This window comes from Diadema antillarum, unplaced genomic scaffold (assembly GCF_040938485.1).
Source record: "Diadema antillarum isolate AM-2024a unplaced genomic scaffold, OU_Dant_1.0 seq00000561_RagTag, whole genome shotgun sequence".
NCBI lineage: Eukaryota > Metazoa > Echinodermata > Echinoidea > Diadematoida > Diadematidae > Diadema > Diadema antillarum.
Window position 1 is genome coordinate 305,047 of NW_027271500.1, and position 72,089 is coordinate 377,135.

General features: G+C 37.8%; 3 protein-coding genes across 3 annotated transcripts; 1 reads left to right on the forward strand and 2 right to left on the reverse strand.

Annotated features, from left to right (window-relative positions):
- Window positions 1-4,206: 4,206 nt before the first annotated feature.
- Window positions 4,207-26,017, reverse strand: LOC139734968 (uncharacterized). The gene is made up of 11 exons (XM_071645744.1): window positions 25,895-26,017; window positions 24,759-24,831; window positions 23,055-23,199; window positions 21,985-22,166; window positions 15,535-15,634; window positions 8,889-8,996; window positions 7,871-7,977; window positions 7,175-7,392; window positions 5,780-5,856; window positions 4,977-5,139; window positions 4,207-4,326 (listed from the first exon to the last, which is right to left on the reverse strand). The coding sequence occupies exons 1-11, from the start codon at window positions 25,932-25,934 to the stop codon at window positions 4,292-4,294; spliced, it is 1,248 nt and encodes a 415-aa protein (XP_071501845.1). The 5' UTR covers window positions 25,935-26,017; the 3' UTR covers window positions 4,207-4,291.
- A 2,989-nt stretch (window positions 26,018-29,006) lies between these two features.
- Window positions 29,007-41,252, forward strand: LOC139735002 (pleckstrin homology domain-containing family B member 1-like). The gene is made up of 7 exons (XM_071645777.1): window positions 29,007-29,060; window positions 31,547-31,641; window positions 32,889-33,022; window positions 35,356-35,511; window positions 38,211-38,526; window positions 40,252-40,309; window positions 40,820-41,252. The coding sequence occupies exons 2-6, from the start codon at window positions 31,578-31,580 to the stop codon at window positions 40,278-40,280; spliced, it is 699 nt and encodes a 232-aa protein (XP_071501878.1). The 5' UTR covers window positions 29,007-29,060; window positions 31,547-31,577; the 3' UTR covers window positions 40,281-40,309; window positions 40,820-41,252.
- A 6,272-nt stretch (window positions 41,253-47,524) lies between these two features.
- LOC139734982 (protein CWC15 homolog) lies at window positions 47,525-52,240 on the reverse strand. Its single transcript, XM_071645759.1, has 6 exons — window positions 52,110-52,240; window positions 51,495-51,607; window positions 50,705-50,808; window positions 50,074-50,166; window positions 48,569-48,672; window positions 47,525-47,651 (listed from the first exon to the last, which is right to left on the reverse strand). Exons 1-6 carry the CDS (start codon window positions 52,238-52,240, stop codon window positions 47,525-47,527), a joined length of 672 nt encoding a protein of 223 aa, XP_071501860.1.
- Between the last annotated feature and the right edge of the window lie 19,849 nt (window positions 52,241-72,089).

Genomic DNA, 72,089 nt, shown 5'->3' on the forward strand with positions numbered 1-72,089 from the left:
AAGAATGTATGACAAAAGTTATGTACTGACATATCTATGGTGATACTAATACCATATCATTTAGAACAAGATAAGAAAAGAACTTCTTCAAATTTGCATGTACAAATGGCAGGATGACGAACTGCTGTGCGACGTATAAGATTCTGGGTGACCTTACTAACATATATTGGAGAATCATTCAAATCATATGGTACCTTTTCATTCAATATCATTTTCACTGCATCAACCACATACAACATGTACAGTATGCAGAAATGTGCCACCGTAGGACAAAATTTTTGATACACATATCTACCTTTAGGCATCACACTCGTAGTGTGTCTTTGAAGGCATCATCATAACCTGGTGCAAACATATATCATTTTTCATTTTCGTCCACTCAAACACACAACAAACTTTGCAAGACCATTTCATACTAAACTCCACCATGGCACCTTTGCCCAATCCACAAATATATTATCTACCAAATTTTTACACAGATGAAAAAAAAAAGAAGATGAACAACTACAAAAAATACATACACATATGGAAAGATTGTACACTGTGGATATGCTAAATGTACATATTTGAAAGTTTAAAGGCAAAGTCCACATTTGGAAGGCAGGGTATTCAAAGTTGGAATCAGAAAGATTATAGGGTAATGAACACATAGAGCTAGACAAAAGTCATCAAATTACTTACTCAAGATGTAAATGTGAATACTTGCTTTTGTGAGAATGAAAATATAACCATACCTTGTCATGACAGATTGATATACAAAATGTAACAAAGGTCTCATACACCTGGTATTGATTGTCTACATATATAATGCATTATGCAAGTCACCTACACAACAGTGCACTAATGCTTCAGTGATGTTTTAACACTGCTGAGTACATATTCTCTCAGTCCAAACATCTCTCCTTGGCGAACATCTACTAGCCTCTCACCAATAGCCCCACACATTCATTTCTATGTCGGTTATTTCCCAAAGTGACTCCATCACTGCATCTCTACGATGCAGTGTCACACTTTGTGACATAATCAGCCATGGTAAAATTAACACTAACCCTAAATCTTTCAGATTATCGCTGATAACCTATTCTATGCCTTTGACTCTCGAGTACTGACCTAATTTGTGATCGCTGTGAATACAAGACATTTGTAATAAATCATTTAATGAATAGTGAATACACATAGTTTGGATATGTCATTTTTGTACAGGAATACACACTGAATATCACCATATTTTTACATTTTCATTCTAGAATACAACATGCATGGTCAGATTTCTGATGGCAAACCTGCTAACTTGAGGCAGCTATTTTGCTATCTCAGATTTTCAGGCACATATTTCTAATGTTGCTGTCAAATCTAGGCAAAAAGGAGCAAGAGAGGAAAAATAACAAGAAAAAAGAGGCACATCAATCACATACACATATCATCTGTGTGCAATCAATAACAACAACCTCTAAAAAGAGTCAATTCCTGTGATAATCCACTGTAGGAACTAACACTAAAATGGCACAATCATTAATAGCCCTTAAATCGTCTTGTTCTGCCTAGTTTTTTCTCTTTCATACTAAGTTCTACACTTTCCCTGCTCCATTTCAGATCGACAATATTAATTCTTCTCTTCTCTCTGTCCTAATCTGAATTTCCACTTCCACTCCTGCTCACTTTCAGAATACAAAACTATTATACACAAAATCTGTGTCCATCCAAATTTTCGCACTTGCATAGGCCAAACAGCAATGTCATTCAAACAAGTATCACTGTATTCCAAAACTACAATATCACCATAAATGTGACATACGGAGAAATGAAAACGAGACAAAATCTTCGAAGAGCAAATCAAGGCTTACATATCTTCACTTAAAAGGAACTAGCAAGGTATGAACTAGGTTCAACTTTTACACATGTTACACCCTTTTGCTTCTCAAAGCAACAGACCTACACATATCAACACACTTGCATCAGGTGCATGGGGGCACACGAGCGGACGGGAATAGGAGTGGACCCAGTGGTACAGAGAAAGTGGATTGTATTCCATTTTTTTTTTTTTACTAAAGCAGCAGTGAATATGAGCCGGCACAGGAATATTGCTCTGGCATTTGAATCAACATTGGAAGATGCTGGATCGAAGGCTTCTGAAAGATTAGTCCACATCAAGGCGCAGGAGTCTGGAGTGTACTTTTTGATATCAAGAAAGTTGCAAGGCTGAAGGTCCAATATACAGTTGGAGTATAAGATGAAAAGCTTGAGAGACTAATAATGCAAGCTGCTGGTACACACCCTACACCAGCTCCATAAATGTCTCACACACATAACAATTCAGAGAAAACACTACAGCTTAAAACACTGCTGGTTACTCTCTTGCATGAAACTTTTCTAGCTATTGTTGTCCTTTCAGGAAACATTCCATCTTTCCACCTTGAAATTCTATTCATAAGAGACACTTGAATTCAATCCACTGAAAGTTAGCATACCCACCTGCTAATGCACTATTGGTTCGTTCTGATTCATACAATTCATTTGCATACATTATCTTCAAGTCAACTGTGAAATAATCTACTGTAAAACACAATATTTTCGCGGCATGAAATTTTTGCGAGTTGCCCCTAACATTCAATGCATTACATTGTACACAGGAACTTTCACGTGCATTTTAATTTCGCGAATCTTGGCTCTCGCGAAATTCATGAAATTAAATGATCGCAAACATTCCTCATTTTACAAATTAATCACTTTGTAACTGAATATATCTCTTGAGTCTCTATATCTACCATAACTGCAATGTAGGATCAGGTAAAATTGGGCAAAGGTGTGGTTTTATACTCCAACACACAGCAACTAACGAAGAGCCTTTAATTGAGAGACAAAGGTATGTAACTCTCAAACCAGATCGGACCACACATCCCTACTGTACAAGGTAATACGAGGTAAATACCACCATTCGTCTTCATGCCTATCTCTGCACCATGCACCATACACCATCTCTATCCATGATGGATACTAGCCCATTAAAAGCATTCCTATTATTATCAACATTATAATTCAGACCGAAACTGAATATTTCAGGAAATCGTGAGCATTGATCTCAAGAAGGTTGCACTTTGGGTTAAACATGAATTTGGGCTAGATATACATACACAGAACCTTGCTGACTCTCTTATCAGTTACAAGAGGGAAGTAAGGAATAGTCTGTAGATGCATAAAAGGTCTCCTACATTTCAGGGTGCTTTCTTTTTTTAACTCGTGCCATGGGTGCAAATTCGAATTGGTGCAAATTTTGAATGTTTAAAGTAAACCATAGAAAAAATTATTATAATAAGGATAGTAATGCAATGGGTATTCACATTTCTCACTCAGCGTGTGAAGTTTCATTTGTGCTGCATAAAAGCAGAATTTTATGAAGCATTCTACATATTTTCTTTTTGAGAGCCAATCTAAGGGGTCTTTATCAGGCCGGCATGATGAGCTGCAACACAAATCAGCCCCAATATTTGTCAGACATACACTCAAATTAAGCAGAAAGTGCTTCCCCTTTTTTTCTGTTCACTTATTCAAATTAGCTCAAGTCACAATGTAACAGAATGACAGGCAAAGAAGAAACTTTTGTATTATAAAACAGATAACACACACACCAAACGCGACTCGTCTTGAATAGACGGGTGCTACTGCTGCACGGTACTTCATACCTAGAGTGACCTTTGGTCCCACTGTACTGACCCCATAGCTGGCCAGGGAAACTCACAAAAATTGCACAAAGTACGGTCTGAGGGGCAAAACTTTCAACACGGCACACTACCCTAGATTTTTTTTTACTGCTTAGTGCTTTGTTCCACTTGTCAAGACAAATCATGTTCTCAGAGGCATAAAACTGTTTGTATCATGCTAATACAGATAGTTTTGATAGTTTGATGGTAAGAACTGGTGGAAAGGACAGCAGTCTGTAATATTTCTGTTCAACATCTCATTTTGTTTCTTTATCAACATCATACACATGCGAAGAAACAAAAATTAACAATCCAACTTGTTTTAAGCAGCATGTACATAGCTGGTTTACAAACAGAATGATTTGAGACACCTATAACAACTTTGGCTTTTTATACTTACTGTGCAAACATGTACCTGGAAGTTTGTGGGTTGATTTAGATTTGTTTACTTTTTAACGGTCATCTTATTTTCTAAGAAGTATTCCATGCAGAGGACAAGCAAGGATGTGTACTGTTTGAAGTCACATGGTGTACGTAGGACTGTCAAATCATCGGAACGGAACTTGGCACGCATCGAAGAGCTGGATCGACTCTCACCGCCAAATTCTGCAAGTGTTGTCTTTGCTTCCTGCATATGACAAGCCAAAAGTGTGCAAAACTGAGTATACAAATCTTCTATCATATGAAGAACCATAAACACATACCTATTATTTACTGTATGTGCCTAGTCGTGCATATATAATCTAATGTATGGCGCAGACAAGGCATAACAAATTATCAGTGATCATCAATTAATTGTCAAAATTAGATCTCATCTTTAAATGACAAATAAGAAAATTCATACAAATATGTACGATTCAATGAGGCAAATCGCATCTTTGCAGTGTGGGTGAGGCAGATGTCCTAGGCTATATGCATAAATCTTCTAGAAATCGTTATCTCACAAAACAATATGAGCGCAACTATAAAAACTATTGTCAGTGTGCCATATTATCAGAATGGAGACACAAAACAAAAATTATTTTGTCTCACTGATGCAAACGAGGTATATTTTTCAAATAGTTTGTGAATTTTTTTAATCTTGGGAAATGTTTATCAAATTATTTCCTTTATCCACTTTTTGTAATGTGATATAAAATGTTGAATTATGGAGACAATAAATATCCTGTTGGAGTATAAAATAAGAAGAAAATGACTAATTTGCTTTCTTCTTGTTAATTTGACAAGACCATACACAATTGGTTTATAAGCACATATATTGCTTAACATGGTACGCACCTGTGATGACTGTATCGCCCTCATAGTTGAAGGCGCAGCTGAAAATCTCGTCGGTGTGTCCCTCCAGAGTCTGTAGGCAGTTGCCGGACTGCGGGTCCCAGACCCGGGCAGTCTTGTCCGCACTGGCGGTCAAGAGTTTGGTGCCTTGCGGATTAAAGGCAATCTGTGGTGGACAGGGAAATGAAAAAAACTATTAAGGTAAAGGCAAAGAACACCTTGACCATCACATCATGAGGCTCAATTGAAATGGAAATATATTTCTCTACTTCTCAATTTCTATCCCCTTTTTTCATAATAATACAGTATACGTAACTGCTTGTGAGTAATCTCTAGTGCAATATTCCGTCCTACAAACTTTGAATCCTGCTTTTCAGTAAATCTCCTGCTATGTCATTAATTGCAATATGTGCATATCAAGTTATTTCAATCATATCTGAACACCTCAAGTTAAAACATTCCATTTGATTCATTTGTGCTTGAATGAAGAAAATGCAATTTTAATTGAAAAAGCGATTTTAATCTGAAGGACATAATTATCATTTTTTTTCTCTCTTTATTTTTTTCAAATCTCTTTCTTGTTTATTTTTTTCTGACATGAATGAAAGTAAATATAAGACAAGCAAGTTAGCAAGTGCAGAATTTTAGGAGGCTGGTTAGTTCTTCAGGTATTCATATGTCAGCAGAATGAGCAACATATTTTTACCATCATCAAGACAGCTTTCACTCTCAGCCATATTTATAGCTTTAAAGTGTCTCACTTCTCCTTACACAAGTAAGAATTCTCTGCAAAGTGTCTCCATTACCTTGGATATTTCTCCCCCGTGGCCTTCTAATTTGCATACACACTGGTGGTTGACGGCATTGTAGACCCTGGCCGTACCTGTAACAGAGGTAACAGTAAAAGCCAGTGGCAAAACAAATTATGGAAATCTTCTTCATATGGTGACGACACGACATTTGCTCCTGAGACAATTGCTCCAGACTTATTTTCTTGAAGGGCTTAGGGTTAGGGTTGTAATAGGGTTTTAGATTTAGTTTGGATGTGAGGACTAGGATTAGGGTCAGGGTTATGTTTGTGGGCAGAATTATATGTTTAGCTTAATGTGCAGATAATTTCATGGGAGCAATTGTCGCTGAAGCAAATGACAAGGAACCCTTCTTCATATGGTACAATGTGCCTGGTTAATACCATTTGCTGACTATTTTGCTGGAGCAAAGCACGGCAGGTCCGCATCATTTGCCTGTTTCCTGGTGTGGGTATGCAGGTTGACCACTTCATCTGGAGTCATGACTTTCTGTCACAAACAGGACCTCCATTTTATGTCCTATCTGACAGAAAGAGTGCTTTTGCCTCTTACTAGAGTGGATGGCATGAGTGCACTCAACAATGCTCAGCTAAACTCAGTGGGAATGGAACCTGAGCCATTTAGCAAGCATTGGTTGCCTCAGCAAAGCGTTCTCACCACAAGGCAAAATGTGATGTACTATTGCAAGGTTATTTGCTAAAGTAGCTAAAAGAAAATTATTGCACCAGCCTATGTGTTTCATTGAATACGCCTTGACATTGCACATGAAAATTAAGCTGACAAAATTATGCAGTTTCAATAACCTTCTAAATGCCCTATATGGATAATAATCTAGTTTGTTAATCTTCTATCCATTGTTAGTCATGCAATACACTAATTTTTTACATATTTGCATTGTCTTGATTTGACTATTTTCATAATCCGCAAGTGCATAGTGACTTGGACTTTTGTTATAAATGGTTAACTGGTGCTCATAGGCAAAATTCCTTTTTTGCATTTTTCAGATATTTTTATTTGAATATTTCCGATTCCTCTCCATATTTTTTCATGTATTTTTTAATGTATTTTTTCTTGATATAAAGAAAATCCAATGTTTTATTTCATTTTATCCAACAAAAGATGTTTACGAAAATGCTTAATCAAAAACTAATCCTGAAATTGGCAGCACATTTCAGAGGATTACAGTTGCTGTCTCTCTCTCAAATTGGCAATTTTTGCAAAATACTCTCTGATTTTGCACTGGTTCAATGACTTCAATTGGATCTTATACTCTTTCTCCGCTTCAAGATATGCAGTGGAATTCAGAGCTGCTAAAGGAATGATAAAGAGGACAATTTCTGCCAGAAAATGACCCAAGGACTCAATGGGTTTGAGCAGAACTATTGGACTTACTGTCAGCAGACGCCGAGGCAATGTACTGTCCAGTGAAGTCAAAGACCACGTCCAGAATCTCGTCGTCGTGCCCGCGAAGGTTCCCGACGCACTTTCCCGTGGCAGCATCCCAGATCTTGCACGTCTTGTCCATGGACCCCGTGACGATCAGCGAGCAGTCGTAGTTGAACTGGGCCGAGCTGATCTCGCCCCGATGTCCAATGAGAGTGTGGATTCGTCTGGGGGAGGGGGAAAGAGGGAGAATGCGACAAGCACCAAATAAGCAGTAAATCAGAGAAGTTCATGCAATGAAAGTGTATCACAGTTGTGAACGACTTTCACAAGGTATCAAATTTCATGGCAGTTGCTTTAACTTTGACATTGTATTTGCTTACAAACACATAATTGAAATTTCCCCATTTTTTATTCTTAATCTCACCACCTTTGAACAACACATTCATATGGTTAGTTCAGGTACCTGTAATCACATTACCATTGCTCTGCATATACAAGTTTTAAATTCACAATTGTGGTAACCTGATCACATAAGTTTGCTGATGTCTACAAGACCAAATGTCAACAGCATTCTTTGTTGTTAGTTTTGTTTTGCTTTTTTTTTGTTTTAAGGGATGGGAAGAAGAAAGGAAGTTGGGTTTCCTCATTGTTTGAAAAAGGAATAGACTGTTTTTGATGGGGAGAGGGGCAATGCAGTCTTACCTGCCAGAATTGACATCCCAAACAGAGACGGTGTGGTCAAAGGAGCCAGTGATGACCTTGTCTCCGGTGGTGTTGAATGACAGCGAAATGATTTCTGCTGAATGCCCCTGCATTTGGCAAAAGGAAGAAACATTTTTATCACTGGTTAGTACAGTAGTCAGTCATATGCCCCTGATATTAGCATGGGTATTAAATGCATGATTTACCATTTGCAGATGAAACAAAAACCCAGCAGTAGTGCTTAAGAACAATTCTAAAATGTGAGTTAGGGATAGAAACAACCACTGTAAAAATTTGAATCCATATAATCGATGTTAAGTATTGTTAAATACACAAAATGTGAACAATAGTTATAGTAAGAATACTCCAGACTACCGTCTACAGTTATGGTTTATAGAGAAAAATTCTGATATCTCCTTATATTTTAGGCTTTATTGTGAAAATTTTATATGGTAGGATGTTTTGTGATACGACAAACCTACACATATGCATCAAATGTGATATCTTGAACAATTTTGAAATCACTGTTGAAATCACTGCTCCCAAAGGTAAACTGGACCTTTAAGGGAAATCTTTCATAGCCAAGAGGATTTCACTAAACGTTTGGTTTCATCCTTGCACTATGTCATAGGTTCCTGCAATAAGCATATTGGAAAAGGGTACATGAAAGATGCTACCACAGTCATATAAACCTATCACTTTAAATTAGGAAAACTAAAAATTAAAGACCTCAATAATGGATTCTTGCACAAATGGTGTAATATTTTAAATATGTACAAAGGACATTTCCTCAATAACTTTATATAATTTGATCTGGTAATTCAACTCTTTAGAATTCTTCCATTAGAAGATATATCAAACTCTGACATCGAAACACAAATGCACACAACAGTGACTTCACAATGCCACTCTGTTGACATTGACATGGAGCAAGTTCCTATGGGGGGGGGGGGGGGCATTTTTTGGAAGCACACCCTCTACGAAAGCAATCCCTTCCTAGCATCCGCCATCCACTCACCGAGAGAGTACACAGCTCTGCCCCAGTTTTGATGTCCCATAGCTTGGCTGTGGTGTCCATGCTTCCAGTTGCGATCACGGTACTCTGGGGGTTAAATGCTAGACACACCTGTGATTGGGATCAGAAAGAGAGAAGATGGATTATGCAATCATTTAACCCAATATCACTCACATGCATTCATCTGCTCAATCTAACATGTAAAGACCCAGTAGCATAGGGGCCTGACTTTAGTATATTTGGACAATCCCAGTAATGAATACAGCTTTATACGCAACAAACATGCAGCAGAAGAATCTCGACAGGAGTTGAACATTACCAGTGAGCGTATGATTCAGTGCATACATATTCACTGACAGGCAATTCTAGTTTAGCAGGTACCCCAATGGACCGCAAATCATTATCAATTCAATTGGGACAATGTTGTCTCCCCATGCTGTGGGGTCTTTACACCTAGAACTAAACCTATAACTTACTTACTCAACCCTGTTTTCTTCTTCAACGTCTTTTTTTTTTTAATTCTCAACCCATGAAAGATCCCACCAGTATAACCCAATACTGCCAGTACCCATTAATGCATCACAGTCATAGCCCAAGCCCATATGATAATTCATTCAAAACCTTGATTATATAGTTATTTTCACTCTACATTTATTCAAGCGACTTGATAGAAACTTCTGCCTTCAAAACATGTTTGTGCTCTCCTTGCATCAAACACACATTTCTCCAGCTGTAACTGGCTTTGGACAAGCTTGATATTCTTTCAATTGTTACATGTATATATTTAGTCCCTCCATGATGCAGATGACATCACAAATAAACATATGTGTACTTTCTAAATGATACTTTCATTTATAATGACAACTAATCCAGACTATATGTCAGGGTAATATCAATTTACACACCTTATTCCAAAGATGCACTTAAACCTCACTGCTGGGCAAGGTAAAATGAAAGTGCACTATTCTGTATATTGCCCAGTATACATTGCATTGTCTCACAGTAGTATTGACCCAGATATCATATTGCTATATGTGGAGAGTGGCCATTGGTTTTTCCTATCCACTGAAGCCCAAGTAAACCTTGATGAAACAGGTGACAAGATTTTCAGGTTGCTCTAATCCTTGGCATCATTTTACATCAGTTCACAGTTCTAAGACTGTGTAGAATACGTAGTCTGCACTAATCACATTGAAAATGATAATTAAATCAAATTCTGAAAGCTTGCATACTTCACTTAATTTTTTTTTTTTTGGGGGGGGGGGGGAGAAGGGAAATTTGTCTTCATACAATGACTAAACTCACAGTGTCATTAATACTGACAATGATTGGTAATAATTAAATTTCATCAAACAACTACTAAAAATAGCTTTAAAAAACCCAAAACAACAACAAAATAAAAAACACCACACACAGACACAGAACAAAATGCCTGTCACTATCATGAACACTTTCTTATCAATTATTGTTATCCTTTTCATCAACGATATCATCAATACCAGTCTAGATATAGACGATGATAACAACCACTGTAAACAACACCTCACTTTCAATGACATAAAACATCACAACAATGTAGAGAAGTTAAAGAGATACATCACTTTCCCTCCTTTCAACACACCAGCAGAACTGACCACTGGTCACTCAAATAGAAGAGCAATGTCCATTAGTAAACATCTATCAACACAGATTCATCAAAGCTTGCCAAACCAAGTGCATCCTCTTGAATTATAGATTCAGCTTTGCTGACCGCACAATTTTGATGGTTTTTTTTTTTTCATACAGGTCAGAAGTGACACAATACTTGTGATATGATGACAGTCAAAGAGGTAGACATATTGAGGAAGAAGAGGGAAAAAAAAACACCACTTAAATCAATTAGAGAGGAAATTTTTCAGGCCGGTGTGCTGCATTTTTCCTCTGTCCATTTCTCCCGCGGCATGCATAATTCTGCCGCTTGGAGCCAGCCGGAGCCGGCCGATTTTCACCGGTGAATTGGCCAAAACTGACCTCGGCGTTGGATGAGTGGACCGTAAACTGACCCTTTAAAGGGCAGACTGACCCAAGCTGCATGGAGCACTGACCTTAGAGTGGTCGGAATTGACCTAGTGACCCACAATGGCTGTCTCATTAGCACCCACGATTGTTTCCTCTTTCTCGCTCTCTCTCTTTCTCTCTTATTTTTGTTTTCCCCCTCTAAGCTTATCCATTTATGTGTGCAAAAGAAAAACACCTATTTAACGTAATGGAGCTGGCCAGAGTATATGAGGCAGGAGCACTAAAAGATGCTTAGATTGGAACGATTCACTTGCACTGTGGGGAATGCGGATTGGCTTCTTTAACTCATTACTCTTCAACAATAGCTGGATTGGAATACAGAGTTAATTTCTATACTAGCATCATGCTGGCAGCAACTAACACACTCATCTGAAATACTTTTGGCATTTGGGAGCAGCTAATACTTTCCCATTACAATACCTGCTCATATGACACAAACGAAAAGGAAATGTAACATTGTATTTACCTCTTCACAACAAATAAGAAATCTTGCAATATTTTTACCTATTGGCAACACATCTGATAGATGAAAAGGGCATTTAGATATCAATTAAAGAGATATCACCGCATGACAGCTGTTTTGGTTGTTTGATATTTTCATTCATTTATCTAAGTATTCTTAAAGTAAACCAATAACCTATTTCAATCATTAATTTACTTACATATCCCTTTACATATTCCTCATCCATTATCTATTTATCTATTCATTCATCTAATTCCTTGTTCATTTGTCATTTATTCATTCAATCATTCTACAATACACTTTTGCATTTGTGAAATATTTGGTTGTTTAGAGCCACAATGTAGTCCAGGTAAATGAAACAGTACAGTTGGCTGTACAGAGTAAAGTGCCTCCAAATTTGTATGGACTCAAGAAATTCAAGACTATTAACAAAATGTTCCAACAGACAATGCTGCTGACATAGATTGTGGCAATATGGGACTATTAAAAACATTCTAAAGTACAAAACTAATTTTGGGTAAAAAAAAAACATATTCATCTAGATGTTTATATTAATTTTGGGTTAAAAAAATCATATTCATCTAGATGTAAATCATTGCAAAGTCATCTTTGCTATGGTAGCAAAATGAGTGTGAAGCTTTGCTAATAAACATTCCTGTCAACTTTCTACTAAGACTATAACTTGATTTACTTAGCTTGCCAGAGTCACATTTAGATATTTTGATATTCTTTGGTAATTAGCACCCTCTGCCTGAAACACTGTAATCATACAGTTACAATCAAATTTGTGTTGATATAAACATAAATACTATAAATTCAAATGTAGCAAAAGTGGTGCAGAAATACTGATATCTGCAAGGCATACATTGTGGCTAGGTAAACTGAAGAGTGGTTTTCCAACGTTTGAAAGTTCACTGAAGAACATTCCTAATCACTCACTACTAGTATTGATCCACATTCCAGTTAATCAGCCTTAAAAACAAAAGACCTTCATAGTCTACTCATGAACTGTGACTTGTAAGAGCTGTACTCCACTTTTCCTTATGACGAGTAACATCACTTCACACAAACTCACACACACAGACACACACATATTCACAAGATGCGGGAAAAAAACACAGACATACATCCATATTATATGTCTGTCTCACATCATTTACAAAATCAGTATCAACTCCTATAATCTTTCCTTCTCACTACGAGTATTTCTTTCTGACTGAATTCAGTTGGCCCAAATTGATAATATATGTACATGTACATGTCCAAAAGATAAAGTAATTGAATAACCAGTTCTTTGTCTCACACTGAAGTTTACATCAGTTGCTGCAAGTAGGTTTACAGTCAGTAATATTATTTTATGTGAGTCCTCCATTCGTCTCTAGACTGACTCATTTTAAAGTCCAGTGTATGTAGATGTCACTGTACAATCACAAGAGCCTTTGTTGCACATGTTACAAAGTGACCACAGATTGCAAAATGTAGATAGGCTCACATTTATGCAGTTGCATTATCAATGCAACAAAAGTTCTTCAACATTTTGATTTCATGAAAGAAATGACAAAAGGACAACAACCTGAAATAGAAGAGATACACCAAACTGTGCTCTATCCTGAAATCAACATGTTTGTTGTTTTCTGTTGTTTTTTTTTCTTTCCCCCTCACGAAAAAACAGCTGTGCCTCTGTTAGTGAAAGCTCACGTTCTCCAATCTCAAAAGAATTTTCACTGTACGCAGCACACTCGGCGCTGACCTCTAGAAAAGTGCGCTGACACAGAGGTTGATTAACAAGTGAGTGACAGGTGATAATTTGACCTAGATCTGGGACACATGCGGAAAATAGCTTTCCCCACCTATACGTGCAGCGTCAGGTTATGATGCACTTTCCCCTTGCACAATCTTTTTTTTTTCTGCTTTGGACTCTTCTCTTTCTTGTCCTAAAAATAAAAGCTATTGCATTTTGATTAACTACAAACTGCTCATTTTAGTGTGTCCTGACAGTACACTCTTTTATATCGTAACCACAGATCTGATGGCATGAATAATCCATCCATCCTACCACAAGTATTAAAGTGTATCAGATACAAAATACAATATCTCAAGCCACTATGACATGCTATAAGACTTCAAGGAAATTATAAAGTGGACTTCAGCAAAATGCAACATTCACAGCTTTCTTAAAGTACTTTGATTTAATACCTACAAAAGTATGCACATTAACTTCTACTTATCATCATTGAGCTTTCAACAGTTAATCTACCTGCTTAGGTAATTTTGTTATGCATTTCTGCAGACATATTTTTATTGCTTCCCATGGCATTTGCTTGACAAATACCAGGATTAATGCCGCTAATCCGACTGACCTGAAGCTTGATGCTCTGGACACACAAGCAGCATGAATTGCAAACCCACTCAAATATCAAAATCAGCCAAAATCTCCATGCAGCAGTTTGATACAAATTACTTTGACAACCATACACAAAACATATTCCATATCATCATTAGGCAACTACTCTGTATCAATTTGAAATGACCACACAGCTCAACAGTCCAAAACTACTCAATTAACATCCGGAAGTGAACAGCACTATTCTCAATATGTGGGACAAAAACAGAAAGCAATACTCCCATGATCTGGGAGCTGGCAGGAGGGTTTGCTGCTGTCATCTTTTAATAGTCAAGATTACTCCCAAATAGGGTGCAAGAACCATGCTTTCGCTCATGTGCACACAAGAAGAAGGCAGGGGAGAACTAGAAATGTCGCTTTGGCGACTGGTATGCCTCCGCCATAATGCATGATTTTCCCAATAGGTCTAGATAGTACATGTGGACAATGTGTGATTACATTTTCACAAAATTGGCAACATATTGAAATGACAAGTTTGTCACAAATGTGTTGAATGTTCACCTTCCTTGACCTAGGTTTAATTGGATGAATAGGAGAGCATGTATCTAGGGATTTAAGGACTTTAACTTGACTTTGACCCATTCATACATTCAGGCATTGAGTAATTTTCAAGGTACAGGTGTGGAGAAAAAAGTGCAATTTCTGAATTGAATAGTAAATTGTTACCATTTTCATCTGGCCCTTGACCCGAAAATTCATAAGATAATCACTTTCAGGTAGAACATGCATAATATGTACTTAAGTTTCAAGATAACTTGAGCCACTTCCGAGATATGGAGGAAAAAGTTAGTTCAGCACTTTCACTTGATCTTTGACCTTTTGACCTTTGAGGCAAAATAAGAAGAAAAAAAAAAACTTTTCAGAGAATTTCTATTAGGTTACACATGCATACACCAAGTGTAAAAAAAAAATAACCCTGCTGGCATTGCATGAATATGAGGGAAATAGTAAAATTTTGAAGTGTTGCACTTGACCTTTGACCCCTGACCTTTGACCCCATGAACAGTACATTCTCTAGATAATCACTTCCAGTCAGTACATGTATATACTATGTTCCATGAAGATACCTTGAACAATTTTCCAAGGTACGGAGAAAAAAAAGAAGTTTTAATATTTTTACTTGACCTTTTGACCTTTGACCTCATGACCCAAACTTTCACCAGAGAATCTTAATTGGGTAATACAAGTATACACTAAGTTTCAAGCAAATATCTTCAAGCATTCAATAGATATGGTGGAAATAGTGAAATTTTATGTATTTGACCCTGACCTTTTGACCTTTGACCTTTGACCTCATGACCCAAACTTTCACCAGAGAATCTTAATTGGGTAATACATGTATACACTAAGTTTCAAGAAAATATCTTCAGGCATTCAATAGATATGGTGGAAATAGTGAAATTTTATGTATTTGACCTTGACCTTTTGACCTTTGACCTTGAGCATGTGCACCCAAAAGTTGATAGGCACAACTTCACCCCCTAATACACATACATGCCAAGTTTCATTAGGATACCTCAACAGGTTTTGATAGTTACCTTGTCCACAAAATTCATTACAGACGGACGGAAGGACGGACGGACGGACGGAAGGACGGACGGACGGACGGACAACCCGAAAACATAATGCCTCCGGCACCACTTCGTGGCGGAGGCATAAAAAAGAAAGAAAATAAAGCAAAAGTTTTAGCCTTCACAACAATAGGAAACACAGACATAGCTTACTATTTCGGATGTGTGTCCTCGTAGCGTGTGATAACACTTGCCGGTCTCTGAGCTCCAAATCTTGCAGGTCTTGTCAAATGAACCAGTTGCTATCTTGTCACTGGAGTTAGGGGAAGGGGGGGGGGGGGGGGGCAAAGAAGAGAAATTATAGGATCTACCACTTAGCTGGTTCCAATGGTAAAATATAATGATGAGCCTTTGGACTATTCCTGCCATTACAAATGACAAAATACAAGTATACGCACAGTAAATGCGTAAGAATTTTGTAGTGAATTATTCTAGTATGTCCATCTGTAACAGTATCATCTAAAGACATGGCATCATATCATAAGCTACCAAAGAACCCAGAAAGCATTTTCTTCTTCCCTCAAAAAGTATGAACAGAAAATTGAATGAGCCTCTTTAGCAATAAAGCTTCACATGGTAACATCACAGAAGGAAAAAAAAAAAGAGAACACACCATGGTCAGCATTTTTGCATTTTTTTTTTCTCTATAGGGCTGAGAATGAGGAGGTAAAAAGGAACTGTTAATGACAAATGTATGGATCCAATTAGTTATATATGTTAGGCAGTTATTTCACTGAATATGAGAGTATGTACATGTACAGTTACATTGGAATAGTGTAAGGTTAACTAAATGCAGACTGAGTTGAGGTTGAATGGATGTGATATTACATGCAGCTCTGTGACTGTAAACACATTAGTACCATAGTCTACAGGTACAAACTGCTTATATTCCTGACACTTTGTATCCTCATTGCCATCCCAGATGTTTTATCATACGGTTTGCTGCCATCTATTGTCAACTCCCATACAGGCCCAGCCTGAAAACTGCATAATACAGTACAGTGTATCACTTACACTCTACAGCCAATTTATAAAAAAAGAAGAAAACATTAAAACATAACTGTTTGCAATTAAAGCTCTCAGAGCAACATTTCTTAGATATCATCTACCTTTCACTATCATTCCTATTTCTCAGCAATGTCAGAGGCTAAGCAACTGTAAACTCACAAGTTTCTCAAGAACTGTGACATGATACATGCCCAATGAACACAGAATAAAATTTACAGATTCCACAATGACTTTCATTGCATGCTCTCTCAACACTCAAATGGCTTAGACAGTAATTCTTCACCAAAAAAAAAAAAAAAAAAACCCAGAGGGAAAAAAGCTAAACTAATATATATCATCATCATGCAAGATTCAGTCTTTGAGAGAAATTTGACATAGCGTGATACAGCCTGCTCATGTGGACTACAGAAGTTTCAAATCATGGTATAAACAAATTAAACTAATCAATGAAATAAAACAACCACAAATGCAAGGCAACTCCATCTTCTTATAAACAGCAACATTAAATGAAGAGAATGATAAAAGTTTCAACAAATCAGACATAAGTTATGATGTCATCACTTCACAACTCTCCAAAATGTCTATACAAAAATATACCAAAAATTATGTCATTACTTATTAATACAGCATCTGCATCCACCTTCTCCCTATAATTCACCATTGCTTGGTAATTTTTAAAAGAGCAACACAACTTTATTTTACAAATTAAGATTTTTCTTTTCTCATCATTTTATTATTTTCTCTTTTTTTTGGTTTAAAAAAAAAGGAAATTTATAGAGGAAGATAGGTTTGCAGTAACACCACGTGAATGTAGTCCTTTACAGGACTGTAATTCGGTGAAAGAAGACCCTAGAAAGGGTAGAGTGGAGAAGGGAAGTGGCATAGGGAGAGAGTAAGGAAGGCATATAGTGACTGTTGAAAAGCAGCGGTGAGCTGGAACTTCGAGTTGCACTAGTGGAGATGGGAGAATAGGAGACGGGGAGAGTTGTGAGGAAGAATAGAATGAGAATCAGGTACAGGATTTTGGAAGTTGGCGGGGGTGAAAGATGAAGCAGAAAGGACCAAGGAGAGGGAGAAGGAAAAGGTTGGGAAATCATGGAGATAAGAGGGAGAAGTGAAGAAGACGTAAAATTTGAAATGATAAATCAGGGAATTTATTAAAGATTCTTGTGCAGGTTAGTTAAAGGGATTGTACAGTTTTGGTTGAGACATAATTTCGGGTTTCTAACATTTTTTTGTGAAATAATGAGAAACCTCTTATGAAATATGAAAGAGCATGTAATTCTATGAGGAATTCAACGTTTATTTGATGAAAATTGGTTTTGAAATGGCTGAGATATCCGAAAAAGAGCAATTCTAAAAAGTGTGGGACCCACACTTTATTAAGATCGCTTTGTTTTACTTTGTTTTTGGATGTTTCAGTAATTCAAAACCCGATTTTCATCAAATAAACTTTGAAGTCCTCTTAAAATGCTATGCTCTGTACTATATCATAAGTGTTTTCTTGGTATCTCGCAAAAAGTTAAAAGCCCAATTCTCATCTCCACCAATACTGTACCATCCCTTTAAAGAACTGTGAGGCAATAGCATCATCATGTAATCTAATTTGCATATGTGGTTACGACTGATTTTATTGTTTCATAACATGTTAAACTTCAGAATTGTGCAGCTGTTATATTTTTGTCTGATTTTGAATAAATATCGACAATCAAATTATGCTTCTTAAAGCTGACTTGGAACACAGAACAGAAGTGCACATTAATATAATAATAATAATAATAATAATAATTGATATGATTTATATAGCGCCAAATCCACTCTGCAGAGTGCTCTAGGCGCGGAAGGAAGAGAAAGTGAAGGAGATAAAGGACATACAAATATCAAGTACATGTAATGAGTAGTCAAATTGAGGCTTTAAACAAGTGAGTTTTTAGACTGCTTTTAAAGGAGTCTGATGAAGAACAATTTTTTACAGCTGAAGGTAAGTTATTCCATAAGGTGGGAGCAGCATGGCCAAAGGCACGTGTGCCCCATATTGTAGTGAATCTTGGAATTATCAGAGAACCGGAGTTGGATGAGCGTAAAGATCTAGCAGGGATGTAATTATGGAGTAAGTCAATGTTATACTGAGGAGCAGCGCCCTGAATGCAATGAAAAGTCAAAAGTAAAATCTTAAAAATAATGCGATCTTTGACTGGTAACCAATGAAGTGATCTCAAAATAGGGGTGATGTGAGTGTGCTTCTTGGATAGTGTGATGATGCGTGCTGCCGCATTTTGAAGCCTCTGTAGCATGGAGAGCTGAGTTTGTGGTAAGTTAAATAAGACAGAGTTTCCAAAATCGAGCCTAGAGGATATCAAGGCATGGACTAATTTTTCGGTAGAAGAGCGGTTCAAATATTTCCTAATGAAGCCGATATTACGAAGTTGGTATCTTACAGATCTACAAATGCTAGAAACTTGATGAGACATAGTCATATTACAATCTAGCATTACACCCAGGTTGCGACAGGTTTGGGACACACTAATTGACATGCCGGAAAAGGAGATAAAATTAATGTCAAGTTTACCTAATCGTGTCTTCGAACCAAACATTAAAAACTCAGATTTATCCGTATTCAATTTCAAAGAATGTGAGTTCAGCCATGAATAAACATCGTTCATTGCATTCTCAAGCTGACTCAAAGCATGTAAGGCATCGGCCTGGTTAGGTTTGAAAGACAAATACAATTGAATGTCATCAGCGTATATGTGATAATTAATTTTGTGCTGGCGCAATATGTGTCCCAGGCTAATAAGATAGATGGAAAACAAGGTGGGCCCGCCCACAGAGCCCTGTGGAACACCGCATTTGAGAGGCATAGCATTTGATTTACAGCTGTTGACACACACTGCCTGTGAATGGCATGAAAGGTAAGATTTAAACCATTCGTATGCCTGACCTTTTACACCAAGAGATTGGAGGGTGTTTAACAAAATTGCATGATTAACAGTATCGAAGGCGGAGGACAAATCAAGTAAAATCAAAGCAGTGACATTTCCACGATCCATTTCCTGTAGGATGAAGTTCGACACATTGAGGAGAAGGGTTTCTACGCTATGGTAAGGACGATATGCGGATTGAAAAGGATCGAATAAATCATTAACCAAGAGATAATCTGTAAGTCTGGAGAAAACAATCCTTTCCAAAATTTTAAACAAAAATGGAAGGTTACACACGGGGCGGTAATTTTGGAGTGAACCTGGGTCTAAGGAAGGTTTTTTCAAAAGAGGTGTTATATATGCAGATTTCAAACACGAGGGGACGTAACACTGATCAATACTTAGGTTCACAATCATTGAAATAATAGGAGCGAAAATGGATGAACAATCTTTTATCAATACAGTGGGGACTGGATCTAAAGAACATGACTTGGGAGGTAATCTGCGAAGAAGAGCTTGGACCTCGTCGGGATCAGTGGGCTTCAGGGTTTCAAGGGAAGCTGTCGTTAGGGGCTCCTGCGCCGATTCGTCTGGACAGAGACTGTTACTGATAGTCTCTACCTTATTCCGAAAGTAATCGATGAAAGTCTCGGCCATTGCAGAACTGTCCGTGTGGGACGGTAATGGTGAAGATTGCTTTCGATTGAGAAGGCGGTTGGCAACGGAGAAGAGCCGTTTGGAATCTTCGCCACAGTCTTCGATGAGGCCCACGTAATAAGATCGTTTGGCCTTCTTCAGCAAGGAGTTTACCACATTCTTCTGAGCGCACAATAATTTCCTGTCAATTTCACTTTTACCGTTGGAAAGCCATTTGCGCTCGAGTCTCCTACGTTTCCGCTTCGCCGCTGCAATGTCAGAGTTGTACCAAGGACAGTCAGTGCGTTTCCTGATCTTTCGAGTCTTTGCAGGAGCATGTATATTGAGGAGTCTGCTGAGCGCTGAGTTGTAATTTTCCACAACGCAGTCCACACTGTCAGTTGGGGAAGACATCAATTTGCAGCTGACAATATCCTCGGCGAATGCTGTCCTGTTGATTTTCTTGATATTGCGGCAGGTGAATTCAGACATAACACGAGAAGGCTTTTCAAACTTGAGCAAGCAGGAAACTGCAGAATGGTCTGAGATACCGGAAAAGACCTTGGGGCTGGAGTAGAGAACATTATCAGAGTTTCGCACCATGATGACATCAAGAATATGACCCTTATCATGGGTAGGAGATGAGACGAGCTGGGAAATGCCATGGCCACTGATGAGATCATTGAACCTCAGCGTATTTGGGGCTGAAGTATTGTCAAAGTGGATGTTCAGATCCCCCGTGATCACCAAAGGTGATGGTCTGTACATAGTCTCATCAAGAAACTGTGAGAACTCGTCGAGAAATGTTGAGAAAGAGTGATTTCCAGGAGGTCTATACACAACGACGATGTCCACACAGGAGTGTGCGCTCGAAACAGTTCCATGCATTGACTCGAAGGTAGTGTATTTCTGTGATGGGTTTATGACAACTTGAAGGTTGTCCTTGTAGAGAAACCCAACTCCGCCTCCGCGCTTGGAGACCCTTGGACAGTGATGGAAGGTATAGCCACTCGGACGAAGATCGGCAATAGCTGCATCATCAGACGAGGACAACCAGGTTTCGCAGATACATGTGAAATCTAAACGGTGATCGGTAACAAAATCTTGGAATACCGAAGATTTATTACGTAGGGAACGGGCATTTAAAACACCTAACTTAAAATTGTTATCAAAACAAAAATGACCACCTCGTTTTCCCCTACGTGTCCTCCGCCTTCTTTTAATACCGAGAGAGACAATCCGATTCCAGACAGTGGGGTTATCATTGCGCCATCTAGTTGAAATATGGCTTGAATTAAATGAACGAAGGGTTTGTGTATCATATGATAATGAATGTCTTGAATTCGATGAGTTTTCGATTGTCGACAAATGCAGTCCACCACACTCAGGGCCAGGATTCGGATTTATATCTCCAGATATCAATAACAAACTCTGAAAAGTGGCCTCTGAGTTGGCATAATAGCGTACAGGGGTACCAACATATTTCCCCTTTGATGGATAGGCTTGTGCATAATGTGCACTAACATTATGAAGGCAGATATTAGGCGTACATTCATCTAGGCAGTACCCTTGACAGCAATAACACAACAGGATCACAGTAAGTACAAAGGCTATAGAGGTGACTGGCTTCATTGTGAATGACATACAGCTGGTACTCAGTAGATTAACAATAGCACTGAACAGTGACAGGATCAGTGAAAATACTTCGAGCTTGACTGAACAGCAAGGCACCTGTAGCTACATGTGTAATGCACCCAACATGGCTGTACAAAATATGCATATAGAGTGAGGCAACCCTCAAATAATTCAGTGACGGCACTGTAACAAAATAAGCTTACCAGAGCCACAAATTTGTCTAGTTGATTCTCTACACGAACAGAAACCAGATGGTACACAGCACAAGCACAAACATTATACAAGATCAGCAAAATATAAGACAAAAGCAAGAGCAGTGTGGGCGGGCATCCACAAGGCGCGCGCAACCCGAATCATGATGTCACGGAAAGCTAATTTTCTCACAAAGACATGATGTGCTTACCCATAAGGATTGTTGAAGGCTATGGCATAGACCACATTTCTGTGCCCTTCCAACGTGTGGAGTTCCTCCCCTGAGGCGGTGTCCCACACCTTGCACGTTCTGTCATAGCTGCCTGTGATGAAACTTGACCCGGATTTGTTGAAGGCCACATTGGTCAGAGGGAGGATGTGTGCTCGAAGGACCTGCACAGAAAGAGCCAGACAGGACATTATTGCAGAAATGATGCAATCTGGGTCCCATGATTCATAAAATTTGTTTCCAGTAACAACTGCCACATTTCTATGACAAATTTGCTCTCAGCCAATCAGTACTTAAGGATTTCAGTAGCTTATAACAACTATCGTAACTTGTTATTGATAACAAGTTTTATGAAATGGTGCCCTGGTGAGTGAAGGTTAAAATCACATATCACCTAAACATTTAAATGTATCTCTAGAACTCATTCATGACCGTTTGAGTCCATGCAGCATTGAGAAGTCAACAGTTATTGTCATAGATCTTCAATTCTATGCATCTGGTTCTATGCTGAACCTTTCAATATCTAAGGAGGATATCAACACAAAGAAGGGAACATACGTGTAAACTCGCATTAATTCGATCTCTCTCTCTCTGTTTTTAAAATCCCAGAAAACTGAGTTCCGTGTTTCCTGCACACATCATGCTAATCAACTCACATACATTCACATCATCGTAACTTCAGTGTTTCAACAAGTCCAAGTTTACTTGACCTAGGCTATCATTCATTTCTTGCATGGATAGCCACAGCCCAACATATTGGGTCAGCATCAAATCTTCTTCTACTTCTACTACTACTGCTGCTGCTAGTAGTAGTAGTAGTAGTAGTAGTAGTAGTAGTAGTAGTAGTAGTAGTAGCAGTAGCAGTAGTAGTAGTAGTAGTAGTAGTAGTAGTAGTAGTAGTAGTAGTAGTAGTAGTAGTAGTATCAAAGAAATTGAAGACAAAATCTAAGAACTTAATGTTATGGAATCAGTATATGATAATGTGATTACATCCAGCACACATGTAGATCCCACAATACAAATTGTTAACTGCCACTCCATCCTGCTAGTACCTTGAAGAGATAGAACTTGTGGTCGTCCGGCTTGGCAAGCTTCTCCTGCAGTCTCTCAATGAGCTGTCTGACCTGTTCCGTTCTGTTTGGGGTGACCAGAGGCTCCTTGCGTACAATCTCGTCCAGGATCGGGTCAATGTCCGTTCTGGGAGGTGTTTTTTTCAGAAGCACAACTTTATGGTGAGAACCAAGCACACACAAACTTTGCAAGCTCAAGTTGAAATGAAGCTTATGATTTTAACCCGGCTACAACAAAAAAAACTAGAAATGTCGCTACGGCGACTGGTGTATGCCTCCGCCATAATGCATGGTTCTCCTAATAGGTCTATAGTACAATGTCTTGACAATGTGTGATGACAGTTTCACACAATTGGCAAAATATTAAAATGACAGGTTTGCCATAAATGTGCTGAATGTTCACTTTCCTAGAACTAGGTTCAATTGGATGAATGATTAAAACGTCAGAGGGCAGGTATTTGGGGGAACTGATGATTTTTACTTGACTTTTGACCCTTTTATAAATTTATGCATTGAGTAATTTTCAATGTATTGAAAAAAAGTATAATTTCAGTATCAAATGGTAAAATGGTATAATTTAAACCTGGCCTTTGACCTTTGACCTCACAGTTCCAAAGAGAATCACTGTTAGGTAGAACATGCATAAATATGTAAGTTTCATGATAATACCTTGAGTTACTTTTGAGATATGGAGGAAGAAGTGCAATTTAGCACTTTCACTTGACCTTTGACCTTTGAACTTTGACCTTTTGGCAAGAAACTTCCCACAGAATATATATTGGGTTATACATGCATACATCAAGTTTTAAAAAAATCCTTCAGGCATTGCATAAATATAAGGAAAGTAGTGATATTTTGAGGAGTTGACCTTAACCTTTGACACCGTGACCTTTGACCCATGACCCCCAACTTCCCTAGATAATCACTGCCCATTGGTACATGCATATATACTAAGTTCCATGAAGACACCTTGAACCATTTGCGAGATATGGAGAAAAACATGAAATTTCAACCTTTTTTTCACAAAATAACCTGTGACCTTTGACCTTTGACCCCGTGACCCTAAAATCCAAACAAAGTATCATACCCCCAGGATATACCCTCATACCAAGTTTGATGCACAACCACCTCCCGGTTCTTGAGATATCGACAAAAACAAAACGGGACGGACGTACGGACGGACGACCCGAAAACATAATGCCTCCGGCCACTTCGTTGGCGGAGGCATAAAAAAAAGCGCTGTATGAATATTTTGTCTTACACAAACCTAAAATTTACTGGTAGTCATTACATATTTCTTTGGCAGACATACACTGTAATTTCACCAATGGTCACATGATACTAAGACCTGATTCTACTTTCATTTATTTGCTGGAATCCAATGGAATTATCACACGAACAAGCACTGCATGTGCTACTAGAATTCTAAACAAAAAATACAGCACTGTAACAGAAAACTTTTGCATGTTGTGGATATCACTCTGACTCTACAAGAGCTGTGCCATAATTCATATTCCCAAAGTTTTGAATCTCACAGTGGTCACCAGACAAAAGCAAGTTTCCCAGAAATTCTGTTGGAAAATCTTTCTGACCATTTATATTAGCTGTGACAGATGATTCAGGGATCCTACCACAAGTTGTACTTGTCAGTGTGAATTCAAAAAGACAGAGTACAGGCATACTTACCCTGGTTTGAGATCCAGAAGATCAATGGATTTGGTCTTCAGCATATTGGACTGTTCATACTCCAGGATTATACCTTCCAAAACAAAAATAACATACAACAATCAAAGTTGTAAATCTATGTTGTACTTATACAGAAATGAACCTCAACAGATATTGATAACTCTGTGGATTAGAAGAAAAAAATGTGACAAAAACATTTCTTAGCTTTTCTTTTTTTTCGTGTGTGTGTTTTATTTATTTATTTTTTTTTAATTTTTTCTAGGTCTACGCTTTCTCAAACAGAGAGAGTGCTCGAACGCTCCAAATCTGGCACAGTACAGTAGGCCGTAGGTATAGAGATAGGATGCGCATGGGCTATGGATATGGTTTGCTTTTTGGTACGGTTCGCTTTTGTCACATTTTGAACGCACCCCACCATACAATCACCTGGCATCACCAATGATCACTTCACTCAGTTCACTGAAAACAAAACTTGGCATTGATGTAAAACATTGTGGATCTACAGCTTTAGCGTTATAATCTATGCGAGAAACTACTGTCTTTGAATCCCTCTTTCTTGTGTGGCACTGCCACTAGCATTGACGACAATGATAAATCTTGCTCCTTTGGCTTTGGCAATTTGGCAAGGACTGGTAAAATCAAAATCTTGATACCATTTAGGGCCTAATAGTGTCATTCAATTGATCGTGACATTTCATTTGCAGCACTGCCACTGTCGTCGAGCTGTCCGGATTGCCCGACATCAATACACTTCCAACGGAAGTTACATTGCAGTTGGCCGTACATATCTTCAAGGAATCATTAATATCATTATTAGACACCTCTTTGGTAGAGTCTTCTGATTAACGAATAACGTTTAATTATTAACGTAGACACATTTTACTGTCATGTATAAATTCACATTGTCATTTACAGTGCCGCCTTGCCATTATTGCATTGGCATTGCATTGGATCAACGACTGCATTGTGATTCGCTCGCGTAAATTTACTTGTGTGGGATGGCAAACATTCATGGTGAAGACAACCCGCGTAACTGAAGTGGAGTGGCGGAGAGAAAACAAACGTAAAACAAGGCATAACAACGACATTTGCATAGTTTGATGTATCATATCTATTTTAAACACGTTGAAGCTCACCTGGAGGATAATATCTCAACAAAAATCTCTTGAGCCGCATGTCTGGCGCTGACTTTGAGACAAAAATAATATTATTTGACCTCCACTTCTTCAGCTACTACGTGTATGCATGCATGTGCACAGGGTCCACATAAAATAAACCGCGTCCGTAGTGATACATGGTCGCGCTAGCGCGATCAGGTACATTCCACAACACAGTCGCCGCGCCGACAAGGGCCAAAATCGCGCGATACACTGTTCTCCTCCCCTGTGGATACAATCTTTGATACAACATGCAGGTGCGTACCGTAGACTACGCAAATGTGCACCCGCGAATTAATACAAGCAGCACTTCAGTGATTGCGCTATGTATGGTAGTGTGTAATAAGAAAAATATAAACAATGCCCGATGTTTATTGTTTTTCTATTTCCTTACACACCAATAATTAATGCTTTCCTGGCAGTATCAGCACTATAATTTTGTAATTTAAACATTTGAGTAAGTGAAATTGTGAGCAGGTTCACCGGATATGGGGTTAGGTGGGGGTGGATGTTTTGTTACCTTCTGTTTGATGTGTTTGTCTCTTTTCTTTCTTTCTTTTTCATACAAATTCTAAAGTTTCTTTTTCATTCGAGGGATGCCCGAGGGATACCAGCAGCCCGTTTCATTTTGACCAGTGATCCAAGTGAATGAGAGCTATAGGGTGTCACTATACTAGTATTCTTATTTTGTTTTTGTTCTTCTTCTTTTTCTCCTTCTCCTTCTTTTTCTTCTCCTTCTTATTCTCCTTCTTCAGCTGCCTCTTTCAATTAGCTGAAGAGTCTTGCAGACATTTTTTTTTAATGGCTCATCTATCTTTTTCAACCCACTTCACCAACGGACATTATGACGTCACATGGTTCAAACAGAGGGCTATCATTGCTCAATTTTTACTCTTGCAGTCCCATCTTATAACTGTTACAAAATATTTGTCACTAAATTGCTAATAGAAAATAAATCCCGCAAAGGCATCCAACCGTGGAATATCTAATGGGTGATTGGAGGTTGAAATTATATAGTCGCTTATATGTATTTTTATGATACAGTATCAATAGATCAAATATTGGATACTTTAGAAAAGTTTGCAGCCCACAGAACGAACTTGGACTTCCCCTCATAAAAAGTGATCACGTGAAAGTTTGCTTGCTTTGTTTTTTTTTTTCACCCCTTTTTAATGCAGGCCCGATGATGACCCAGGGGTTATCATGGAAAAGGGGGTAGAGAGGCTGCAACTCCCCCCCCCCCCCCCCCCCCCACACACACACACACACACACCGGGACATTTTATGGCTCTTCGAAAAATGGTAAAAATGGAAAAGAGGAAAAAAGTCAATGATTTTCATATGGTTCCGTCTGGAGATCCTGCCCCGTCGAAGCGGGGGATCGGGTATTTGACCCCCCCCCCCCCCCATACACACACACGCACACTCACACACATCAGTAACGTTCTGCATCCCCTTTATGGCCTGCGCATACTCTTGGAATTATGACAGGGTGGTGATTTATTAGTTGTCTTTTGTTTTGTAATATTTTTTCTTTCAGCGTAACTAATTACGAGCTATTCTAAGTCTTTTTTCTGCCTATACTTTCTTGAATACTTGATTGATTTATTAGAACCGTTAAAATATTTTATCTGCACTGCTACCAAGTCTTCCTACCTATACATTTACATAAAGTAGGCCTATAATACTTTCATGTGTAGGCTACTTGGGGCCGACTAACTTTCTTGATATATACTTACTTATTATACTTACTTACTTACTTACCGGTACTTACACCTACTAGCTTACTTACTTACCGGTATAACTACTAGCTTATACTCAGAAATGAACTAGGACAAGGTTACTTGTTAGCAAATAAAGTTGGGTTGAGTTATCCAATCGCAAACCTGACCATGGACAACTCAACCCGGTCGGACTGGACCATGAGCCTCCAGGGTCGGGTTAGATCCCTCAGTCGAGTTGTCCAAACCCCACTTAGACACCCATATTTGCGTGCACTGAGGTACATTTGTTGTTGTTGTTGTTATTTTGGTTTTAATCACATTTAATTACATTTGCAAGGATTAAACTAGCCTTGATTCACTGCCAAGTATAGATATATAAGTTTTATGACTTAAATTTTCATCACACATATAGTCCGCGGGAAATAAGTCGTGGGAAGCCGAAAGAAGCTGAATGAAACAAAGATCTAATGTAAAGAACGTGTAAACACGTGTTAATTTTTGCGCCAGACTGGGGAAAACTCTTTTAAGGGTAAAGTTCATTTGCCCAGAAGGAATTTCGTTAGCAGAAAAAAACAACCAAACACATCACAAACAATTAAAATAAGAACGAAAAGAATTTACAGCCATGTCACAATATTCTTTGCAGGATTCGGGCGGGCAAAACAAGTTGGTGAATAACTGAACATTTTATGTTAACAGAATAAGACTGAGTTATCATTGAAATATCAATGATGTGATTTTCTTTTTCGTTTTTACGTATTATGATGATCGTTTCCATCTGATTTTTTTGTGAACGTCTATTACTTTTCTGTTCTCATTGTTTGTTTATCAGCATTTCGTATACTTTGAACGGATAAGATAAATAGTAATTTATTTACATTCAATTTATATCCACTTGACGCAGTCTTGCCATAGTCACAAAGTACTCGATTTTACGAGAAGTTTTTATAGACAGCGTAGAACTCGGAAAGGAAGGTGAGGACAATCTGTCTTTGTGAGGAAAAAAAACACATCATCGTAATATTATCAAAACACTATGAAGTATGGTCGGAATATTTTAACTACAGTATGAATTCATTGATAATTTGAGAGAAATATCTTAGGCGTGTTTCATAGACTAATTATGATGATGACGTCATGTTCACAAGTTGTGAGTTCAAAGGGGTAAAAAGTACATCGGACGAAGCGCTAGCGCTAGCGCTGCGACACAGTTTGCAGAGCATGCATAGCTTTGCATGGTGTGTGAATTCCGAATAGCGAGATTCGATCGATCACGCAGTACTGTAGTTTATTTACAGTCGTCACCTGATGAGTTATAGCTGTATAGCTAGTGTATGTGAATCTCCCCGTCGAAAGTTAGCAGGACTAGTTTTGATCTGAGTTTGTACGTCGAAAGTCGAAACAATCTCCTAAAGAGTGACGTGAGTATAAATGATTGCGAGGAAACTGACATGTGTTCAGCTGATCGGCGGTTAGATGTTGTTAGACGATAGACAGACATGAAGCGTGTGAAGAGTACAATGTATCATTGTCATTCATCCGACAGACAGGCCCCAGGATATCGTTACAACAATGTTGCCTTGCTCCTTGTGCACGCACAGCTCTGCGTGAATGCATCTTTACGTATTGTACATGTACTTGCGTTGTGATACCGGTACTTACAATAATGTAAATGTATCTCACTTACATAATTCATTGTGATAATCAATTATAATCTCAGTACAGTAGGCCCTATAATAATATACGCTTCCGGCTTTCTGTGCATAAAGTGTTGTAGGCTCGTCAGATTAAAAGTGGAATGCGTCACCGAGTTTCGTTTCTAGACCAGATTCCATTAGGCCTATTAAACGAACGTTAACGCTAGAGTCCTCTGTGAATATGCAACACGGTCTTGTTGCTTAATATTGGATGATGAAATGAATTGGTAGATTTGGTAGATCTAACACGTAAGGACTATTTTGGTCTAATATCGATTGTAATAGACATAGAACTGTGCTAGACTTTTCTAAGATACAAGACAGGTAGTGTCTATAGAAGTTCTAGTCGATCAAAAAGTGGTCGATGAGTAGTAGGTCTAACGTGTCTAGTGTAATCTGTAATTGTTATAGAGTATCTAACGTTATAGCCTATTATATACCTCATTTCTAGAATCCTCTCATGTGATTGGTTAAAAGGGGAGTCATGAAAATAACTGTGCCCTATTTTTTAGTTACTGTGACCGGGGCCCGGGCACAGTTAGTAAATAGGTTTTAATGTTAGAGACAGTCGCGACCCCGTACACGTAGATTGCTCATATGTACGCACCAATGATACGACCGCCGCGCATTCAATCAGCGTGCTGTAAAAGAGACTAGCGGACTGGTTTGGAGACAATCGCAACCCCGTAGTACACGTAACGTACGTAGTGGTACACATCACTGTACGCACCAATGATACGACCGCCGCGCTGTCGATCAGCATTGATTACGAGTGCTGTAAAAGAGACTAGAATCTATATTTTCGGTATCTATATTTCGGAATCTATATTTTCGGTACCAATGACTGCTTGATATTCGGGGTACAGTTAAAATTATGTAGGCCCTCGGTGATGTGAAAACCGTAACCATGCCCTCAGCTTCGCTTCGGGCATAGTTACGGTTTTCACATCACCTTGGGCCCATAATTTTAACTGTGCCCCTCATAGCAGTCATTATTTGTATAATGTTAACTCACAGAACTGTTGGGTCTAAATGAAGTGGGTGACTATGGCATGGGGATGATGGGGATACTCATTCATTCCAAGACCAAGAATTGTCTCGGAAATTAGAACACACTACCACCGATAGTCACTGGCATCACATGTTGAATGTTTGTTTTAAGGTTTGTTGGGTAGGTATCAATGTTAAAGCAGATCCTATGTTATGTACAATATTTGCCTGTACTGTATGAGGGTTTTATTTTAAAGGGACGCAGTCCTCACGAAATTTAAAAAAATATGTTGTTGTTGGTACCTCCAATGAACTACTTTCATCAAAAACAAACTTTCAAATCACCAAATAAGCTCGTACATTTCGGTTAAAAAAGTGTGACTCTGCAAATGAGCAAGTCTTGGCGGAGAGTCATACGTCATCGATTCACAACTCTTTCCAGCGGTGTTCTGCTCGTCATCCCTAGTTATTTATAAATACATGTTTACCATTTATTCTTATATTAATTGTATATATAAATAAGCTTGAAATATTTTGTTTGAAATAATAAAACCACATATTGTCACTTTTTATGAAAAAAATCAGATATGATCATTTTGAACACTTAAATTGGTTTTCTGAGGCACAGCTGTCAACTTGAAAGTAGGGCATCAATGACGTTGCACCTTTTGGCAGGCTCTTACACGATCGCTTGCAGGAATTATTTTTTAAAAATCGCGTACGGAGACAATTTTTGATGTCCACGCGTATAAATTGGTGAAAGGTTATATTTTTTACTCTTCTTAATTATCAGTACAGTGAAAATCTCAGGACTGCTTCCCTTTAAGCAAAAGTACACTTCACTATCATCACTTCCTTTTTTCATCCTTCCATATCTACAAAAAATATTAGATCTAACATTGAATTACAGTATTAGTTTAAGTATCAAGTCCAAAACTTTAGCCCATTGTTCTTCATTATGGGATGTGTAAAGCCAAAAAGGGGAATGACCCCCCCCCCCCCAAATAAGCAAAATCATCAGTTGAACGAGCTCTGTCCTGCAGTGGGATGGATGCTGGAGTTGTGTTCTTTTTTCTTTCTTTTTTTTCCATGTTTCATGATGAGTCCTATGTTAAAGTGTACCAGTTGCTTATTTTTATGATGGTCATTCCTCTTTTCCACATTGATCTTTCTATTCTCAATCCCACTCTGCCAATTTGTCTGTATTTTTTTTCTTCTAGATTTTGCAAGTATCAGGAGAATCTGGTCACTATGGCAACAAGTGCTGATGCAGCGAGTCAGAATGTCATCAAAGCTGGATGGCTGCAGAGAGAAAGTATGTCATTTTTTTTTCCAGGGATGATTTTTTTTTTCCAAAATAAGAATAATAGAAAGTTGCTTTCAGTTGAGTCCATCATCATCTGAAAGCACTGAATTGGACAGAACATTGGAAGAATTGAACATAACAATGGATTTGATAGTGAACACAATGGCCTGAATTCGCGAAGGTGATACAATCTTTGTCCATGGTTTAAACCATGGATAAAGACCGTAATTTTTGTATGGCGCGCCAAGTGTTGCATGGCCTATTTCGTTACAAAATCAGTCATTTCGTCGACGAAATGCAATGAGATGGCTGATTTCGTAACGAAATAGGCCATGTGACACTTGGCGCGCCATACAAAATTATGATCTTTATCCATGGTTTAAACCATGGACAAAGATTGTTCCACCTTCGTGAATTCAGGCGAATGTTTTGAATGCCAAAGCATCTTATGGTATGACTACCAGCTTGGTAAAGAGCTGTCTCTGTTGCATTTAGCATTATATGATTATTCCACATTTTCTGTATGTACACATACTGTATTACTGACAAAAATGTTTTATGTGTGTATGTTTGTGTGTCTGTGTGCACAGGAAGATGATTTATTCGCTGTGCTGGAAGATATAAGAAAGGCTTTTACAGATTGTTTATATGTTGTATGTCGGCAAAGCTATCTTTCTTAGAGGAAATATTTCTATCTGAGATGAATAAAACAAAACTGAAAAACTAGAATGAGTATTTGACACCTGCCGGGCACTAAATCAGTTGATATTTAGACAGCTGTTTGATTCCAACCATTTGTCAGACTTTCTGCAATCTTTATGCAACCATTTTATATTATTTTTTTCAACCCGTTTTTACCATGGGAGTAACTTTTCCTTGTAGATAAAAGTGTAGCATTACATGTGCTGTGAACAAGAGGTTCCTGTACAGTTAACCTCACATAAAGATGGTAGCTTTGCATCAAGTTGAAAACTTGGCTAGTAGAACTTAGAAGTCCGGACTGTAGTCTAAATTAGTCATCAACTTACAAGGAAGTCAGATATCATGAAAGAAACAAGGGTTACTTTTATTGTTACACAAAGCCGACCATGCCTTATTATTCTTCATAGATTGTGCACTATGTGCGATGTTCTTTTCAAGCTTTACCCAATCTCCTTTGTGCTCAACTTCTAGCCCCATGTAGACACTCGGAAGATGCATCACTTGTTTTATAAAAATGGAAGTGTTTAATGAATAATATGATTCCTTTATGGCAGGTGATATCCTGAAAAAATGGAAGAGCTCATACTGTGTGCTCAGGACCAACGGTCTGTTTTCCATTTACACAAATGAAAGACTGATGGAGGCACATGGCCACATCAACCTTCCAAGGGAATGCTTCGTTCTTAAGGTGAGGATCGTAATCTAGAAACTCAATAAAGATTCCACTAGCCCGTCCTTCCAAGAAATCCCTTATATCAGCAATGGGCACTGCTTAAAGGACAAGTCCACCTTCATAGATCGTATGTGGAGTGAGTGAATGCAGCAATATTAGTAGAACACATCAGTGAAAGTTTGGGGAAAATTGGACGATCTGTTCAAAAGTATGAATTTTTAAAGTTTCTGCAGTGTCATTGCTGGATGAGAAGACTAGGTACTACAGTGTATGATGTCACATGCGTACAACGATTAAGGAAAATACAGTCAAACCTGTCTATAGCGGCCACCCAAGGGATACGGAAAAAGTGGCCATTATAGACAGATGGCCACTATAGACAGGTAATCCAACTTTGTGTGCATTGCCTACATGTACATGTATCATCGTTGTATACATATACATGTACATGTGTAATATCCTCAGTAGAGTCTGAAGTGAGACTATTCTACATGCCACGATTTATGTACGACACCACCTTGTAAAGAGCCAAAGTAAAGGTTCGTGAAAATGTACTTCCTGGACTGAAGCTGTGAGTTATTTGTGTCGCATGCTCAAGGAGAGGATGTGAAAACATGTATGTGTGTACGTATGCACACGTGTGTATCATGCATAGAACAATGCTGGTGTTAATGAAATTGTTGCACAGTACATGTAGCATGTGCACAGTCATGAAGAAAGCTTAACACTAGTGCATTATTGTGACTGAATAAGTGATGAATGCAACGGTGGCGATCACTGAACGTTGCCCAGAAATGACTGGCACTGCTAAAAAGCAGAAAAACACCCTGAATTATCGGCTTGGCTACGGCTCCATCGGGTTTTTGGCCGCTATAGACAGGTTAAAATCTACCGCGAGAAACAAAATTTGTGGCCGCTGGCCGCATTAGACAGGTGGCCGCTATACACAGGGTCTTTAACATTGCTTTTCTCTCGGGGGGATTTTTCAGTGGCCGCTATAGACAGGTGGCCGCTATAGAGAGGTGGCCGCTAAGGCAGGTTTGACTGTATAAAGAGAATTTCATAAAATTTAACTTTTGAAAAAAGTACACATTTCCTCGACTCGTTACTGAAGTATGTTAAGGGTAATATCATTCCCCCTTGCCTTCTGAAAGAGGGAAGTCAAGTGTTCTTTTATCTTGCGAGAAAAGTGAAAATATCTTGAATTTTGTTTATATTTTCTTTGTATTGTTGTACACATGTGACATCACAAGCTGTAGTAGTCTTCTCATCCAGCAGTGACTAAGCAGAAACTTCAAAAATTCATAACGTTTAAACAGATTGTCCGATTTTCCTCAAACTCTCACTGGTGTGTTCTGTTAATATTGCTGCATAAAATTCACTCAATCCACATGTCTATGAAGGTGGACTTGTCCTTTTAAAGGCACACAGAGGGGGGATTTGGTGGCATAAAGCTAGTTAACAAGTGTGCATCCATGTTCTGGACAACTGAATTAAACTGATTCGTACAGTAATTGTATAAAAAATGATTGAAATAATGTTATGATCAGTTCGTCCTGTGCTACAACTGTTTCACCATACTTGTGCTTCTGCATACAGCAAATCATGATCGTTTATCAAACCTCTACAAAACAGAGAGCATACAATAGGTGCCCATGATCTACTCTGATTGGCAGTTGCCTGGCCTCATACATCATCAGTACTCATAAAAAAGATGGCTGCAATAATTATGCCATCCAAGAGTGCCCTCTTGGCTAATTGGGGGGGGGGGGGGGCATGAGTACCGGGCATGTGCCTCCCCCCCCCCCTTTAATTTTTTTTCCTTTTTTATATTTCCACAATTAGAAAGAGTTCTAAGATTATTTTTAAAAACGTATAACAGAAGTATGCATGAAATCACACAATGACCAGCATAAATATTTTTAAAAATCTCCCTACCGTGGAAAGGAGGACACTTGTAACAGCATTATTTTAAAAAGGACCTGCATGTATATGTGCTGGAGTGTTACTTCATGCACTTGAACATCATCATACAGCTCTGTTAGTGAAGTTCTGCATGTTTTAGAAATGGAGCCACCGCAGTGTTGAATAGTGTTTTTAATGTCAATTTGTTTATAATGTCAACAGCCATCAGTCAAAGTACTCGAGTAGACAAGAGACTATAAAATTTAAAAATTAAAAGAAGAACTTGCCCAAAATCCAAACGAAATGTATGCTGGGTTAGTGTAGACCCTACATCATGTTGCTCTTGCCATGTGTGTAAGGATGTTTCATACTCTCTGTTGAACTGTAGCATCATACAATCCAATTATACCATTCACGATTGTTTTCCTCGAACTTGCCTTCAGATCGGTCGTGATGTGCAGGGCGTGGCCGCACCTTTCGGTCGAATTGGTGCCCTCATCGAGATCCGCACCAGCCAGGCAGCCTACATCTTCTGTGCCGACACGGACGACGACGCCCAGACGTGGAAGCTGGTGATGGACGATGTCATAAGGAGTCACGTAAGTCGCAAATTTCGGTTCCGCTCCAATTTTCCAGTATGCACAGCCTTCAGCTGGGAAACATTTATTTCTCGAGTAGTAGCTCAAATTTTGTGCCATTGCATGCTCAGTACTAAGCCATTGCAAAGTTCTGGGAGAATTTTACTACAAAAAATGTTCATGTAGTCATCATCAGATTGGCAACGCTGAATTTCACTGTGCAACTTACATTGGAGAAAAATTTCATGGAATTTGAATTGAAATTGAATTTAATGGCATTCCTGAAATATGTATGATTGGTTACCAAACAGTGTAGCTACTTCCTCATTCATGGCAAACACTCTGTATAGAAATTGACATGTAATGCATGAAATTATATTACCCTTATTTACAGACGTATGTGTAATGAAATAAACAAAACTGTGTAATGCCATTATAGACCGTTTCAATTTCAATGACCTATTCACCTACCGCCGCTAGCGGCGCTATAACGGCCGCCATAACTGGGGGCCAACGGGGGCTCCCAGCGAGCTAGCTACCCAGCGAGTTGCACTTGCAGTTAGCAGCCCAGCGTACCCATCGCGCATAGTTAGCCGGGCGCGGCCGCTGGGTCGGCGACCGCCGCGCTAAAATTGTGATTGTTTTACTCACTGTGGAAATGTCATTCAGCGGCATTTAATGCCTTTCTTTTGGACAAATTGAGTAATTCAGACATATTGATCTAAAATGAAAGCTTCAAAGGATCAGAAAAAAAACCCACATATTGTGCAGTTGTTCGGGTGCACAAATAACAGGCGAAAAACCGGAAATGGAAGCTGCACGTCAGTGTGTGAAATTCAGACACCACTGACGCATGATGAATATATACACTTAAGTGAAACACAGCGGTATAAAAAATGCACAGATTTTCGAAACAAACTTTGCCCTATGCCTAATAGATTCTCTATTTAATATAGGGTAAATCACTGCATATTCATATTCGTAAAATAAAGTTGTTCATTTTAGAAGAAAAGTTCAGATGAAAGATTTTGATAATTCATTAATTATTATTATTTTTTTTTTAACGCTTGGTGCAATACTTACAAAAGTTAGAATACACTTCCTGGCTACTATTATACTATATGACAAACATTTCAAAGCCTACACTACAGCCAAATGAATGTTTCAAGATGTGTGAAAAAAATCTTATATTGTAATTTTTAACTTCTTCACTAAACGTTCAGCATTAAATTGACCATATTCAATTTGGGCCTGGAACTCTGAATTTGATTTAATTTTTGATAAAGTGATACTTATAGATTTTAAACTGCTATGAATGATGGCAAACATCCGTTTCATAAGCATAATTCATATTAAGAAAATTTGATTTGAAAATCGCTTTTGTAGATTATAATTTTAGGCGTTCGCGCGATGTTAAATGCAAGGTTACTTAGACCTTAAACAGTAGAATTTTTGGTTGTTGACATCAGGCGACGTAAATTAACTTCTTAAGTTTATACGGCTTAGAAACGCCTAGATTTGCCTTCAGTTTGGTTTACTTAGTTAGACTTGCCGGAAGTTTATTTAGTGACAACCGAAAATGATATAGGATGTAGCTTGGATCTAGAAGTCAATAGGTCTAGACGGGTCTAGATCTAGTCTAGATCTAGTCTGGACTGTTGGCTAGAATTCTAGACAAGATCTAAAAAACGTTAGACAGACTCTACCCCGCTGGTCCGAGAAAAGCCTAACACTGATATTATTAGTTGCTTTGATAGCGCCATATCTACTATCTAGCTCAAGATTCTGATTCATTATTTGTATTTAATTATATCAGTTAACTGCTCAACAGTCTAGGCTTACTATCTAGACGTCTGTCTGCGCCTAGCCATAGTTCTCCCCAGGTGTTTTTATCCTCTTACACAAATGTGAATAGATCTATAAGGGGCTTACATGCGAGTACCCAGGTCATCGCAAAAGAAATAGAGTCTACAAACACTCACGGATGGTACCGATATTTACCTTGCAGTTCAACTTTGGGCTACAGCCGTATATGCCATCTACCCATTCGCTCATAGTCGGTTTAAGTTGTTTGATTTTATTAATTAGCTAACAAAAAAAAAAGTAGACTCTATAGTTGTCACAAATCCAGATGCGTCGATCGCTGCCAGCGCCAGAGATAGGTAGCTGGCCGGCTGGCGCCGGGTGGTAAAAGCACTGGCTGCCGCTGGCACCCTTGCCACGCACGCACGGCGCTTGCCGACCCAGCCTGGTTGGCCCCCAGTTATGGCGTCGCCTTAAGAGGGCGCACTTCCATGAACAGTCACTTGAATCGGTCTATATACACTGTGTATAATGTTCGATGAAATTGCTGAAAATTGATGGAATTGTAAAGCAATTCCTCACAGAGAATAGATAAAATCAGATCAGATTAAAAAAAAAAAAAAAGCCATCAGCTCCAATTACGGAAAATATCATGCCATGAAAATGTCTTGCTTGACAGTAGCTGTGGTCGAGAGATGTTCAGGGAGAATTATGAATTTGCATGATTTTGTTCAAGAAATGAACGTTTTCGTAATGGCTTTCTTTTCTCTAAACTTCACTCAAAATTCATATGTATAAAGATATTTGCTTTCTATCTAGTTCTCTCTCTCTCCTCTCTCTCTCTCTTTCTTTAAGAGATGAATTTTCCTTTTTTTCCATTTCATTTATTTTATACTTGTCCCACCCACTCTTTCCAGAGAGCGCCGCCCCCTGCTCCTGCCGTTATGAACGCCCCACCCCCAGCGTACGTTCAGGCTCCCCCCGTGGTTCCACCCGTCGTGTATGCCAGCCCGCCCCCTGTCTACCAGGCTGCGGCACCCGTCACCTTGGTGACGCCCGGGACCACCTCGCGGGTCACGTCCACCACGTACTACCAAGATGGCCGCACGGTGACCGTCAGGCAGGGCCCAACGGCCAGCTACCCTGTCCAGCAGACGATGTATGCCTACCCGGGACAAACTATCCTCAACCCTGGGGGCACTACCACCTTCACAACTTACCCAGCCACTCATAGTGAGTCAATTTTTGTGATTTTATTACCTCCGCCAAGGAAGGAGGAGGTTAAATGATCATCAGCATTGGTTTGTCTGTTTGCAAAATAACTCAAAAAGTAGGGATGAAAATGAAACTTGCATGAAAAGTCGATATTGACACCATGAACACCTCATTCAGTTTTGGTTGTGATCGGGGAATTTGTATGGATTTTTCATCTTTTGGCATATAAGCTAAACGAACTCGGGGTTCAAGCTGTGCGTACTGGAGGTTTAAATACACACACTAAAGCACACGCTCTGCTCAGGCAAGGCGGCGTGCAATGATGTAAACAAAGTGCTTCTATTTTGGGAAATTGCATGCGTGTATGGGTGGAAATGAGTTACTGGCTCGGCGGAGGTCTGTGCCTTCCGAGTGCTTTTCCACTTTTTTAATGTGTGTATATGTAGTACTGCAGCACTGCAGCAGAAATTGTGTCTCAACGATGTTTTGAGCAGAGCTTCGGTATCAGATTGAAATGACCATGCGCTTGAATCAGCGTACTGGTATGCTTTATTTAGTTTCAGTGTAAGTATTTTTTTCCAAGTGATTCCGTCCTTTCTTTACATCAGAAGTGATTTGTGAAGACTTAAGAGACAGACATATGTACATGCTTTTCCTGGATTTTCGAGTTCAAAACACATAGCAGCAAAAAAATTTGAAATTGCAGCTGCCTCTACGTGGAGGAATTTCAGACTTTAAGCAAACTAAAAAGAGAAATGCAGGCTCGCATCACCAACCGTCAACGAAAGGATTGATAATTGTTTCTGATCAAAGTGTAGATGTCATTTAACCTGCTTTATTAAAAGAAAGGAACATCTCTCAGTATAGGCAGCCATAATGTGTGTGTGATTAGGAAGACAGACAGATTGTAGATAGATAGATGTATGCATGTATACATACACTCGCACATACCTACACAATACATAAATGTTTATACATGCATTACCGAATGGAAGAGGCAAAAAGCAGATGGGATGACAAATTGTAAGATACAATTTTGTATAGATGAATAAATGGAAAGGGAGAGATGAAATTGAAAAATAGATTGATGTATAGATTGAGAATGAGAAAGATATACTGTAAAACTAGGAATGTTCGCATGCATTTTGATTTTGCAAATTTCGCGAGAGCGAGAGCCAAGATTTGTGAAATTAGAATGTATGCGAAAGATCTTGTCTACACTATATGCATTGAATGACAGAGGCTCCTTGCGAAAATTTCATGTTGTAAAAAAGGGCATGCATGGTTGGCGTCTGTTGATGTGTGAAATCTAAGCTATTAAAGGGATGTTCAATTTGTGAGGAAGATTTGGAACCAGTGCAATCAGATTTTGTACTTTTATTTCACATCATGCCTACAGAATTTGGGGAAAGTTGTGTTTTTCGTCTTTATGGCAAGAGTTTGTGTGTACCTGGTATAGATTTACTGTATGTGTTGTTATTTTCATGTACAGATATTTTTGCGGATGAGGAGGTCATAGACGTTTTCGTGAGAGGTTGTTTTCGCGAAATGGCGCCAACCTTGAAGTAGATGCGCTAACATCCAAGCGCATTGAGACATCTTCGCTTGTTATTTAATTGGCGATCCAACTGTGATTCACAAAGTTCGTGAAAATTAAAACCCTAGCGAAAATAGCAGCTTATACAGTAACCATGTCCCTGTCACCTTTTAATGTGCACTTTGATTTCTCTGTCGATCTTTCAGCTACCACCCAGGTGTATCGATACAACTAAGACTAAAGATGGTCATCAGTCACTGTGAGGTAAGGTGATATTACAAGGGACAAACTGTACCGTCATATGTGTATATTTTGGCACAAGTGATGAAAAAAAACTTGTTGTTGTTGCATGATGTTGGTTTTGTTGTTGTTGTTGTTGGGGGGGGGGGGGGGGGTTGAGATTGGGGAAGGGGGTCTAGCCTACTAATGTATTCAACTGTTTAGCATACACATGTAATAGAAGATGTTCCTGACAATCACACAGCTGGTATCGCAACATCTAACACACTCCAACTGGATTCCAGTTTAATATTGACAAGGGCTGAGTATGTACATGTGGACGACAAGCTCGTAACTAGGTTCTTAGAGGAAATGTACATAAATAAAGATATGTTGGTAAATCTGCCTTTGTACATAGAGTATAGAAGTCTGCTGCATCTACAGATTTTAAGCAAGTCCGTCCAGGTATTGATTGTTACACGCTTTCCAGTCTCCTAACTGCTTCATATGTTATCATTTTAGTTTTTATTTTTGTTTTGTTTTTTGTCGTGGCAGATAAACACACCAGGTGAGGTGGACGCATGGGACTAGAGGCGATTATTTGGAATGCAGTCATCTTCTTGGATTCCAATCCTTGTTTTTTTTTTTTTTCTCAGTTGTCAGATTGAATGCCATCATGACAACAATGCTTGTATTTTTGCTATACTACAAATAAACATCTCTGTCGGGAATATAAGTAGAACTTCATCATGCTTATATTTTAAAAAAATACATATTTTGATATGTTTCCTAGTCCTGTTAGTGGCAGTTAAGAGATTATGAGCTCAGGAGGACAATGCATATTTATAGCCAATAACATATGTATGTACCTTCACCTTTTTTAAAATGCAAAAAGCATTACTGTAAAAGTGAAAATTTTTGTGGGAGTAATTTTTTCGTGCTTAGTCAGGAAAGATGAATTACACATGGTACGTAATTCGGCAGAATCAAGATACATACAGCAAACAATAAAAAATTGGCATATTTTTATTTTCCTGCTAGTTTCATATCAGTGATATGCACGAAAATTTCCACTTTTTCCACTGACCTTCAATCTCTCTTGCAGTCCTCTTCTAAGGGAAGATCCAGTAAGATTTATGAGTTAATCTAATCGTCCCTACTCCAAACCATTCCCCCATTTATAAAGAAAGAAAAGAAGAAGGGGAAAAAGGGGTGGGGCAGTTAAAAGTCAATTTATACAAGAGACATATCAATTTGGAGGAAAGTCAATGCTCATATTATGTATTATAGCATTGCACCCTGGGGATGTGCTAAATTTGACCTTGATGCGCTGGCATTACCATAAATGAAGTTAGGCCATATTTTTCAGGATACTCCATACATTTTTGCCATTCTCCCACTAAAGAACTCTCATAAAGCTTGCCAACTGAGACTCCTAGATACCATAGGAGACAGCGCTTACATTGTTACATTATCATGCTACATTCCTGCTTTTTATGCGTGGCCTCAAGGAATTTGCCGTTTTTGCCGTTGCTCATGTGAATAGCAGTCATTCTGTCTGTCCGTATCTTGGACAAAATTGAGAAATTTTCTTTGTGTGCAGAGGAATGGGTTTGGCTATTATTTTATATGGGCAATTTAGAATAGGAGTAAATGGATGAATTGATTAAAGTGGTGTAGCAAAACTTTGTCATCGATTCGTTGCTATATTGAGCTGTCATTTCATATATGTTAATGTAAGTTGCACCTGTGTGATTTAATTTCAGACCAATTCCAATTCTTTTCTTATAGTACTACTTATTTTAGAAAGCATAGTGTGTTCTGATCACAAGTATAGGAAGAAATGATACTCATTCATGTGCACCTTATTGTTTGTACTGTAGTCTTTCAAGCAAATAATGTTTGTAAAAAAAAATGCAGTTTTAAAGCTATTTTCTGTATATATTTAAGGGTAACTTTATGATAATTTGATATGCTGGTAATGTGCATTTCCTTTTTTTTTTTTAAGTTGTAATATTTCATGCAGTTTGCTTTGTTGGTGGTGATATTGTAAGTGTTGTGTGATTGTTGCCATTGATGTAAATATTCAACACCAGTTTGAGATATGTTGCTTCATTAAACTCTGTCAGGCACCAGGTAGTTCTTGGTATGCACCTCAATGCTTGTTTTACAGCCTAGCTTTTCACCATCATCAATGACTTTCTAGGAGAGGGTGCATGTTGTCACAGCGCAGCCATTCACTCGTGGGATCAAAGATCTCGGTTGTGTTGCTTTTGTTAATTTTCACAGTCTGCCTTAGTACAGTGCGTAGAGTACCGCAAGAAAACCAGACCTGTCGCAGGTTATATCTCTCATGTTTGATTTTTGCAAGATGTGGTGATATCAGCAATGTAAGGAAGAGGGTTCAGGGGTGAAGTAGTGATTGTGAAATAAAGATGCACAGAAATAACTCTTATGTTTAATGTATTCAATGCAGTGCTTTAGGTATAATGTTTATAAGTCAATGGTAATTCGTAAGTGCTGTGTAAACTGAATACAGCTGTATACCGGTATGCACTATTGGGTATGAAGGTAAAAAGTTGTGTTTGCTTTCAGATACACTTGTATTTAGGACTTTGTGCTTCTCAAGTGATGTTAACAAAAGAACAGTGATATAGATCTTGCATCTCAAAGTGTAGTGCAAATGCTGAATTTTAAAATTTTGATCATTTGTATTATATATTTTTCTATTAAAGCACATGATCATGTGTCCACAGTCGTGCAGGCGATTTTATCTATCTTGCACACGAAAGTCATGTTCACCAAGTAATATTTAATCAGTATGAGATAATGAAACTTTGGTCAGCTGAGTTACTCATGTTCTGTAAGTTCCAACACTGAACAAAATAATGTTATCGGCTCTTCTTTAGATGCATAGAATTCAAGAGTATATTAAGTTATTATCACTTGATTTTGCTTCAGACTTCTCCGATTTATTTGTAACTTAACTGCACTCACTGTATATCTCTGTCATGATCCTGCAACCATTCTAAAAGTGTATAACCCATTTCATACTCATGACAGAAAGATAGCATTTAGACAAAAGTGCTAAATGTACAATTTCCTTTGCAAATGTGAAAGGGGACAACCAGCATGTGTCACCAGAGGGTACTGTGTGAGTACTACGTGATAGTTGTATGCCTGCACAAATTAAGATGGAAGACCGTACTGAAAGCATTCCATGAAGGTACAAAGTGTTTGAAAAGAATTTAGATATTGCCCATACCAAATATAATAATGAATTTGAAAGTGAAAGACATCCAAAGAACATGCACGAGGAGTTGCCTTGTACATTGTACATGTACTGGAATTGGTTTGCAGATGCTCTAGATGTGCTGGCACACTTTGGGGCCATTTTTCTTTAAATTTTGGGATTGGAAAAAGAAAGGTGGAACGTTAAAATAAGAACAATTCATGCTTTACGACTCTGCATAAAGGGATTATTTAGCAGTTTGCATGCAAGTGCGTGTAACTTCTACAAATTGATCATTGTAATGCAGTTTGTTTTGGCTGTAAAAAGGAGTGCATCAGTGAACTGTTGGTCTGTTACGCTAGATCAGACGAAGTCATGGTTTCTTTGTTTCTGGAATATAATGTGGCTATTTTACTCAATAACTTAAATGTTTCCGTTTAATTTAACTAGAGAATCTTCATGTTATCTTGATAAATCCTCACTTTGTGTGAAATGCGTAATGTCAAAGGGAAAGGGAGACACCGGTACATGTTATGTTTTAATGTCTTCTGTATCGTAAAGAGCCTGTATTTTGCCACTGTGCCATTTGTAAAGACAATGATGTTAGATAGTGTGTGTAGGTCTCTGTGTGTCCTTGTGTCTGTGTGTGTGAATGATCATATTATACACATACACACGTGCATACACACATACGCCCGCAGAGAGTGAGAGAGAGACAGGCAGCTGATGAAATGTTCTGGAGAGAGAAAGTCATGAGATCTTTTATGCGTAATAAACTTCCAAAGATTTGGAAAGCACTGTTATCTTTTGTGTTCTGTTTCTTTCCTCCTTCCCCCAAGTACATGTAGTGTAATGTACTGTAATTAGTTACCAGGCACTCATTTCTCATGCAAATTTCACAAGGGTCAAGATTCATGAAAAAAATTTCATGCCGCCAATACAGCTGTATATGTTTTTTCAGTAGTGTAGACAACAAATTTTGTGTGCATTTTAATTTTGTGAATCTTGGCTCTCGCAAAATTCGCAAAATTAAAATGCACATTAACATTTTTCGTTTCACAGTACCCTTGTGATTCTGCATAACCACAATTGGGACAGTGATTTTCTTGGTCGCATATACATGCACCGATACCTACAAGTGTTCACACAATACAACCCCCCCCCCCCCCCCCCCCCACACACACACACACATACAAACTTTGCTTTTTGTTTTTATTACTTTTCTAACACATTGTTTATTGACAGTAAGTGACACAGTGACACAGATAATCATAAGTATCAATCATGAAATTTTACAATTCGGAATGAAAAGGAAAGGGATAAAATGTGAAGCACACATCTTTCATTGTTCTTTGTTGGCCGTATCAATATCAATATTGATGTTTAATTGATTCTTGTTTTAACCTGCACAAAATACACCATTGCAAAACTTTGCAATAAACTACATTGTACATACATCGTGTATTACAATACAGGCTCGTTTAAGAGTCTACATGACCGTACTGGCGATTAAATGTAGACTAAAAAAAAAACGAAAAACATCACAATACATGTACTCGCACAAATGGATTGATGGGTGGACAGACAAGTAGATAGGTAGTAAGAGAGAGCCAGACAGACAGAAGAAGTGAAAGTTGATTTGCTCTGCACATGAACATTCACATAAAAGCCTCTGGTCCAAAACTCCCCCATCACATGTCATAAGGGCAACCCAGCCGAGACATCTCGGAAAAGGGGACAAAGGGCACAGGTAATACATCTGCTCCAAACTTCTGAGCAGACTGTACAGTGGAACCTCAATATAACGAGGTTGGATATTGCGAGATGCATGATATAACAAAGTATATCTGCAAATCGTATACCTCTTTGATATATATATTTTTTAAATTTTCATCCCTGATATAACGATATACGTGATATAACAAAATTTAAGTGGTCCCGAGCAGCTAATTATAATGAGGTTCCCCTGTATAACCACAATGACAATGACAAAAGTGATGGGTTTGACATGATAGAGTGAATATAACAGAATACACATGATAAGCATCCTGAGGCGAATGTATCTGTATGTTCCCTAAAAATATTTCCTCTGTGGCATTTGTTTTGTATGTTTCAGCAGGAGCCTATACAAATTAATGTACTGTGTAGTTGACAGGCCATGCAGGGGAAAATACAAATTGAAACCAAACGACTGAGTGAGGTGTGCACAAGATTTGCACACCACACTTACAAATGTGTGAATGTATCCATATGTTTCCTTAATACAGTGTATGTTTCAAAAATATGTTTTTGTACGTTTCAGCAGGAGCCTCTACAGTGTAGTTGACAAGGCCATGCGGGGGAAATTACAAATTGAGACCACAGAACTGTAGGCCTAGGTGAAGTGTGCACATTGCAACCACTGTCACTAAATGGCTGGACAAATGTGACCAGCACTCTATTCCAGCCAAAATGACCACCATCTGATGGTAATTGTGCTCTAGCACTATAGTTAGAGGACGGGAAGATTTTCATTGACATGTCACAAAACCCGCATGGGGATTTGGGAAATTCAAAGTGAATATCCATTTCATGTTCAAATTGCATGTAACATAATGTAACAGTACAGAACAATCAAATGAATAGAACAGTGATAGTTTCACTGAAATCAAACACCAAATCCTTGGGGCCTCATATTTCAACAAAATGGTGATGCATTGGTTTCAGTCCAAAATCAATTCTTCACCGAGTTTACCGGTAAGTGGAGTTTAAAAACTTGGTCTGTGTGTGACTGTTTCATTGAATCAAACACAAATTTTCAGGGTCTTATAAATAAATATTACTACAAAACAGTGATCTAATATTTGTTTCAGTCAAATATCAATTCTTCGCCGAAACCTGCAGTTGCCAGACTAACGGTATGCAAAGTTCACAATCCTGGTCCGTCTATTGAGTAACTTCGCCCATACAGATGTCTATTTACACTTTTTACATAAATATTATACATACAAGAGGTCAAGCAAATTCTTATGACAGGTTAGAAAAGGTTAGATCATGTTGTGCCTTTCTGCATGGGAATATGACTGTCTGTAGACAAACAGCTTTCAATTCTGGAATTTAATTTTATCACGAAATGGCACAATTAATATAATTCCTGATTGCCATTATTGACAGAAAAATTAACAAAATCAAGCATGCCTTTTCTCCTGCCCCAATTTTTGGGAACACATATTCTTTCTGCCAAGTATTTGCTTCATTAAAAAAAAGAAAAAAAAAAAAGGAGGACCATCTCACTATGAAATCCTGATGCACCATGAATAATCTTTCTCATATTTCACACAAACTCATTTATATCTTAACATATTGTGAGTTTCAGACCTTCACTAAAGACTAATTTGTCATATGATTACCTGTAATCACTTAATTTTCTAACATTGCAATTTTATGCATAAATGTGTACACTACATGAAACATACAAATGTCAATACATGCATGCATCTCAATGTCATGTATCAAGAATCATTAAGGACATCAAAACTAAATGTGCCAGGGACTCAAGACGTAATGAAGCTAGCATTATTCCTCAGGCATGGTTGTAACCACTGAAATACACCAACATGGACATAAACCCCGAGCCACTGGCCTTCACACTCAACGACACCATGTCCATGTTCCTTTTCCTGTCTTCTTGCCCCGAAATGAAATGCTGCCACTAAAAGCGTCATTGTGCACTACTTTCATCACGATGAGTTCAAATAAATGTACACATACATCATGTTTGTAACTCTACGCCCCTTCTCTAGGCTAATGAGAAGGCTTGCTGTATCTCGTTTCAACAGACATGGAGAGCATGTGCTAGTAAGGCGGCGTGATGTACTGGTGTAATAAAACAAATATGCGTTTCACTACGGACTAGATTTCTGCTGGGAAATCTGTGGGCCTTGCCATTTAGCGCTTCACAAGTTTCGTCTGTCACATTTACTGGCCGCCTCAGGTCGGCGAGCATCAAGCTTGCTTCTCAGTCCAGACACTGCCTCAGATAGCAGGCGCTAGTGGATGTACTTCTGAAGAAATCTCTGGTGGAATTCTGAGCGCAGCGTGTCATTGATGAATTTCTTCTCCTTCTTGTCATCCTCTCCCCTGGCACAGTTCTTGAAAACAACATCATCATCCCACCTATGGCGAGGGGAATAAAATAGAGATGCTTACCGCACAGATAAGGAATGTGATCTTATCTTAACTGGTTAAAAAGCAGATACAGATTCACTTTGACATTCATTACAATGAAGTAAAAATTCAGGTCCCGAAATTATCATCATGAAAGTTTATGGTGCAGAATTCCCTTTGGTAATTTATTTATTTACGAACAAAATTTTGATAAAAAGAAAGAAAATGTCCAGTCCCGAGGACTTTGTTACAACAGGAATTGCCTGTATAACACAAATCTCAATTAGTGGTGATTAGTGATGAAAACTATTCTGAGATCCCAATCCTTTCACCTATATTTTACAAAAATGTTATTCTGTCTAATGCAGGTACATAAAATTGTATTCTCACAATTCTTTTCTTTCTTTCTTTTTTGCTTTTACAGTTCATCTGGTGTTACCATATGTTCCTAGCCTTAGGCTCTGATTTAGGGAAACCTATTAATGTTTGTTCAAACAACATGAATTATATTTACTGCTTGGCCTATGTCAAGTACTTTTGTAATGGAAATTGACTCTTCTAATTAGTTGCTGCACTTCAACAACAAAAAAACATTAAAAAAACATAAAAACACTGTTAATGTTACATGAAAAAAAAGAAAAAAGAAAAAGACAGTTTCCACTTGAGATCTAGCACTAAAACAAGGAGGTATATCTTTAGCTCTGCTGAGCGCCATTACTTCAGTTCTTATAAAGAGCAACCCACTTAAAATGTACCGCGTAATTTACTGCTGCAACGATTAGAATTGTTTTTCAGTTAGTTTTGGTTGACAATCAATATTTGTTCCTTTGTTGTTGTTTTCTGAGTTTTTAATCTGACTGTAAAGGTTGAAATTACCAGTTTTTGGTTGTCCTTTTTTTCAACCTCAGAGAAGGCATCACACTTACCTCCTTTTCACCTTGAAGTCTGATTTCTGAGATGACATCAGGGGATTCCCACTGAGAATATTTTCTGTCCTGATCCTCTCCTCTTCCACCTTCTTCTCTTGTTCCTGCAGTAACAGAACATTAACATTAAAGGACAAGTCCACCTTCATATACATAAGGATTGAGAGAATGTAGCAATATTAGTAGAACACATCAGTGACAGTTTGAGGGAAATTGGACAATCCGTTCAAAAGTTACAAATATTTTAAGTATCTGCACAGTCACTGCTGGAAGAGAAGACTACTACATTGTATGATGTCACATGCGTACAACTATATAAGGAAAATAAAAAGAGAATTTCACAAAACTTTACATTTTTGAATAAAGCGCACATTTCTTCGACTTGCTACTGACGTATGTTAAGGGTAGCATTATTCCCCCTGCCTTTTGAAAGAGAGAAGTCGAGTGTTCTTTTGTTATGCGAGAAAAATGGAAATATGTTGAATTTTCTTTATTCTTTCTTTATATCGTTGTACTCATGTGACATCACAAGCTATAGTAGTCTTTTCATCCAGCCGTGACTGAGCAGAAACTTCAAAAATTCATAACTTTTTAACGGATTGTCCAATTTTGCTCAAACTCTCACTGATGTGTTCTACTAATATTGCTGCATTCACTCAACCCACATGTCTATGAAGGTGAACTTGTCCTTTAAAGCAATTACAATCTCTTCACAGACACAACAATATTATTACCTCTGCCGAGGAAGGAGACTTGTAGGAAAAGTTGATAATGTTACATGGAACAGATGATTACATTGTGTTAGTGATCCGGAAATTTTTATGGAGTTTTGAAGGATCTTTTAATCTTTTGGCACATAAGGTCTCCAATGAACTTGGGAGTTCTAGCTGTGCATACTGGAGGTTTACACACGCACAATAAATTAAAAGCGCGTGCTCTGCTTGGGCAAGGCGTCGCGCAGCTGGAAGCTGATGAAATAACCAAAAGGCTTCTACATTGGGAAATTGCATGAGTGTATATGGAAATGAATTGTTGGCTTCACGGAGGTCTGCACTTTCCAAGTGCTTTTCTAGTTATACATGTGTAATAACTGTAAATAAAAAGCAAACATAACTATACCTCAATTCATGTAAACCATAACTGTGACTTCCTAACTCCCACCTTTTCTCATATCTGTAAATGTCTTTTTGAAAATACAAACATTGTGTCTGTTTTCATTACATTTCTTCAGGGTTTTTTCCAGCAAATTGAATTATATCACACAGAAACAAGAGAAGAGTATGTGTAAACACATACAAGTCATTTACTTTACATAGCTACTTTTCAGAATATCTGATGGATGAATGTCACATATTTGCAACATGAAGGAAGCCTATTTAAAAATGTAAAAAAGACTGAATAATAAACTACATTACTGTCACAGAAAAAGTTAACAGACATGAGAAGGGGTAGAATATGAGAGTTTACTGTCAGAGTTCATAGATTCGCAAGTATTTCGACTTCACCTTTTTGGACTGTTCCTGAGCACGCTCCTTCTTGATCTTGTTCAGCTCTGCAAGCAGTTCGGCTGTGTCGTCATCACTGTCATCTGATACATCCTGTGTAGTATATGACAAACATATGAACAATTTTACTACAAACATTTTGATTCACAATGGATACTCATCACTGTTCAAATCATATTCTCATTACCTCTATATCATTTCTCTCCTTCTATTTCTTTTTTCTTTGACTTTTATCTTTTCCTCTAATTCTACATCATCCTCAGTTTCATCTTATAAATCATAATTTTCCTCCTAACTACTGATATTGTAAGCATCATCAATATCATAATCATAACTGTCTTATAGGATGTTTGTTCTATTCTATTAAAAAATTCCATCAGATCCTTTAAACATAAATACTTCCCTTTCCAACAATTTCGCAAAAAACATTAATGCTCATAATTTCATTTTTTTTTTAAAAATTGAAAGAATTTTCAGATGTTGCATTTCCATTTCAGAAGAGAATAATATCACAATATGACCGTGGAGCTATGTAGCTCCATGATGTGACTAACAATATCATCATCTGCTATTATGGCGACACCATTGGTATCTTCACATCCGTTTCCATAGCGACTGCAATGAAGCCTACCTCTTCATCATCATCATCAAGGGGATCGTCAGCATCCAGATTGGCGGCAGGGATCTGCTCCAACCTCGGCCTCTTGTTACTGCTGCTGCTACTGCTCGAGGATTCTGTCAAGAGAAAGTCATGTGGGGCATCAAATTCCTTCAATCTCATCATTATTGTTTCTGTATCAATACACGCATCATCCTTTCTGGCTCTTGCAATCTTAAATTTCTCCTTTTTTCTTCCATCCTCTCTGATCTCTCTCATTTTACTTCTCTTTCTTCCTTCTCAACTCTACCATTCTGTAAATCATCAAATAAGAGCAGAGCCAGTGTTCAAAATGCAGCCGCCATACTTGCCGCAGGTACACCCACATTCTCCCTCATGCAACCTGTCCTCCGTCAACTGAACTGGCTTCCCATCAGGTCCAAAATCAACTTCATGATACTTCTACTCATTTTCAAACATATCCTTAGTCTTACTCCTCCCTATCTGAACTCATAACTATCTGTCAACCATCGCAGTGCAACTTCCATTCCTTACAAGGCACAACACTGAACCATCCCACTTCCAAGATGCTGACCAAACTTTGCGATGGAGCTTTTTTATCTGCTGCTCCCAAACGGTGGATTCAATAACTCTAAACTCTCCACAACCAGTAGTCTTTCAACAAAAAACATCAAACTTTCTTTAAAAAAAAACATCTAAAAACTCACTTGTTTCATTAATAATTCCATCATAAAACACATTTGAACACATACACAGTGTTTTTTAAATATATCATCATTAAGAAGCTTCTTTCTCTCCCTACCTCGTCCCGATCCTCTGTCACTCCTCTTCTCTCTGGCTGCCCTCTCCCTCTCCTCAAGGTCCTTGCGGAAGTCACGGCTGCGGAGCTCATCGCTGGTGTCTTGACCTGGTTGCCTGTTCGGATTGAATGACAGAATGGGTGTACTGTTTATGTTTTGACTGCCTAATATGAATGGAAAAAAAGAGTGGGCTCTCTTCCATCTCACATGGTCTGAGGCTCCTTGTTACCAACTTTACGATTCTGAAAGCATCAAATTTTCACTCCATAGGCACCCTGCAAGGAGCATGATCAGACATTAATTTGGGTATAACATGCCGATTTCAGCACTGAACTTACCCAACCTTAGCGATTTAGAATTGGAGGCTTCTGTTCTTTAAACACAAGAACAGCTGTGAACAGTTGCACACAAGTCCATCTATCTAATTGTCCCACACTTTTCAAGTTTCTTCTTTAATCTTTCGCAACATCTACTCTTTATGACTGTGAATGATGTAATCTGCGATTTGTCCATAATTTTACTCCTTACACATAGATGTTTCAACATAAAAAACAACAGGTCCTGAAATTATAAAAGCTGAAGAGTATCTGCAGAGTCAAGAGGACTTGTCTCCTTACCTGTACTTTAATTTTGTGTGAGCCGGCAAATCACGACTGGAGTACTGCTTTGACAAGGCACTCAAGTCACCTTCTCCTTTCCCACGCCCACCCCTGGCTGGGTCAAAGGTCGGTCGTGCTGCTGTTGTCATGACGACCTACTTACTCCCCACTGACTAGAAGTCCACTGAATCCTCCAGAGGTGATGTGCGTCAACAAACAGCAAAACGTCACACAGAACTGTGGCTTTTACTCTGTATGGAAAGAAATACAAACCTCCTTGGAATATGTTGTGGGAAAATGCTTATATTACAAATATTAGATGCACACTGAATACTCTTAAGATAATTATCCACTCCAAAAATATGTACATTATGTGGGACTGTCACAAGCACATTCTGAATAAAATTTGAGCTGCATGTAAATTTATCTTCTTTAAACATGTCAATATGTAATGTAGGCCACTAAATGATAATTTCTCCAACAAATCTGAATATGTATAGTCTAGATTATACAGTCCAGTCTGTCTAAAGTACAAAAGTCTAACAATACTTCCAGGAAAAACAAAATACACACACACACACATACATGCACACACATGACGGTTGTAACTTGTAGTTATGTAGGCAGGTTGGGGTTTACTGAGTAGCCATCATGACATATCTGCTGTGCTGTAGAAAACTAATCATGCTTTTGCACACGAATTCTGGCAAGGGAGGTCGAACCTTGTCCTCTGACCTTGGTGCAGTTTTTTTCTACCAATCTCCTACAACAAACCGAGAGAGAGATCTAACGTTTGACTGTCTGGCACAACGATATTTATCATCAACACCTTCACTCACTACTCTCAACCAAAGACAGCTAGTCTTAAGGTTCTAGACTTTGTGTGTAGTACGAGTAGTTCAGGCTGCATGCTGTACAAATATCTGTACAAAGTGTCTGCCAAACATTAAGTAACAAAATAGTGTCTAACTTCCAAATCCAATGGCAAGTGGGTATAGCAATAGTAGGTGTCCAACACATCGACACTGTACAGTTATGTAAATTTACATTGTCATTGGAATCGACATCCCTTTATTTATATTATAGCATTGCATGTAAAGAACGAACTTTCATGCACGAGGCTACGCGCAGCAGTGGTTTTGCATTTTTCAGTGGGGATTTGATTATGTCAAAATACTACTGAAAAACCCGATAATAAACAATATCAATGGCAGATTTATGCACAGAGTAAAAGCATTGTGTGCACTTCACACAGATTGTCAATAAAGGGTAGGTAGGGTCTAGTCTATAGGGGTGTTGCTGTTATGTTGTATGTTGGTGTCAAAATAACAACCCACGCGCACGCGCACCGGGCACGTGTTCGAAGCAGTTATCTTGGAGCGTTTCATTGCACGCCTGTGAATTCTGAGTATTTTCTTTACATGTGAGTAAAATTTCAGGCAAATTGCGAGATATTTCAAGTATCTATTGATAGAAAAACATTACCGGTACACCCTATACACACAGCTGCAGCGGCGCGGCGCCCATCATCGTGTCACCATACTACTAGTAATCAACAAAGCTACAGCACATAGCATTGTCCCGTATACTTGTTTTTACGTTGGCAAGGCAATTCTCACTCCACTCAATAATTCATGTTACACTATTAACTAATACAAGTAAAATTACGCATGTCACGTGTAAGTAAAACATCAAAATTGGCACATTAGGCTCTATTCACACAACCAATACCGAGACAAAGCGAAAGAAATATATTACCGAGACTAAATGGTCAAGAGAAAGTATGATATTCTGGCATCGGGTCGTCATCAATTTCTCGTAGGCCACTGCACTACTGCGCTTGCGTCCTACGTCTTTTGCCACTAACCTGATACAAGCTGGCTAGTTTACGTGCAGTGTTAGTGAACGGTATCTTCAAATTGAAATATAATGAGGAAGATGGTGAAATAGGCCCCACTAATACTGGTAACCGAACTATTATCAAAGAGAATAATAAAGTGTTGTTGCATTATAGCAGTGGCGTGGAAGGGCTGGGAGCTGCAGCCACACCCCACCCCTGCTTTTTGGCTTAAGAAAAAAAAAGAAAGAGAAACAAACAAACAAACACATAATTTAAAAAAGAAAGCCCACACCTAGCCGTGACTTTCCGAAGGTTACATCTGCCCAGAGGGGGAGATGTTATGATGATGATGAGGATGATGATGATAATGATGATGATGATAATAATTCAATAATGATGGTAATAATGATAATAATAATAATAATAACAATGATAATGATAATGATAATAATAATAATAATAATAATAATAATGATAATAATAATGATAATGATAATAATAATAATAATAATAATAATAATAATAATAATAATAATAATAATAATGATAATAATAATAATAATGATAATGATGATAATAATAGTGATAATAATAATGATAATAATAATAACAATAATAATGATAATAATAATAATTATTATTATCATTATTATTATTATTATTAGCATTATTGTTATAATGATGATTTAATAATAAAGATAATCATCATCATCATTACAAAAAGAGCTTTACACTTTTTGATTTCTATTATGAAAGTCAATGTGATTGAGTGGATTGCCAGTGCATGCATGTGAAGAGACAGTATTAGGCCTATAGAGTTGCTGAATTATTGATTGAGAAAATTATCTTATATTATGCAGCAAAACAGACACCTAATCCAAGACGAGATGCCTGCATAATTTTGCCGTCGATGTCAGTGGATGGTACAGTATGGGAATATGTAAAAACATTTCTTTTTTTTTTTTCCTTATACAATGTACATGGATTGTATTTCGTATCATCGGCTGATTTTTTTAAGTACTCCCTCTACGACAAAGTCGCCCCAGCCTTGGGTCTCATTATGCACAATAAGTCCTGAAAGTATTTATAATGTTGACGAACTCGAGCCCCACTTTTTCGTATCAAAGATATACTGAAAGAACTCTGGAGAAAATGAAAACGAATATGCAGAATATGCCGGTTACAAACTAATCTAGTGCGGCGAAGGGATGGAGACCCTCTAAAAGGAAAGAAAAAATAACTTCATGTGGAGGCTTTTAAATTTTGGGAGACTACATTGTGTTTAGTTCGGCGTAGACTCAGATCACACTTGAAATATGTGCATGGTAATAAGACAAACCGTATTAAGGACTTCTGAGCAGAGTATGAGCAGAACTCCCCACTCCCCCCCCCCCTTCTCGAAAGTGTCAGATTGCAATGATAAAAGTTGGTCAAATCTAATGAAATGTAGAAAACGAAGACATTGAATCTTTCTTGCATTCTGATATATAATTGTTTGACTTTTTTTAACTCAACACGTGAGTCTTGAGAATTATTCACAGGTACGAGATCTTTAGGTAACTTCATGTACTGGTATCTTTTTGACACCATACACAAACATAGCGAAACCTAAATTTACACATTTCTTTCTACAGAATACACTGCGCATATAATGCTAGAACTCGTGCTCATATGCACACCTTACATCCACACCATTCATTGCAAGTAAAACCCCCATTCCACAGAGATTTACTCTCATCGGTCTCTCATCGGAAACAAAGGTTGTTGCCTCCGGTCACCAAGCGAAGTGTATATCGGGTCGCAGTCTGATGAATCCGACTTGGTTGGTCGACTATCAGGTGAGTGGTCAGGCATGTCGCGCGTCATCCTCATCGGACGATCTTGCCTCATCGGATCACCGCCCGACATGTCTGACACTGACCTGATAGGCGACCAACACAGGTTGGATTCATGAGACTACGATCCGATACACTTCTGTGGGTGGCCGGAAGCAATAAACATGCTTACTTAGCTTCCGATGAGTGATCGATGAGAAAAAAAAAATCTCTGTGGATTGGGGGTATAAGCGCACAGTACTGCCAAGACAGTTTCGCAACATTTTATTGTGTAGATATTGGGACATGAAACATCGATTATATGGAGAAGAAAAATTAATGCATGAATATGTATGATATCCATATCAGCGTGTGGATACGTGTATGCGTATTTTTTTAAAGCTAAACTGTGAGTGTCGTCTCAGTTTTGCTATAGTAAACACTTTCAAAATCAACTTGGTTATGGATGTTTTGCACCACACTTGTATGCTGATTCTATCGAATCACATTATCACACTGCACACTGTCCAGTAACTAAAGTTTGTTTGTTTGTTTGTTTGTTTGTTTTTGTTTTGTTTTTTTTTGGGGGGGGGGCACAACCTCAATCAAATTGAATATCAGCACAATGTCATCATTTTGAATGATTGTTTACCATTATTCATTGCCTTTGTTACCGATCGGTTGGCTCACAAAAAAAATCAAGATCTTATATTTTTTTTTCTAAATAAAACAAATCAGAACTCAATGTACCTACTGTAAATGGTGAAAATGTCGCATAATGCGCATATCAATACTAGTAGTTCTTTTGGGTTATATACAGGCAGTCACTTATACATAGCAACGAAAAATAACTAATGAAAAAGGTAAAAACAGTAACAGGGGTTTCACCAACTGGCATAAGACTAGTGAGTAGAGAGGGAGAGAAAAAGATAGAGTATGTGTGTTGCGTTTCACGCATATACAATGTGTGATAAAGAGGGAAGATGACCTTGTCGCACTAGTGTTGGTTGATAATAATTTTATTTACATTCATATCATCCAACTGATTTCATTCATGACATGATATGATGTGAATGTTTATTGTCTGTTCATTCATAGAACACAAATTTCTCTCTGGTAACATATAAACAACGATTAATATATATTACTCAAACACAATCATACAAACTTACATACAATATACCTACAATATTACACACACATACATATTCATACTTATAATTACAACTATCATCATTACTATTAATCATAGTTCAAAACATACCATTTAAACCTATACTTACAATCTAATTACTTCATTCACCCCTTTAATAATACTTAACACATAAATAACCACAATTTGATTTTTTTTTAAAAAGATTATACACATAACATATACATATTATGTGTATAGCTATCTCTCTGTGCAGTCCAACATCTTAATTTCCGGACATTAAAAAAAAAATGAATATACAGTTATATAAACATGACAAATATTCATCACTGAAAAAATAACTCTTATCATATCTTTTACTTTAAACTCTGATACACTTCTAACATTTTTTTTTGCACAAAATATAACTATTATTTCATCGAAAGAATTCAATTATTTACTGAGCATAAAATGTGGAATGTGCATCAACAAATGACAGTTATTTTCGTCACTGACATAGATAAAACATGGATTAAGAAAAAAAAAATCATTCTCCATTCCCTCATAGACCACTAGTACACTGATGACATATTAACATAAAAAATAATATTACTCATGGACCTACAATCATATAAACTTACAAATACGTACAGTTATACACCCTTACATATATTCATGCATGTAATTGCAACAATCGTCATTACTATTAATTATATTCATCCATTCATTTATTCATTTTCCATCTCAACAGAAACATGTTAATAACTACGAATTTTGTGCAGAAAATAATTTCATATTTTCACTTTACAATATCCGATAAACGAAATTTATACGTATATGCAATTAATGAGGTAAAAATCAAATACATGAAAATGTTGGAAATGGGGAGGAATGCTAAAAAATCAAGCAATGTTTGTAGGGTGTAATACTCCCAAACCAGATGATAAGTAACCTTTATTCAAATTATTATGTATTGATAATGTCATGCCTAACTTAACATGATACAAGGTTATGTTGTCTATATATACTTACTAGTAATTATCATAATTACGTAATGTCTCCCACTCTTTTTTTCTCTCTCTCTTTCCACCCCCCCCCCTCTCTCTCTATTTTATTCCGTTCCAGCCAAGAAATGTTCAGAATTGAAATGTTTGAAAATAATAATAAAAAAGGAAACAGAAATTCGTTTTGTCTCTTATAAGGTGTGTATATGTTGACATATAGGAAAAACGGTTATGCTATACAACATATAAGTGTGATACGTGTCATGTATTTCCAGTTTGTCAAGGGCAAACAGCCCCCCCCCCCCCAAAAAAAAAAAACGTGTATACGTGGTGCGTGTTCTTTTTTTTAAGTGTGATGGGAGTGTGTTTATGTCCATGTGATGTTTGTATTTATGACATGATATTGTCATTACCCCACATCAGGTATTGTACAGACAAAAAGTCCATGATGCAAGTGAGGAAGAATCAAAGTAGAATAAAATTTGAAAAGAACAGAACGAGAAAACATCTTTTAAGTTATTTATAACTCCAGAATTTCTAGATACAATTCTACTGATATCATCTATGTTCTTTCCATAATAGCTTATCATCTATCATCAAACCTAAAATTCCAGTGGAGTCCGCTTGATCTTAAGTAAATAACTATAAAACGATTATTTTCTCTCTTGTTTTTGGAACAGTGGTAATAGTGTTACTAAATAACAAGTATTTAATTTTTGCACGTTAAAAGATACTTTATTTGTCTTCAATTAAATCGCAACATTTAGTAATTCATTATTCATTATTTGAACTAATCAGTGCTAATTGATGAGGGTTTGAATGAGATGAAAATACGTTAGAATCATCAGTGAATAAAACAAAGGAAAGATTTCGTAAAGAATAGTGTTTATCATTAATGTATATTAAAATAACACGCCACGGAGGCTTCCTTTGGGTACTCCAAATGAAAAATCACGCATTGATGAGGTATTATTATTCAAATAAAAAAGAGGGATAGATTGCATAATAACACCCATCTTGTTCACTGGTATACACTTCCAAGCAGGATTTGAACTCGAGATCACCATGTGCTATCCATATTCCATGAGTTCAGCGTCATAATTCATAGCCATGAAAGCGCGGCGCCCCCAAAAAATGTATATACTTGCAGTCCAAGGGAGACGAAAAGTTATAGACAGGTGGCTGCTAAAACAGGGTCGTTCACATACGACTTGTCTCTCGGGAGGATTCGTATAAAATGGCCGCATACGGTCATATATATACATATATATACATACATATATCTATATAAATACACACACACACACATATATATATATATATATATATATATATATATATATATATACATATATCTTGATTGCGTTATACAAAAGTTAATACATTTGAGCAATTTCCAACATCAACAATCACTGAGATTTATCATTTCTTTGGAGACAACAACAACAAAAACAGCAACGAAAACTCCGGTTAGTTTAAAATGTTTAGAGGTGAGAATGGAGCCATGATTTTTTTTTTTTTTTTTGGTGTGAAAAAGAATATCACACAATCACTCAAAACACTTCCCAAGTCAGCGCAACAACAAACTCCGGATACTTTTCTGGTTTCATTTTCAAACCCTCACATCTTCCCGATAATTAAGTCGCACTTGTGAAAGGTAAACGTGTGATGAGGAGAAAGTGTGGAAGAATGCCTTGTAGACACAGACAGGGAAACATCTTCAGCAGCTGCTCGGAAATAATCATCATGCTAACACGACTAACATTCCGCAACGAGAATACCTGCCTATTTAACCTTTACGGCGTATGCCCGACATTTTTTGTTTGAAATCCGCCGAAGGACCTAATTCGCGCCTCAACGCCAATCCGGTATCTTCGCTCCGCCAGCGCTCCTGTGCAGGCGTGTAGCACGTCGGACAGGTGAAGACGCGAACCCGGCGCTCTTTGGGCAGGTCAATAATTAATTGAGCAAACACGCGGTGAATTCGGCGGACAATCGCGAAATGTTGCCCCCCTTTTCTCCGCCTTGTTTTGTCGCTGAGAATGCTACCGTTTTCTCGTCACACCCCTATTGTTTGGCCTGTTTTCAACTCGTCAGATAACGGTGTTAAGTGGTCTGCGCCGAGTCTTTGAAAGACTCCGTGAAGGAGCGACGGCGAGAAAGCTAATTTTTATTTGCACTCGCGCCGAATGGATAATCGCAGTAATGCCTGGACAAGAAATAGCTTCGGATGACACTTGCAACCCGCTAATTCGGTGCTTAATGCGTGCAACAAAAGCCTTATTCACAGTGCCTTGCGACAACTTTGAAGTGTTGCCGCCGGACTTTGCATATCCAATTAAACTCGTGCTATGCGAGGAAAACTGAATGCGAATTCGGAACACTCTGTGAAGATTTACCCAGAATTTGATGCTTGCTGTAATTTCATTCCATCTCGGTTTGTTTGTTTGTTTGCTTGCTTGCGACAATTTCTCATCAGCAAACGTGTTTGGGTGGACCGAATTGGACTTGCTGAGGGTTGTACGATGACGGACCACCCCTGCAGACCATCTGTAGGAACTGGATCTATAAAATCTGGTGGAATTCAACTTGAGGCCTCATTTGAGAACTTTGCCGCCGCGCGGAAAACATAAGAGTGCGTCAACGCCAGCCGACTGTGATGGCCAACATTCATCGCTAAAATCAGAGCCATCCTAAATTGTTCATTTTGATTACTACAATTCATGACCAGCATTGACATTCGTCGCTTCCTGTGCTTCATCCATTTACGAACGTAATCTTTCTTCGACTTTCTTCGGTAAGTAGTTTACTTCTTAGCCACCCCTTCCTGTTATACTGTCGTTCATGTCGGGTACGTTCATGAAATGCATGGAGGCCTCCTTGTTTAATCATTTGCTTTCTTTCTTTCTGTTGTTGTTGCTGATGTTGTTGTTTTTTGGTTTTTTGGGTTTTTTTGTTTTTTGTTTTGTTTTTGTTTTTGTTTTTGTTTTTGTTTTGTTTTGTTTTGTTTTGTTTTGTTTTGTTTTGTTGTTGTTGTTTTTTTTTTTTTGGGGGGGGGCCTATATGCACCCATCACTTCTAATCATCAATGCCTATCTAAGGGAGGTGCATTATACCACCTTTCGTGTCTTAATGTTCTGTAATAACAAACATTTTAACTTGTTTGACTTTCAACAACAAACAGTATCGGCTCTATATTTGCCTATCAGAATATCAAATTTGTCAAATAATATATGTATCATGTATATATATATATATATATATATATATATACATATATATATATGTATATGATGATTTATATAAACATAATCTATTACTAACTACTTATAAATGACTGTAAGAGATTAATCTGTAATTATAGCTCTATAGTTCTTCTCGCATTTAATGAGTTGTTTTTTTTTCTTCAGTAAAAGTCTGGGCTAATGATCTCTGGAATAGAGTGTTGAACCTCCTGTAAATTACGCTACCCTTAAGAAACACGATAATCCCTGTTATTATGTGTTCCTTTCTTTCTCTCTTTCCAGTAAAATATAGAGGAAATGTTTGTGATCTAAAAGCAATGTTATATGTCGAGATAATGCCTTGATAATGTACATTGAATTATCAATGCGCTTGACTTTCAGTACAGAAACATAGATATATATTTTATGTGAATGTATTACAAAACAACGGAGAGAATTATATTCCTCGGGTGCAATGTATAATAACTTTTATAAGGAAATCTGAACGTAGCTACATCTAACTAAGCAAAAACACACATTGGTTTTTACTACATCACATCCAAATACTTTTTTTGTGTGTGCTACGCGATAAAGCATTTTTAAGTCGTTTCATAGGACATCAAGCCACAAGACATGTATACAAACATGTATTTGGCTCACACATTATCAGTATTCGCCTAAGACGACTAGTTGATCCGATGAGAAAAGCTGCTAGAGTATTTAAAGTTGAAACACCACGAATTGCAATTTCCATCTAATCTTATCCTCTTTCCACTTTTTTTTTCACCTGGTAATGGTCACTGAATGCGAGAGAACTTACGATAATATTGTTACTTCAGTATCTACAGATATTTGTACAATATGTTTTTTTTTTCTTTTCTTCTGCGTCTGCTTTCACAGATTGTTCATCACAACGGTAGAACAGAATTTCAAGTTCACGAATCTACATGAGATTATGGACACCGAGAAGCCTTCATAAAAGAGGGGAGCCCGTGTCCCTATTCACCATCTTTTAATTTGAAAAAGAGAGAAGAAAAAGAAAAGAGAAAACCGTTCGCATCGAGTAGACGCCTGAAGTGGGAGCGGCAAATTAAAGGCAAAGGTGAGCTCCTACTTAGCGACTGGAGTATTGATGCCTTGTCCGCGATAAACAGACTGTTGTCCGCGAAGTGTTTGAAATCGAAACTTTTGACACCGATCAAGGTGTTTATGAGGGCGGGGGTGGAGCCAGCGCTGTGCCACCACGTCAATCAAAACAATCGAGCGGAGGAGGACGTTTAACGCGGATATCTTCAGAGCGGTGACTTATTTGAGCCTTTGAGGAGCTCATAAGGCAAATTTATCAAGTCAGGTTATCGTCATCGCATCGCTTTCTTGGTCAGTCCCAGTTTCGACTAGTTTGGAACGTCTGGGCGACGCAGGAACCTCGTCCACTGCTAAAAGATGGCTGCTTGTGAGAAACGGTCAGACCCTTCCGTCTCGACCTTACATCCGAGGTCATCACCAGGTCCCTCTATCCTGAGGGACCCAGGACCTGGTAGTATGGGCACTCGAGGAAGTTCGATTGGACCATCTGAACCGTCGAAGGAGCTGGGAAACTCTATAGCGCCGATCAGGGGTAGATGCAGTGACGCGGCCGTCTGCGACGAGAGTCTGCCTCTCCCGAAGCGAATGCGAACGAGATCTGGCGATCGCGCAACGACCACCCTGCCTCCTCGCGCCAAGGTTCGAATATGGCGCCCGGTGGGAGAGGATATCGATAGCTGGGTGGAGACCGGAGTGCAACAAGGAGACGGAGAGGCGATCCGGGTGTCGTCTGCTTTGGCTGAGCGGGAAAAAAGGCCAGGAGACAAACCTCTCGGGTGCTTAACAACAAGCGACCTGGAGGGTGAGACGACCATCGAACGCGTCACCACAAATTTCGACATTGTTGATGTTGAGGATGACGAGGAGGAGGATGAAGAGGAGGACGAGGAGGACAATGACGTCGGTGAAACTGAACACGCTCTGGACACAGCAGATCAGCCGAACAAGCGTAAACAGAGACGATATCGAACGACGTTTTCGAGCTTCCAGCTCGAACAGCTCGAGCGAGCCTTCTGTAAGACGCACTACCCGGACGTTTTCACAAGGTGAGTTTCGAAAAAAGCCTGTGTCTCATTATTATGATTTTCCCCTCGAATTAGGTCCCTAAATGTCATTTTGCGTGTCGTGCTTTTCTCTATAAGCCTACGCCAAATTTGTTTTACAACGGAATACGATTCAGTCTAGACTAATAACAAACCTCTTTGAAAGTTAGAAATTACTACAGAAATGATTTCATTATACATGTCGCCTAAACCTTGCGCTATCCATAAAGTAAGGGCGAATATGTAGTGCTCACCAGATTTACGCTTGATTTAAAATTCTATTTAGCTGATGCGAGGAGGTCATTTTCGTAATATAACTTTTTACATCGTTCGAACCGATACTCCCTTGCAAAATTGCAGGCGGCATATCACTGTAAAAAGGAAGGCTATCCTGAACGTTAGCCCTAAAATTCTTCCATGTGAAAAGCATCGTTTTGTTCTCACAGATAGATTTTACGGCTGTGTTAAGCCATGGAGATATGTGTTGTAGGTCCATGGTTAAACACTGCTTTTCTCGTGTGATTCGTTTAATGAATCGCGGGGTAAAAAAGAAGTTTTGCATATGATGTCCATAGTGGCGGTGGTATTTTCACTCCTTTAATTTTCTCCGTGATTTAGAATCCTCAATGATCGATATGCATGCAATTTAAACAAAACAGAACGAAGGAAATTAAAAAAAACACACAGCCTGTTATAAGTATGGCGTTTACAGGAAAGTTTCGCCTGCGATCAGTGAAATATACTGTTAGGCTATTTAAGGTGGACTATAATATAATGTTTTAACTCTGATGTAGCCATTGCCCACCGAAAATAAGGCTGTGACTGGATCTACTTTATATTCAGTCTTAATGATAGTGTGACGTTGTGAATTGCAGGTCATGGTGAAAGATTTTTTTTTAATCATACTGGCCGCAGGCCCAGGCCAAGTAATAAATGCGAGAAATTTGACAAGAATGTCAGCATATGCTCGTATGGACCTGGGTATGAACATGTTACTGAACACCTGTTGTTTGAAATAAACAAAATATTGATGGAACATTTGAAGAGTGAAAATATTTCTTGTATGGTTGCTATTCTAAAGAATTGCTAAGAAAATATAAGATTGTGAGTTTTACGTCAGTTGGGGTTATGATCAAAAAATAATAAGCACAGGAATTTGTGTTCACTAATTCTAGAATGAAAACAAGAGTATCTACGATTGTATTTCCTTAATGATGATAGAGATGCTATCATCATTTTGATAAACGAGGATTGTTGTGATAGTTTATTGAATTTTTATATTTATCATTTCGGTCACTGAGACAAGCAAGCAAAATATGAGAGGGAAAATCAAAAGTGTAACTTAAGATGTGTCGATGGTTGTGATGCGTGCAGTGCTGAAGGGTATTTGACGGAAATGGAATAAGATGTACTGAGATTTGAGACCGTCAGGCCATATTTTTGTTATGATTATCTTAAATTTACGGTCCAGGAATTTTCACACGAGACGTGATATGCAATGAAGTACTATAAACCAGTTCGCACGAAATGCTTTTGAACTCCATATATCAATGTTTATTTCTCTCTAATGATTATTGTACGATAGCATAATCAGAGCAAACTTCTTTGCAGCGTTCATATCATCTGGCATGGTATTTCGTATCAGGATCATTAGCTTGAATGTTTGATAGCGTATGACAACCATTCCATTGTATAGCTTACGTGACATTTTCACTAAAATCTGACTCTCCTTGGTACGCCATTTCTATGGCACGTTCCTGAGACAACATACCCTATTTCACATAATATAAGTCACTGCAATATACCTCACGACTTTTGGTTCTTGACATTCTTGTACAGTATTTTTTTTTTCAATTCACTCCGTCTAAGACAAACCCCAGTATGTTACTAGTGTAACCGCTTTGTCTTACCAGCCAATCTGTTTATCTGCACAATTAATCCCTCGTATAAATATTCTGAGCAACCGAAAAAGGAGATCTAATCCCTTTCTGTTAGTAATCCCTTTTCTGGATGGTGGTCAATTCTTAATAGGATTAAGATAGCAGCCTCTTTTGTGTAAACATTCAAAAGGCTTCTTATTTGGGTTTTCGCATTACTATATTCAGGTTGCATTTTCTTTAAATCTGTGATTCAGATCTGAAGGATGCTAGCTGCTGTACAAGCTTTATACCATACCCTATATTAACAGTAAGTCACACTGGCAGCTACCTACCAACTTTTGAGTAACTCTCTAAACAAAAAGTGAACCCGCGTGACATATAGTATCTAAAATCATAAGTGTGTTTGACTACCACTTGTTTGTGGAGCCAGTGATCATTGCAGCATATGAACGGAAACGGCGAAGTTGGCATTTCCTTGTTTAACAGAACTGCATCCGTGATAGACTGTCTGGGTATATAAAGCTGTCCTCTTGTTCACAAGGCTCGCGTTTGATGAGATGCATAAAATCAACTTATATTAGTACCTGCCGGTTCTACAGGATTAATTCCTTTAAAAATACTTTTATGAAGTACGACTTCCATCAACACGAGCAATTGGTGCCATTTTGAAATCCTGACATTATGAGGACGCTTTCCTTACAAGTCATACTGATCACCATGCACAGTTCGACAGGTGGAGCTAATGGTACTAATTCTTCTGCGCTAATAAGTGTACTGTATTCATATTACTGTACTAATATCGTAGTAACGTAGCCAAAAATTGCACCATCACCTATCATGAAAAACTAAAATAGACACTGGCAACCATGGTGTCTGGGAACTATCAACATTTAGGGAGAAAACATTCAGTTCAGTTCAGTTCAGTTTGGCATTTATTTCCATCCATTCAACACAAATCGAAACAAAATGCAAAGCATATATTACACAATTATTGTTTTGTCAGTTTGTAAGAATGCAGAATAATAGGATCACAAAGTTATATATGATAAACAATATATGCAATTTCGTAAATTAATAACCAAATATAGCAATGTACACCTTGGAAGGTCGCCAAAAAAAGTAAATATTACAATGGAAAAAGTGGTCCATTGAAAAGCTATGCTTGTAAAATGTGGATCACTTAACACGTGATATGTAGGCCTACTGACTATCATCCATAATTAACTCATGTATAGCAGGTAACGAGAACATCATTATTATAAACAGTACCTATTTGAAGATACAAAGAAATACCAATTAAGACAATGACAACAGTATTATAATCTAGACGCCAGGAATTGAGCCATGTGTACCCGCAAAAGACAAACACAATAGTACATACATACATACATACATACATATACGCACATACACTCGTATGATATAAACACTTTCACTTATTGCACAAACGACACGACTTCGTACAAGGAAGAGAGCAAAATGACATCACAAAACAACAAAGAACAAGAAGAAAGAAGACAGAAGAAAGTATAAAGAGCAGAGGATTATAAAAATACAAAAATGTAGAAAGTTCTATATGATAGAACACGCCTCTTATTGTGTATATAGGGCAGGTGAAAACACGAATGCAATCACATAATTGATTAGATTATCCAATGTTGTATCTCGAAAGCAAATTTTTTTTAAACATTTATATTTAAATATAAATTCTTTTAAACTATCATCTAAATTCTTCCAAAGTTTTGACCCAGTATAAACCAATGTATTTTGAAAATGCACTCTTCTCATCAAGGAAAGATGACACTTTGTTTGATTGTCGCGTGGGGTAATGATGCACGTGGCTATTTCGATGGAATAAGTCGCGAAATACTATAGGAAGTTGATTACCTTTATAATTAAACATAAAGTGACCATGCTGAAATACATACAAATCTTTTATTTTTATGATTTTATGAGCAAAAAAAAAAACACACCAAAAAACAAAACGTCGATACATGATTGGGGATGGAGGTTAAAAACAATTCTGAGTGTCTTTTTTTTTTCAGTAAAATGAGTTTATCTAATAATGTCTGACAAGTATTACCCCTATAAGTATCATAACTAGAATTCAATCATTCAAATATGTGGTAATATCAAACTTGGGTATTAATCATCAATGCAGATGAGGGAAGACAATATTTTAATCTATCAATTACGCCCACATTTCGTGAAATTATTTTACGAATACTATTAATATGACAATTCCGTGAAGACTTATTGCCAACACAAACGCCTAAAATCTAATAGAAGAAACTACTTCGAGGGGAGTGGTTTCAAATACAATGTTGCTTAGAAGGCTATAGAAAGAGTTGCTATTTGCATACAATTTGTCTTTGTGATGTTTAGTTATAACTTTTTTTTGCGTAAATCCATTGTGTAACAATTTTGTTATCATTTAGTGTTTTTATCAATTAGATAATGGGCTCAGGGTGACAATAAAAAGGGGTAGAGTCATCTGCAAATAATATAAATGAGAATTTGTCCGAGGACTTGAGAAAATTATTGATGTAGATTATGAATAACAATGAGCTGAGTATAGGCTTCCTTGTGGACCCCCACATTCGATTGTTTTCATTTGAGAGTCACAGCCGTTGACGTGTGCATAATATTTAGGTCTGTTTGACAGATAACTCGTAAACCACTGTAAGGCCTTTCCAATAATGCCGTAATGGGATATTTTGGCAAAAAGTATTTCGCGGTTAATCGTGTCAAAAGCTTGTGAAAGTCTACAAAAATGTCGACAGTGTTTTGAAATGTGTCAAGTGCGTCTGTGACTTTCTCAACGAAGGTAAGTAGCGCGCGCGTAGTTCCAGGATTGTCGCTATAAAGCCAAATTGAAAATTTGAAAATATATCACTACTCTTGGAAAATTTCACAGCACGTATACATATTATTCTTTAATTCTAGTTCTAGTTCTTTTTATTCTAGTTATTTGGTAAAGATAATGGTCTACAATTATTGACATAACCCTTCTCCCCCTTTCTTGCAGATAGGAATAACTTTTTTTTTCCATTCATGTTCCATATTCCACCTTTCATACAAGTTTTATTCCATTTGATTTCAGAAAAAGGAAAATGTTTAACACAACAGTCAATTTGAAACAAAATTGCACAAATGTATAAGGACATATAAGTGACGTGTCATACGAGGATGTAGGTTCCAAAGATGCAATATAGGCTTTTATTACAATATGTCAATGTCAAGAATGACGAAACATGCAAGAATATAACATGTCGAGAATATGATAAAGTTTACCAAGTGTACAAGGTATTGTATGATGTTTATGATTAAACTTGAGGTATCAAAGCTAAGCAAAGTAACAAACTGATCAAACAAATGAAGTCACCCGAGCGAGGCATCATTGTGAGTATGCAGAGATATTTCAAGTGATCACGGCACAAAAAAAAAAGGGTTAAACGTAGGATTTTAGAAAATTGGCTTTAAGATTTTGCTTCAAGAAACTTAGAGAATTTGATTGCAACCGAACACAATCTAACTCATTCCAGAAAGAAGGGCCGGTAGAAGTAATTGTCTTAAGGGCTAAAACTGTACGAACAGGGGAAAATGATAGGATTCACTGTGTCTTGTAGGGTTATGGATATCACTGTTTTTAACTTTTGTAATATCCATGTTGTTTGTCACTTGAACGGCTGTAAGCGATAAGTTTCAAGTTCACATTCAAGTTGATTTATTTCACTTCCAACAAACAAATAATAAGAAATACAAAGAAACGCTCATATACACAGACGTCATGAAATCAGTACCACAATGCGATGAACAGAATAACATTGTAAAAGAGATACATGTAAATTATCAACAGAGATACAAATAACTGTTACGTCACTGTGGTAAATGCATAAACAGTATTGCTGGAAATGGAGGGGACTGCTAAAAAGCAGAGCTTGAAGAATGCAGTCCCCTCATAGTTTATACTGTTTACTATGGGATCTGCCATTTGGGGAACGATATATTTGCAGATAATTATCAATTCCATCACAATCTGGGCTTTCTCTTTTTTTTTCTTTCTTTTTTTTTTTTGGCGTTGGATGTATCTTTAAGAAAATGTTAAATATTTTACTTGATTGAGGGATTGTTTTGGGAGAAAAATTTTCCCAAATGAAGAAAAATCAACATGTTGAAAATTTCAACTATATCAGCTGTGCCATTCTTTGAACTTGCTCCACTTTTTTTTTTAACGATCGAGATGTCCATGTTTGAGAAGTGCATGCTTCCCTTACAAATTTACAGTTTTTTTTTTTTTTATTTTTTGCTCATCTGGTAGGCGTAATTGTACCAGTATCTCTTTTCTACTGGAGGAGTCGTACAACTACAAATCCGCTTCAAGAAGTCCCCCCCCCCCTTTCCACCACCACTACCACCATGCACCTCTGAATAAGCAGTTCTGTAAGGAAGATATTTTGTGAATGTCTTATGTTGAATGTAAAGCGCTTTGATAACGTCCTGTAAAAGCGCTCAATAAGAAATAGTTATCGTTATTATTATCACGATCATTATCATCATTACAGATGTCTTTTTATTCTTGTTTTCTCATTATGACAACATTTTGGTACATGTGCGTGTGTGCGTGTTTTTTTTTTTAATTCACATTTTCCTGAAAATGACACATTTCGTATGGACTTCCAGGGGAAGTATCTTAAACCATATCAGTGGCCCCACTTATTGGGGTCATCCCACGAGCTGGACACCCACGAGTCATACGGTCAAAAGAGCTGGGCATTGAAAGAAGACCCATGAGTCATACACCCACGAGACATGCAGCCCACGAGCTAAACTCCAAGTGAAACAGACCCAAGGGTTAGACACTCTAAGCGAAACACCCCCATGAGCTCGACGCAAAGTAAAACAGGCCCGCGAGCCAGATACTTGATAGGCAAATAAGGCCCACGAACTAGACACCGACACCACGTAAACAAGGCCCACTAGTTCGACACCAGGCCCCCCCCCCCAAAAAAAAGGTCCATGGGTTCGACAATCACAATACGAAACTTATGTCCATTTATGTAACGTATAATGTCGAGTCTTTTGTGTCGAGCTTTCTGGGTGTCTAGTGTCTAACTCGTGGACCGCATAGCTCGTGGGTACATTTTGCTTGATGTTAAATCCTAATGAGCTCTTTGTGTTCCATGTTCACTTAGTGTCTAGTTTGTGGGTTGTGTGACTCGTGAGCTGTACAAATCGTGGGTTACTCGTGGGTTGTATATGACTCGTGTACATGGGCTGTATGACTCGTGGGTGTCTAGCAATTTTGCAGTCTTTTTTCTGTCATACAGTAAGTCGAGTGTTAGTTTTTATTCCGAATTTGTTCTTTTTGTGCTTTTTTTAATGCGTCAAGATTTCTTTTCATGATTGCACAGTGACTCATCAGTGTATCTGAAATTCTCTTTACACTGTGAAGGCCTAACATTCAAGTTCAGGTTCAAATTCAAATTTATTTTCATTTCCATCAAATAAACAGAGAAAAACATTGCCCAGTGGCCTTCAGTTTTCATTTCATTTCATTTCATTTATTTTTTTTCCATCTCCAACAGAACTTGTAAATACATTTTCCATCCACATATTAATGTAGATACATATACATATATATATATATATATATATATATATATGTGTGAATATTACAAAATGTGATAATGAAATTTATAGATATACAAATGATAAGGTGAAAAAGAAAAAGCACCAAAAAAAAAACATTCTGAAGTTACGAAAATGCAGGAGATGGGGAGGAATGCTGAAGAAGCAAAGCTTGTAGGGCGCATTCCCCCCAAACATATAGTAACATCTTATATCATTGATCTTCTACTTAACACATGAGACTAAATTTACAAAAAGAATTGCATAAACTACAGATAAAAAACCTAACTAGCCCTAGACAAACACCCAAACAAATCCACAAACTGAGTCGCTGTCATGCAGAAAATAGAACAGAAATAGTAAGACAGAAAGATGAAGAAGAACTGATAACATGGTTGGAAAAATACAGAAAGAAAAAACAAAGTCGATTGAGAAGACGAAAAGTGATGAGTGAACGGAGCCGCTAAGTCATACACATAAAGTGAAAGTAAATATTACTGTACTTCTACATTCAATTAAAAATAAAAAAAAAATATCCTATATTAGGTTTTGAGTATATATATATATATATATATATATATATATATTCCGACATGTTTGTTAGTTTACAGATCAGCAGTTGCGATCTTAACAAATTTAATTTGTAGAGGGAGAGAAAGTGAAGAAACACACAACTGAACCTTCACCCCTCTGAATAATATCTTTCTTTCATCTAATATATGCCTTGTCCACCTTGGACTACTTAACATAACAATGTCGGAATTTCGGAGCTTGGATATTTGTTCCATGTTCATCGTGTCACTGCCGGCAACCAGGGACAGCCTGGTGGTAGTGTCGCTGCCCGGAAAGCAGTAGATGACAGGTTCGAGTCCCACTGTTTCCTTTTCTTTAATGATGACGTTCGAATGAATTCTTGTAATTGTCTAAAAATAAATTCCTCAACTTAACTTTAAAACAATTTAAACTTTGGGCCGTTTTTAAATCATCACTAAGGTTATTCCAAAATTTTGGTCCAACAAAAGTAAATGTGGATTGAGTGAATATAGTCCTGGTTAAGGGCAAATGAAATTCATTAGAATGACGAGTTGGGTATCTGTGGAAAGAATTATTCTTCACAAACGTCCCAGTAAAAATGGGTGGTAATAAATTATTACTAAATTTATACATAGATTGACCAAGATTATAATTATAAAGATCAGTTACTTTTAAAATCTTATTTTCAAAAAAGAAAATGTCAGTATGGGATCTCCAAGATACATTGCAAATCATACGAAGGGCTTTTTTCTGGAGACGTAGCAGTCTATCAAGATGCATTGAATGAGTGTTTCCCCAAGCTATAATACC

Excerpts from the sequence above, each read along its gene's own strand:
- LOC139734982 (XM_071645759.1), bottom strand. The coding sequence starts at position 52,240 with ATGACAACAGCAGCACGACCGACCTTTGACCCAGCCAGGGGTGGGCGT. Across the intron at positions 51,608-52,109 it reads CACACAAAATTAAAGTACAG|GCAACCAGGTCAAGACACCA; the intron begins GTAAGGAGACAA and ends CAATCCGAACAG. Across the intron at positions 48,673-50,073 it reads CTCAGGAACAGTCCAAAAAG|GAACAAGAGAAGAAGGTGGA; the intron begins GTGAAGTCGAAA and ends CTGTTACTGCAG.
- LOC139734968 (XM_071645744.1), bottom strand. The coding sequence starts at position 25,934 with ATGCGGCTCAAGAGATTTTTGTTGAGATATTATCCTCCAG. Across the intron at positions 23,200-24,758 it reads CTTCTGGATCTCAAACCAGG|AACGGACATTGACCCGATCC; the intron begins GTAAGTATGCCT and ends AACACCTCCCAG. Across the intron at positions 4,327-4,976 it reads GGGCGATACAGTCATCACAG|GAAGCAAAGACAACACTTGC; the intron begins GTGCGTACCATG and ends TGTCATATGCAG.
- LOC139735002 (XM_071645777.1), top strand. The coding sequence starts at position 31,578 with ATGGCAACAAGTGCTGATGCAGCGAGTCAGAATGTCATCAAAGCTGGA. Across the intron at positions 33,023-35,355 it reads GGGAATGCTTCGTTCTTAAG|ATCGGTCGTGATGTGCAGGG; the intron begins GTGAGGATCGTA and ends ACTTGCCTTCAG. Across the intron at positions 35,512-38,210 it reads ACGATGTCATAAGGAGTCAC|AGAGCGCCGCCCCCTGCTCC; the intron begins GTAAGTCGCAAA and ends CACTCTTTCCAG.